The 72089-nt window shown below is 36.6% G+C and overlaps 1 protein-coding gene across 1 annotated transcript; it reads right to left on the reverse strand.

Moving 5' to 3' along the window:
* Window positions 1–19242: 19242 nt before the first annotated feature.
* On the reverse strand, window positions 19243–43905 carry LOC128639641 (protein FAM131B-like). The gene is made up of 4 exons (XM_053691770.1): window positions 43793–43905; window positions 43470–43655; window positions 22666–22797; window positions 19243–20819 (listed from the first exon to the last, which is right to left on the reverse strand). Exons 1-4 carry the CDS (start codon window positions 43878–43880, stop codon window positions 20422–20424), a joined length of 804 nt encoding a protein of 267 aa, XP_053547745.1. The 5' UTR covers window positions 43881–43905; the 3' UTR covers window positions 19243–20421.
* Window positions 43906–72089: the final 28184 nt, after the last annotated feature.

Genomic DNA, 72089 nt, shown 5'->3' on the forward strand with positions numbered 1-72089 from the left:
TGTTATAAAAATGAAGGGAAACACAAATAAATTGTATCCGTACATTTATGGCACAAGCTTATCAGGAATGAGTGGATTACCCCCCCCCCCCCCCAAATTATTCCACCATTCAGAAGAACAGCTGGGAATCTGACTTGGTAGGAATTTTGAGAAAATCTTATATGATGAAGTCGACCTAATCATGGATGTCTTATGAGGAGCCATATGGCTATTTTATATATAACAGGCTTTGTGACTCTGCTTGTATGGCATTTTTTATTTTTCATTTTTAGACTGACCTGCACAAAGCCTAAAAATAAATCAGTGGTAAATTAACCACGGAACTTCAATGAAAGGGATATTGTACTATAAATGTTCTTTAATTAGTTCCCAATTATCAGTTTTACCTGCTGGAGTATAATAAATTATTTACAAATAGCTCATCAATATTTCTTCATTTTTCTCATTAAAAATAGTTTTTTTAATGTTAAATCCCACACCTCTCCTAAAAATATTAATGCTGCAATAGTGGCTATAAAAAAAATGATGTAAACAAGAAACAGCAGAAGAATTCAACCTCTAAGTGGGAAGTGGGAAATAGTGAGAGCCTAGCCCATTTGAAAGGGTGTTCCTGCAGCACGTTTTAATACAAATAACTCTTACCAGCTGCTTGTCTGTGCATACTGTCCCTTTAAACTGGTTTCCATAAGAATTATCGCCCAGATTACCAATATCGCTCCTGTGCTAATTTGCACGCATATTACAAGTTGAAAGTAAATGTGTTCGCTCAAGAGCAAACAAATCTAACACATGTTGGGTTTGTGCGACAGAAGACCTAGCGTAAAATTCAAGAGTTAAAAAAAATGTGCAACAAACACAACATAAATAAATTAAAATAAAGTGTTGTACTCAAATATAATTTTTTTAATACATTTTAATTTTTAATAATGTTTTCATGAAATATTCCAATGTTCTTCACATAGAAGAAAATATTCTTAGTATTTTAACTATATATTCCTTTATATATCTGTATATATCTATACCTGTATATATTCATATATATAGTGATAGTGGTATAGATATATATTTTACAAAAAAATCATATATATATATATATATATATATATTTAAAAAAAAAAAAAATTTTGTTCTGTGTGAAGAACATTGGAATGTGCAATATTTATAAATACCTTTTGGTTTAGCGCTATAGGTCTGTGTCGTTAGTGCGTGATAGATAAGTGCTAGTTTGTTATATATTAAAGCGCTCCCCATTGACGTCTATGGGACAAATGCGTTAGTGTGGGCACTATATCTGAAGTCCTCAAGTGCGCATCGGATTTCACTCATGCGCAAACAGTTTACTTTCAACTTGTAAAACGCTCACTAACTTGCACGCATTAATAGTTTACTTCCAGTGCTTTTTGCGTACCTGTGAAAGTCCTAAATAGTGCGCCACTTGTAATCGGTCTGTATTTCTAATTAGGTAACTTCTAGGTGCATCACATGTTTGGTGCAGTAGGTGTTAGGTGCTACATATAATCAGTGTGATGGTAATTGGGTTGAGCGTTTAGATGTTTTGTGTGTTGGGTTTAATACAAGCACTGGTAATAGGTATATTTTTAGACCCTCACCCTGGTTAGGTAGTTGCCGGCATAACTCTAATATGAATATGAACCTTGAGTTCCAAGAAGATTCCTGAATTATGGTAACAAATGTTATTGGGTCTTATTCACAGAGATTTGTCTTATCTTAACTGCAGAGGTGAGATCCATTTGCTCCTGAGGGGTGAAGACATGTTTGAAAGTGATGCAGCATAACGGTAAAAAGCTGACTAGAAAATATCACCTGAACATCTCTGTGTAAAAAAAGAAGATATTTACCTCAAAATTTCCTAAGTATTCATATCCCACTGTAAAGACTGCTAGTACCAGGACTTGCAAGGTAGTGTGTATCTGGCACATGCAGGCACAGTCATGTTATTTTTCCTATTTAGTTTAAGGAAGTTTACAGTGAAATCTCATGAGATCACAGCAAAGCAATGTGTTTTTTTGCAACTTGCAGCTTTACAGCAGCTCTAACTGTCACAGAGCACATACTCTGGTGAGCTGAAGACATTTTTACATAGGGATGTGTAGGTTATATTTTCTTGTCAGCTTTTTACAGTTATAATGTATCACTTTCAAGTGATTTAGCTTATGAGTATGATGTCCCTTTAACTCACTTTGGGAGTCGAATCCATACTTTTCAATCACATTTATTGTTTTTTTTTTGGCTCCCAAACCATATTTTTCAAGTTCTGAGTCATCACAATCCAAGTGAAAATGCCATTTCTGTGTTGGAAAAAGTTCAGATCGGATCCGAGCAGAAAGCAGGAAAAGCACCCGTACAATGCATAGACAGCAATGGTTTCCACAATCACAGTCTTTCACCAGTTTTGTACTTTATTTCAGCATCAAAATGGACACATCAAATTCTTAAAACACTTAAAGGATGTTGATAAAGTGCAAAATGGCCTTTTTTGACATGTTTGTGAATATTCCAAGATTAATTGGAATAATTATATTATCTTGAGCATGTGTAATAAACTCTGAAATGGTCACAGGCATTGTTTTTAGATGTATATATCAATATATGCCAATATGAAAGAAACAGAGGTTCTTCAAAGTGAATAAATAAAATCCAAATTTATTAAAGCATTCTTAAAATAAGAGTATAGCAGCCCCGGGATACATCCAAACAAGAAGGCGTAGCATTGATTGGCTTACGCGTTTCGGCTTACATAGCCGTAATCATAGCTTACAATGCTATGCCTCTCCTGCGTTTAAAAAGACTTAATCAACTCCAAATTGGTTAAAACTCACACGCCTACTAATTCATGATCCAATGGTACTTAGCCATTCTAATCCTATGTCTAACAGCTGTAATATTCTGCAAAACAATTAATATCTTAACAATAAATAACTATACATAGACATTTAATAAGCAGAACACATTCTATTTACAAACGGAAAGTGCAATCATAGATGCAGTTAGTAATGAAAAAATCAAAATCTGTGAAATCTATCTGAGCTGCCATTTTCTAAGGTTTGATTCATGACCCACTTTCAGAGGCTGACTATTGATAACATGATCTAAGTCGTCAGTGCCCCAACATAGGATAATACACCATAGAGTTGGAACACCTATTCCAACTCTAAATATTCTGAATATATTCTATATATGTTTCAAATATATAGAATATAGCCTAACGGCATACGGAATATTAGTCGGATGAGCGTTGGAGGAGCTCACAAAACAGTGGGCGGAGACAGGCTAGATATGCTGACATACTGCTTATATGTAAAATCACAGAATCCTACGCTACACATAGACAGATTGTAATAGTGTGGAGTGTCTGGTGCCTCTAGATAAAAGGGGACATTACCTGAATAGATGAAAGTGAGCGTGAGATAAACTATCTTACAGTATTCGCTCATATCTAAATAGGGGAACACTTAATGCACCACCTCTCCATACATTTATAGATAAGGGGTATACAGATATTTAAGTCTCCTATACTAACACCCTTACATGTACAGAGAATAAAATACACAGCATACTAAAATATTAAAGGGCAAAGGAGGAGGCAAAAATGTATAATTAATTAAAGCTTGACTAAAGTGAGCCAACTATATAGGTCTCTATAAACTAAGTAGTCATATATTTAGTTACTCTTTGGACCACCTATGATGGTGACCAACCACCTATACTATAAGCTCACAAATCTATTTAGTAAAAAGTGGCACAAAAAAACATAATCACACAGCCATGTAACTGTATGTAGCCCAATTACATTAATAGTAATATGGTTATTTTTTACATGAGCTGATTGAAAGCACTAGGAAAAGCAGAAAAAGACCAAAAGTATTTGTTAAGTAAAAACCCCAAATTAACACTACCTAGGGTGAACATCCCATAGTAAGAAAATCTAGGGGACCTAAAATGTGATTAATGGCCAGCAAAGGATGGGCTAATAAGTAATGAGTACACCCTAGCTTCACCGTCTACTTGGACAATACTAGGATATAGTCAACATTCTGGCATAGGGTGACATGGATAGATAGACTATTGACATAGTAAATGGTAACCCTTTACTAGCTAACAAAGAGCTGATATTGAATTGTCCTATGGTGGTAAGTCCTAAATAACCTATTATAATGAATGACTTCTCTAAGATAGTAAATACACAAGTGGGATGGCATGTAAGACAGAGTTGCCAGAAATTGGCTTACGATATACTGAAGATTTTATGTTTTCACCTGCCACTCCTACCAGAGTTAGATCCAAATAATTAATCTGTTGCTTATTATATTCAGATGTAAACCCCAAACCGACATCATTAGAGTTTAGATACTTCAGAAAATCTTCAATCTCCTCTTCAGGGCCTGTCCAAACGAACATCAGGTCTTCAATATATTGCTTATACAGTGATATATGATGCCTGAAAGGGTTACTGTCTCCAAAGATATGGAAGAACTCTCAATAGCCCATAAATAAATTCGCATATGAGGGAGCGAATTTCGCTCCCATGGCCGTTCCACATCTTTGGAGATAGTCCCTTCAAATTGGAAAAAAATATGGGTGAGCAAAAAGCCCACTACCCTGATAATGAACACACTGAAGTCCTCTGAGTATTCAGAATAGTTTTACAGAAAGTAACCTATGGCTTTGAAACCTTTGTTATGTGGGATGCTTGAATATAGAGAAATGGCATCAACCATCAGCCATATGGATCCTTCTTTATATCTTTTATCATTTGAAGCATGTGTTTCGAGTTTCTAAGGTGTGAGGGAAGGGAGGTGAGAAAGGGTTGTAATAAATAGTCTGCCCACTCTGAAAGGTTACTGAGGAGGGAATCAATGCCGCTCACTATGGGGCGTCCCTTGATATGGTCTAGGGACTTGTGGACTTTGGAGAAATGATGGAACAGGGGTGTCTTTAGATGATCAATCTGCAAATACTCTGCCCTAGCGGAATCCAGAAACCCCTGTTCCAACCCTTCTTCCAGTATATGTGTCAAATAATTTTGAAATACTGGAGTTGGGTCTCCTCTCAAGACCTGATAGTCGTCAGAATTATTATGTTGGCGTAATGCCTCTGTGATGTAATGTTCCCTGTCCATTACTACCACCATGCCCCCCTTATCAGCCTTTCTGATAGTTATATTATGATTATTCTTTAATTCTCTGAGTGCTTTTCTTTCATTCACTGTTAAATTGTCTTTGTGTTTGATATATAGTATTTTCCTTCAAGGCTAGGGTAAAAGGTGGACTTATTTTTAAAGGTTTGCCCAATATTTTTCTCCCCCACTTCTCTAGTGGCCTCCATTTGTAATTGTTGTACGGTTACCATATCAAAAGTATCTGTAAACCCACTAGTGTATACCATCTGTGTAGACTCTAAATTTGTTTGTTGAACGGTAGGGTTTTCTGAGGCGAAAATCTTCAATGTGATGGTTCTCACTAGTTTGTTAATGTCAATTAAGGTCTGAAAGACATTAAAATCGTTAGAGGGGGAAAAGCTTAAACCTAGGCTTAAGACTTTCATTTGATCCTCGCTAAGGGTTAGGAAGGAGATATTTATTATATTATTGTGATCGTTTATTTGTATTTTGTTTGGGGTTTCATCACTCCCTGGTGGTCCTGGGGAAAAACCTGTTCTAGCAAGACCTGTTCAGCTCTGTTGTGGGTGGGTACTGGGTTACCATATTGTACAAATGTGTCTTTGGGCCTGACTATAGGAGGTTGTATGGTGTTACTGTTTTGGGCATAGGCATAGTTAGTAGTGTGTGTGAAGGTGTTACTTGGGTGTGTGGGGTAATTGGGGCCTACATTATGGAGAGCAAGCACACTAAATACATTAGGGACAAATACGACTATACGTCTAATGCTGTCTACATATGGGGCAAAAAACAAAGAGGCACATATAGGCAAAATCAAACTAGATTTGGTGGAAGAAGAAGGGGTAACAGAAACAACAAAAAGGGTAATAATAAATCTAAGAATGTTACTTTTTCATGTAGTGACACTGAATACTCTACGGATTAAAAAAAAATCAGATAACGAGTCATCTAATGTTGGGCCAATAGGAATTTTGAAAAACACTAATGTATCACACCTCATGTAATGTAATGTAATCACACCTCATATTAACCCCTAGTTCTGTAGTTTCTGTCAGCTATATACCCACATCACATCTCATATTAACCCCTAGTTCTGTAACTCCTGCCAGCTATACACACATCATATCTCAGATAAACCCCTGACCCTGTAACTCCTGTCAGCTATATACCCACATAACATCTCATATTAACCCCTAGTTCTGTAGCTCCTTACAGCTATATACACACATCATGTCTCAGATAAACCCCTGACCCTGTAACTCCTGTCATCTATATACCCACATCACATCTCATATTAACCCCTAGTACTTTAACTATCATATCTCAGATTACACCTAGTTCTGTATTTATGTCAGCTATATACCCACATCACATCTCAAATAAGACATCTCGCCCTACAGCTCCTGACAGTTAAAGTGCAAGATTTTAAGATCACTAAATTGTAGCTAAGGTTTCAAATATTTTAGAGCACATGTAAATCTACATTTAATGGAAAGTAAATAGTGACACCTTGAATTCACTGGGACTGGAGAGGTCTCTCTGGTCCGGTTAAGTCTAGGAGCTGATTCACTACAAAGGGAGAAGCAAGTAATATTTATTTGGTTGCTTAGAATAACAGGAATAGGAGAAGCTGTTTCAGTCTAAATAACTATAAATTACATTCGGCTAGATTACGAGTTTTGCGGTACAGCTATACCACTGAAAAATTGGCCATTGCGCATGGAATGGCAGGAACGCATATTACGAGTCGCTGCAGTATAGCTATACTGCAAGCATTTTAGCCTGTAACGCAATGTCCATTCCGCACTAAAAAAAATGACGTTTGAGTGCAGGATTTTCATTGCGCCCGTATTACAGGTTGTGCGGTCCGACCAAAATGCTTGCATTACAGCCTATACCGACACAATCCATACCACCATCTGAGAGCAGTAGTTATGAATTTTGTGTAACAAAAATGTTTGACAAAACTCATAACTAAAATGTTACAAAGTACACTAACACCCATAGACTACCAATTAACCCCTAAACCACCACCCTCCCGCATCGCAAACACTAAATTAAACTTATTAACTCTTAATCTGCTGCCCACCCACATCGCGACTATTAAATAAACCTATTAACCCATAATCTGCCGCTCCCCGTCATCACCGACACTTAATAAACCACCGGCCCCCCACATTGTCAACACTATAATAAAGTATTAACCCCTAAACCTCCAGCCCCCCACATTGTAACTACTAAACCTATTAACCCTATTAACCCCTAAACCTCCAGCCCCCCATATTGTAGCTACTAAACTAAACCTATTAACCCCTAAACTGCTGTCCCCCCACATCGCAAATCACTAAATTAAAATAAATTAAACCTGTGAAATAAATAAAAAACTAAATTTAAACTAGAAATTAACCTAACATAACTATTCTATTAAGATAAAGAAACCTACCAATTAAAAAATCTCAATTACAAATTTAAAAAAGCCTAACACTACGAAAAGAAATAAAAAAATCTAAAATTACAAAAAATAATAAACACTAAATTACAAAAATTATAAAAAATAATAAATGAAATGATCGAAAATAAGAACAATTACACCTAATCTAATAGCCCTATAAAAATTAAAAAGATCCCCCAAAATGAAAACATCCCCTAATCTACAATAAACTACAAATAGCCCTTAAATGGGCCTTTTGTAGGGCATTGCCCTAAGTTAAACAGCGCTTTTACCTTTAAAAATTAGTCTCCCCAAAAGTAAAGCCACCCACCCAACCAACCCCCTAAAATAAAAAAAATCTTACTTAAAAAATCCTAAGCTACCCATTGCCCCTAAAGGGGCATTTGTATGGGCATTCCTCTTCAAAGGGCATTCAGCTCTTTTACAAGTGCCCATCCCTAACCTAAAAACCCCCCCCCCCCAAAAAAAAACTAACACTAACCCCATCAAATCTACTCACGGTTCCTGAAGTCCGGACATCCATCTTCATCTAGGAGGCGAGAAGTCTTCATCCATCTCTGGGACATCTTCTATCTTCATGCCGGCAGCATGGAGCAGAGCTATCCTGGACGGCGAAGACATCCTGCATGGAGCATCATCTTCATATTGTCACCGCCGTACACTGAAGCTGAATTCAAGGTAGCCGTTTCAAAATGGTGTACCTTGCAATCTTATTGGCTGATTTGATTCTTCAAATTCAATTCAGCCAATAGGATGAGAGCTTCTGAAATCCTATTGTTTTGCATAACCAACATGGTTATAATAATACACTTGTTACCTCTGTGATAACCTTGTATCTAAGCCTCTGCAGACTGCCCCCTTATTTCAGTTCTTTTGAAAATCTTGCATTTTAGCCAATCAGTGCTGACTCTTAAATAACTCCACAGGAGTGAGCAAAATGTTATCTATATGACCCACATGAACTAGAAGTGTCTAACTGTCAAAATGCTCTGAGATAAGAGACAGCCTTCAAGGGTTTATAAATTAGCATATGAGCCTACCTAGGTTTAATTTTCCACAAAGAATACCAAGAAAGCAAAGCAAATTTGATGATAAAAGTAAATTGGAAAGTTATTTAAAATTGCATGCACTAATGGAATCATGAAACTTTAAAGGGATACTGAACCCAAAAAAAATCTTTCATGATTCATATAGAGCATGTCATTATAAGCAACTTTCTAATTTACTTCTATTATCAATTTTTCTTCGTTCTCTTGCTATCTTTATTTTAAAAAGAAGGCATCTAAGCTAAGGAGTCAGCAAATTTTTGATTCAGAACGATGGACAGCACTTTTTTAATGGTGCTGTCCAATCAGCAAAGACAACCCAGGTTGTTTACCAAAATGGGCTGGCATCTAAACTTACATTCTTGCTTTTCAAATAAACATACCAAGAGAATAAATAAAATTTGATAATAGGAGTTAATTAGAAAGTTGCTTAAAATTGGATGCTCTATCAGAATCAAGAAATAAAAAAATTGGGTATAGTGTCCCTTTAATTTTGACTAGACTGTCCCTTTAAGACTGAACTACATTTAGTGCATTTAAATTTTCCCTTTTATGTCCGTTTGGGTTTTAGAAGGTTACATCACAGTTTTTACAGATCAGAATTAGTTTACGGAAATTAGATGTGTTACTTACACAATTACACAGCCAGTAACACCTGAACAAGCTATTCCATCTTACAAGGTCAAGAGCTGTTATTTGTCTATTATGGAATTTCTATGAGGTGCCACAAGCGCTAGAATACTTCAGTATCATTCATGTGTATTTCTTTCACACCATCAGACACCACCAATAAATCACTGACACATTTGCCATCACTTCTGTGGTCTTTATTCCGTGCACCCTCCCACATGCTGTCTGACCGAGACTCACCCAATATATAATTACTCCTGCGTGCGTTTATATATATATTTATATATGTATTTACATACATATCATATATATATATGTATAAATCGGGAGCCCAAAGAAGCAGACCGCAAATAAAAAAAAAAAAAAAAAAAAAAGAAGAAATAAAAAACATTTAAAGAAATGATTGCTAGAACATTGATTTATCCCCAATAAAATAGGGATAGCATAGCCCTGCCTTTGCCGGAGGAATCTGCAGAGCATCACACCCAAACAGAAATGTATAGATGATTGCATCCTCAAGGGTGGGGATAAAGAGCAGAGCATTGCACCTATGAAACTTTGGCAGATTGTTGCACAAGAAGTGACATTCTAAAGATAATAATATATGGATAGGTGAGGCCCACTGCAGAACATTGCATCTTTACACAAGAGCACCAAAAGTTATCACAAAAGCAGAGGAGACGATTTCCAGAGTACAGGGAGCATGTTGCAGTGTCAGGTTGCTATGTGCTTTCTGCCTGCCTGACTGTAAAATTGTGAGTAAACCTGCAAACAAAGGAAAAAATGATTTTGCTTTCAATGGGATTCCCTTTCTCATATAAAGGTGAAAGATTTCTGCAAGTTTTTGTCTGTATTTCACAGCCAGGGGACAAAATTGAGATGAACCTTTTATTCACAGAATATGGATCAAACAGGTGACCTATCTGCTTATTAATGTAATATATATTGTTACCTCAGATGAGAACCAAACTGCATATACAACCTGTGCACATCTACCTGCAATCCTAGACCAGCTTAACCAATATTCTTTATTTGCTTTTTTGTCCTAGTCCCTTCCTCTAAATGTTCCTGTAGCTACAAGACAAAGCTAATATTTTACCAAACTACAGACACTCAGAGAGCTGGTGCCCTTGTGTGTCAGCAGTATGCTTGTTATAGATAGAACAATCTAATCTTAGCCATTGATGGAGTTCTACCCTAATTAACATCACATCATAATGAAATGGATCTTTACATATTTCACAGAATTTCTTTGGTCTCATCAATGTACCCAATAATCTAAATTCTAAAGTCTTTGATAAAACAATTCATGTACAAGCTTTAATTGCAGGAAATTAAAGAATAGAGATTTTTCTTCACAAAAGGATCCAACAAGAATGACATAATCCCCTTATAAATTATAGGAGTAAAACAATGAGTCACATTACAATAAATGAAGACTTTTTGTCTCAAGTGAAGTTAGATCTATCACACAGTGCTAATATTATACGGAAATGACATCAAACAGAGCTGGTAGCAGACAGTACTGATATTATACTCAAATTATATTATACAGTTCTGGTATTACACAACTCTGATATGATATAAACTCTAATTGATATTATAAATCACTGAGATACATACTGGAGACTATTCTGTTGATGCATAATCTCACTGGGTCCTATATCGGGTACCTTCCTGCAGGCATTTATGGACTTTGAACAAAATTTGAAGTGAAACTGATACATTAAAGAATTGTCGTTCCCTTTACACCAGGTCATTGGGTCTCTGCTGAAGCAAAACAAAAAGGCAAATGAGTTTTAAAAATGACTGCTTAGTACAGATATATTTTTTGAATTTGGCATCATTATTTTGTGGCTGGGAACACTTTAAATACATTTCATTGTGTAATATACTTTTGATCAATGTAAGGGCAAATAAAAATCAGGGGGTGTATTTTTTGTTGCTCAATTTTCAGTCTCATTGTTCAAGTGAACCAATGCTAAGGTTGGTCTTTACTAACTGGTTAAGTGGCTACATGGTTTAATAATAGAAGAATCCCAGCAGATGTTCCATGAATGCATATGGTTGTTTACATACATGGGCCTTGTGTAAAAAGTGTTAAAAAATTGCTGCAGTGTTGCCTGCTAAAGGCCATTGATCTAAGCCTCACAATTTTATATGTGTTTTTTTTTCGCGGACCCTCCGAGTGGCGAGATATCTCTTATGGAAAGTAATGGAGCTCGCTGAAAAGGGAATCTCTGCACCATGGAGTGAAGTCAACAGTGAGCAGGGGGCACGCTTAAATATTAAATCCTGCAGCCAATATAAATCACATTATAATGCTTTTTGCGTCTTACAATCGCCTATATTTCCGTATGCATGTGTTTGTTAGGATATTAAGTATTTTCAGTGTATTGATAACAGCCTTTTAGTTGGCAACTGTGAGATCTGTAGTGCGAAAATATGTATAGGATTATTCTCAGCCCATTTTACAAAACAAAATTACGCTTTGAATTTTGTACTTTAAGTACGAGTTTCTTGTTATATTTTGCGCATCCAGTGTACTTAAATTACAATTTATACTGTGCATAGTTAATATGATTAATTCCTGTGTAATTTACCTACAGATTTTATGTCTTTGATAAAATACGATTTTTGGTGAACAATTTTGTTATGATTTTTGATGCACCTTAAAAATAAAATTTTCCCGGCTTATTTTTGTGTCAATGGTTACAAAGTGCTTTGTACAACGTATTGTGATGCTTCCAAGACCATTCTAATCCATCATAAACATATCCTTGTTTTATATTTTTGGAATCACATCACACTGCCCAAACTGCACCAGTACTTTGCATTGAGAGAATCAGACCCAGGAATTCAAATCCACCAGTAATGAGCACCTATTTGCATGAGTTTTGGTCTTTTAAACTCCAACAATTATGACCAAACTCATTTAGTTTTCTTTTGAGGCAACACATCTTGGTTTTATGTATTTTTTTTTTTTAGTTTGTTTCTTTTTTCTACTTTTAAAAGTTTTGTTGCATGCTTAATTCACGTTCAAAAATACAATTGTTCTCTGATTTAAAAATAAAAAATATTGTTGAAATCACAGATTTAAACTATGAAACTTGTACACAGTTATAATACAATAATTTGAAACTTCACTTATGATTAAAAAAGTTAATTAGAAAATGATACAAAATGATACAAAATAGTTGATTACACACATGCCATGCACTGATCTGTTTTTAAGTGAAAAAACGTTAGGGTTATATTTAAAAATGTGCGAGTGGACATCATACGAAGTAGCGTATCATGTCCGCTGCACATCGATAAATGCCGACAGCATACGCTGTCTGCATTTATCATTCTTGTGAACTGCTGGTGCAATGCCGCCCCCTGCAGATTCACGGCCGCAAGCAGGGGGTGTCAATCAACCTGATCGTATCTGATTGGGTTGATTTATGTCCACCGCCTCAGAGCAGGCAGACAAGTTATGAAGCAGCAGTCTTTAGACCGCTGCTTCATAACTTCTTCATAACTTCTGTTTACAACAAGGGGCCCCTTAGCCTTTAGAGTAATCATCAATAGGGATTTGAATAACTGGCATATTTTCCCTTTTTCCCTCATTGGCTATGTAGCTTTTTCTTCCTTTCAGATACCCCAATAAACACCCATAGCGAAAAGAAAAACTGTTGTTTGTGTGTTTGCCCAATGGAAAGTTTTCTGGTTACTTTGTATTCAGCTTAACTAAAGCATAGAACCACAGTTCTAATGGATTTGAATGCACCACAAAAGAACACTAAAAACCACTTGAGTTGAATACAATTTTTTTTGTAAATCAAACTGTAATGTACAGGGGTGGGTCAGTGTTTGATTTCAAATGCTTCACTAAAGTTTTTTCCCAATCTTAGGAAGAAAATACAGGTTATGAAAATAAGTTAGGTAACTGGAAGGGGCATCACAAGGGAGCTAGCGCTATTGATCTCAATAGTAGGGGAGTCAAGAGACATAGCAGTAAAATGAGGTCTACCATTAGGGGGGTAGAGTTAGGTCTAGAGTTATGAATAGTGTTAGGTCTAGAGTAATGGTTAAGTCTAGAGTTAGGGTGATAAATAGTTTTTTACGTCTAGAATAAGGGTTAGGTCTAGCGTTACAGTTATGAATAGAGTTATGTCTAAAAGTAAGGGTTAGGTCTAGAGTAAGGGTTAGGAGAAAGAGTTACATCTAGAGTTAAGATTAAAGATTGGGTTAGGCCTAGAGTTAGGTTTAAGGATAGATCTAGGTATAAAGTTAAGGTTATGAATAGGGTTAGCTCTTAGGGTTAGGTCTAGAGTTAGAGTTCAGTATAGGGTTAGGTCTAGAGTTAGAGTTAAGGATTGGATTAGGTCTAGAGTTAGAGTTAAGGATGGGGTCAGGTCTAGAGTAAGAGTTAAGAAAGGGTTAGGTCTAGAGTTAGGACTAAGTATAGGGTTAGGTCTACAGTTAGAGTTAAGGATAGGTTTAGGTTTAAAGTTAGAGTTATGGATAGTGTTAGTTCTGGAGTCTAGCATTAGGTTAAAGAATTGGGTTAGGTTTATAATTAGGGTTAATAATAATAAAATGATGACCACTTATTTAAATTCTTAAAATAGAATGAATGAACAGGTGATAGATTTAGACCCAATGTAACTTTTGTGATGTGATATTTGTTTTATATACAATGCGGAAAACTAGTCTGGTTCTGTAACTATTACCATCATGAAGATCTGACACCTAGACCGGAATAATGCTTTTCAGGAATAAAGGCTACACAACACTAGTGAAATGCTGGTGTGTAGATTGTTTGCGTAGGAATGAGCTATTGCTATTGGATTCAGGCTACTAGCAAGTAAAGGGTTATTAGAGAAATGCTCTGCAGATGCCTGGCGGACAGGTTAGTGCTGTGCTTATGTACAAGTCTTTGCCAATTAAAGAAGATATTTTAGTATCTATGGAAAGCTGCTGATAGAACTATACTATGTAAACATTGGCAAAAACAGATTTAGAAAGCAAAAGTCTGCAGGAATTTAGCTGAAACTGGATAAATTAAGAAACTCTGGTCAAGCTAGTGATGCTCTGCATTTTGTCAGCAATTGAGTTATTAATGCAATGTCCTTTTGTTCTTTGGCAGGGATAGGCTTAATGAAGTGATGCTCTGCAGATCTTTGGCAGAAACAAAGGTATAGTTTCTGGGGTTTTGGCAATGGTTTAGAAGGTTTTGAGGAGGTCACTTTAAGGCATGCAAGACCTCCTCAAACAGAGCAGTCTTGTCCCCAAGAACTGAGCCCAATTCTTCTTGTAGTCCCTCAATCAAAGAGAGAGTAAAACAGGAGCTCAGCTATGTATTGAAGTCCATTTTTCTGATAGGTTGAAGACTGTAGGCCATCCTTGTCTTGCTAGGAAGAAAATCTGTGAAAGTCCAAGAGATAACTAGGGAAGACAACATTACCGCAGGAGTGACAGTCTATTTCTGCTTGCCCTTCTGTTGCCAACTCACACACACACTCTGGGGGTCATTTAGAGAAATATTAAACTCAAAAACAGAGCAAAACAATCAAAATCATACAGCATCTCAACAAAATCAGTACATCAAGATAATCCCAGTTATTTCAGTTTTGGGTTAAGCTTGAAGAAAAAAGATACTTAAACAAAAACTATCAAAATGATTTTGTGATGCTCATTCTAACTATTAAAACTGTCTTTGCCAATGACCGTCTACAGTATGAGACCTCGTCACAGGTGTCTGTGTGATTGTGCAAAAATGCAACACTTTCGTAGAAAAGGAATCCCTTTGAAAGCAATTGAAGTTTTTCCTTCGATAAAATTGGTGTTGATTTTTTGCACTATAATATTTTATACTAAGGAGTCTACTACATGGCAAATCCAAATGATATAAAGATGCTGGCAACGGTGTAATCTACGCTTTCTTTAACGTAAGGCAAAAAGAGCGATGTGTTATAGGGCTCACCCACACATACTTTACATGATTATAAATAGCATTGTAAGCCCCTCTGCTTATACCTACAACAGGGGTGCAGAGAAACAAGCTTCATTGTAAAGTGCACTTTTTGGCATCTTTTGCTAGTTCCTATAAAGGATTCAAATGATTTGTGTGGTTCATAAACTAAAGGGACATTGTACTTTTTTTTATAAGAAGATGCTTCAAAATATATTGCATGAATATCTTTACTAAACAAAGTTATTTTATCTTGCCCAAATCATTGGCCTCTATTTATCAAGCCGTCAACCGCAAATACGCTGGAATTCCGCAGCGTATTTGTGGTGAGGCTGATTCGCCATAGTTATCAAGCCCTACAGAGTCCAGACCGGCAAAAGTAGAATTTAGTGACGTAACATACGATCTGCCGGTCTCAGTCCGACACAGATTGATGATTACGTCACTCCAGATGTTCCGAACGCAAGTTCGGCACAATCTGACTACTTTTGTTAGTTATCAAAGAGCAACCAGGTATGCTCGCCACTATTCCGGCCCAGCGTACCTGGTTTTCAATCAGCCGCCCTGGAGGCGGCGGATCCCATAGGAATCAATGGGAGTCTGACAGCAGCGAGAGCTCATGTTTGCTGCTGCCCGATATCCCATTGATTCCTATGGGAAGTGTCTGCACCTAACACCCTAACATGTACCCTGAGTCTAAACACCCCTAATCTGCCACCCCCTACACCACCGCCACCTACTTTATACTTATTAACCCCTAAACTGCCGCCCCGCCACCACCTACATTATACGTATTAACCCCTAAACCGCCGCTCCCGGACCCCACCACAACTAAATAAAATGTTTAACCCCTAAACCGCCACTCCCGGACCCCGCCGCAACTATAATAAATTTATTAACCCCTAAACCGCCGCTCCCGAACCCCGCCACCACCTACATTATACCTATTAACCCCTAATATGCCGCCTCCTATACCGCCATCACCTACATAAAGTTATTAACCCCTATCCTGCCGATCCCGGACCCCGCCGTAAATAAATAAAATGTTTAACCTCTAAACCGCTGCTCCCGGAGCCCACCACCACCTACATTACATTTATTAACCCCTAATCTGCCCCCCTACACCGCCGCCACCTACATTATATCTATTAACCCCTAAACCTAAATCTAACCCTAACCCTAACACCCCCCTAACTTAAATATTATTTAAATTAATCTAAATAAATATTCCTATAATTAAATAAATTATTCCTATTTAAAACTAAATACTTACCTATAAAATAAACCCTAAGATAACTACAATATAACTAATAATTACATTGCAGCTATTTTAGGGTTTATATTTATTTTACAGGCAACTTTGTATTTATTTTAACTAGGTACAATAGCTATTAAATAGTTATTAACTATTTAATAGCTACCTAGTTAAAATAACTACAAATTTACCTGTAAAATAAATCCTAACCTAAGTTACAATTACACCTAACACTATACTACAATAAAATAAATTAAATTAATTAAATACAATTACCTACAATTAAATAAAAATAACTAATATTAACTAAAGTACAAAAAAAAAACCTCTAAGTTACAGAAAATAAAAAAAAATTACAAGAAGTTTAAACTAATTACACCTAATCTAAGCCCCCTAATAAAATAAAAAATCCCCCCAAATAATAAAATTCCCTACCCTATACTAAATTACAAATAGCCCTTAAAAGGGCTTTTTGCGGGGCATTGCCCCAAAGTAATCAGCTCTTTTACCTGTAAAAAAATAAATACACCCCCCAACATTAAAACCCACCACCCACACACCCAACCCTACTCTAAAACCCACCCAAACCCCTCTTAAAAAAACCTAACACTACCCCCTGAAAATCACTCTATCTTGAGCCGTCTTCACCCAGCCGGGCCTAAGTCCTCAACGAATCCGGGCAAAGTGGTCCTCCAGATGGGCAGAAGTCTTCATCCAATCCGACCAGAAGAGGTCCTCCAGATGGGCAGAAGTCTTCATCCAAGCGGCATCTTCTATCTTCTTCCATCCGACGAGGAGCGGCACCATCTTGAAGACATCTGACGCAGAGCATCCATCGATCCCGACGACTAAACGACGAATGACGGTTCCTTTAAATGACGTCATCCAAAATGGTGTCCCCTGAATTCCGATTGACTGATAGAATTCTATCAGTCAATCGGAATTAAGGTAGGAAAAATCCGATTGGCTGATCCAATCAGCCAATAGGATTGACCTTGCATTCTATTGGCTGTTCCGATCAGCCAATAGAATGCGAGGTCAATCCTATTGGCTGATTGGATCAGCCAATCGGATTGAACTTCAATCCGATTGGCTGATTGCATAAACCAATCAGATTTTTTCTACCTTAATTCCGATTGGCTGATAGAATTCTATCAGCCAATCGGAATTCAAGGGACGCCATCTTAGATGACGTCATTTAAAGGAATCGTCATTCGTCTTTTAGTCATCTGGATCGATGGATGCTCCGCGTCGGATGTCTTCAAGATGGTGCCCTCCTCGTCGGATGGAAGAAGATAGAAGATGCCGCTTGGATGAAGACTTCTGCCCATCTGGAGGACCTATTCTGGCCAGATTGGATGAAGACTTCTGCCCATCTGGAGGACCACTTCGCCCGGATTCGTTGAGGACTTAGGCCCGGCTGGGTGAAGACGGCTCAAGGTAGGATGATCTTCAGGGGGTTAGTGTTAGGTTTTTTTAAAGCCGTTTGGGTGGGTTTTAGAGTAGGGTTTGGGTATGTGGGTGGTGGGTTTTAATGTTGGGGCTGGTGTATTTATTTTTTTACAGGTAAAAGGGCTGATTACTTTGGGGCAATGCCCCGCAAAAAGCCCTTTTAAGGGCTATTTGGAATTTAGTATAGTGTAGGGAATTTTATTATTTTGGTGGGATTTTTTGTTTTATTAGGGGGCTTAGATTAGGTGTAATTAGTTTAAACTTCTTGTAATTTTTTTATTTTCTGTAATTTAGAGGTTTTTTTTTGCACTTTAGTTAATTTTAGTTATTTTTATTTAATTGTAGGTAATTGTATTTAAATTATTTAATTGTAGTATAGTGTTAGGTGTAATTGTAACTTAGGTAAGGATTTATTTTACAGGTACTTTTGTACTTATGTTAACTAGGTAGCTATTAAATAGTTAATAACTATTTAATAGCTATTGTACCTAGTTAAAATAAATACAAAGTTGCCTGTAAAATAAAAATAAACCCTAAAATAGCTACAATGTAACTATTAGTTATATTGTAGCTATCTTAGGGTTTATTTTATAGGTAAGTATTTAGTTTTAAATAGGAATAATTTATTTAATTATAGAAATATTTATTTAGATTAATTTAAATAATATTTAAGTTAGGTGGGTGTTAGGGTTAGACTTAGGTTTAGGGGTTAATAGATATAATGTAGGTGGCGGTGGTGTAGGGGGGGGCAGATTAGGGGTTAATAAATGTAATGTAGGTGGCGGTGGGCTCCGGGAGCAGCGGTTTAGAGGTTAAACATTTTATTTATTTACGGCGGGGTCCGGGATCGGTAGGATAGGGGTTAATAACTTTATGTAGGTGGCGGCGATATAGGGGGCGGCAGATTAGGAGTTAATAGGTATAATGTAGGTGGCGGTGGGGTCCGGGAGCGGCGGTTTAGGGGTTAATATATTTATTATAGTTGCGGCGGGGTCCGGGAGCGGCGGTTTAGGGGTTAATATATTTATTATAGTTGCAGCGGGGTCCGGGGGTGGCGGTTTAGGGGTTAATAAGTTTATTTAGTTGCGGGGGGCTCCAGGAGCGGCGATTTAGGGGGTATAACAGTATAGTATAGTGTGGGTGCTTAGTGACAGGCTAGCAAGAAAGCTGCGAATAAGCCGATGAACAGCGAGATCGATGACTGTTAGTTAACAACAGTCCGCTGCTCATCGCACCGTACTTGGTGCGCGGCTTTTTGACAGCTTTCTTGATAAATTTGGCTAACGTATTCAGGTCAGCGGCGGCGATGTTAGGCGAGCGTATTGGGGCCGGCAAATGCTCGAAAGTAGACAGCTTGATAAATAGAGGCCATTGTCTCAAGCTTTCAATAAACTGAAAAAGGGAATTCCCCATAATTTGAATTCTGCATAGTAAAAAAGTTTGTATTGTCATTTATTTTCCTGATTTTCTTGTTATTTAAATGTAAAAACAATAGTTTTTCTACTGCCCCAGACAGACTGAAGTGCATTCTCTGGCATTCAGAATCCTGATCTTCCCAGGTGTTGCAGAACGATTGGCTGATATCTGCAGAACCTCGAGTATATCTATTCTTTATTGACCACAGAAATGTAAAATAAACAGCACTTAGGAGCTTTTCAAGGGGTGTGTCCCTAGACTGCTAAATGATGAAATTTTTTCTTACGAAAACAACATTTTAAAATGTTTTTAAGATGTTATGTTGTATACAGATAATTTTGCAATGCGTTGACTAATTTCTTATGCATATATAACTATGACTCCAAAGCCCCTTTACAACTATATGGGCCGTCCCACTCAGCCAATGAACTATAAATACTTGGGTATGCGTGTTGCATTTCCTGATTTTACTTTCTTTTTAAATCGCCTTTATAATATTTTAATAAACTATAAAAATAGTTAATCTGTGTTAATGTCTACACTTGCACAATCATTTTTTTTACTGTACAATGTCCCTTTAACAAAAGAAGAAGAGCAACTGACTCTACAATCATTGTTTGATAATTCTCCTCATCGCTAATTCCTGAGTCACAAAGACATCCAGATAAAAGTGGGGCTTCTGAAGAAGGGGATGTGATTGGTGTTTGCTGTATCATACTGAGCCTTGCCCCACTTGTGATTGTGTCGGATACTCTAAGCAAGGGATATTTAGACAACAAAGCAGTGTGACAATGAGATGATACATCCCATCAGCACGTCCTGTTACACGTCTCTGGCACTGATGCACTTAGGAATAAGCTGAAGTCACAGACATTATATAATGGGACAGAACATTAAGGCAAAAATGGAAAAATTGCTTTTTTATACCTTACTGGCCATTTTGCTGTGCAAAAAATACCTTGATAAATGACACCCAGAGTTTCAGGCCTGCAGACAGACATACATTCTCTCGGCTGTCTCTTGCACTCTCTAAGTTCTTTCATCTCCGTTTGTTGCCTGACACATTCTCTCTTACTTCTCAAAGATTCCATTTTCTAATTCCCTCTCTTCTTCCTCTTCGCCAGACTGCACACCAGAAGTGGCAACATCTGACACCTTGCGACTATGAGGGGGACTTTCATATTCCTCTCGTGGAGGAGAAAGACTCTGTAGATCATGACAAACAGCATCATCCTCTTCTGAAGGAGATATTTTAGATTGTAACAACTGAGGGACTATTTCACATATATTATCAAGTTGTTTCTCCTCAAGTTCAGGTGCAGGATTAGAAGTAACAACACCCATGGGAGCTGGAGACGCTGTTAGAGACTGCTCACTACTGGCCCAAGCTTCAGAGGAGCCAAGACAGTAGAGTCCCTGTGAAACATACGAGTGGGGCCAGCAATCAGAGTGCGTCTGGGCAAGGTTATCTGCACAACAGAGAGAAAAGAGGCAGACATAATGTTCATAGTGAGATCCAAAGACAATATCACAATAAAACATAAAGAAAGAATGAAATGCAGAAGCCCTTCCTTCCCCCCTCATTACCCACCCACCAAACAAAAAGCTTGCTTTGATTTCTCTATAAATGTTATATGCTGCCTGCTTGCTAACAATACATTTTTCAATTCTCTCCTTTAATCAACAGTCTCCTTTTTTTTTTTTAACGTTAGAAAAAAGATCAGTGTTGGAGTCTGTGTGATTCTTCCACAACCTCAAAATGTCAAATTATAAAAGTCCATTCTGTACCAAGAGTTTATCTTAATGTCCAAAGGATTAGGATGATGTATTAACAGTAGTAAATGTCATTAATAAATCAAGAAAAAGTGGAGCACTCATTTACAAAAATTGAAATAATTTTAAGTATTGTTTGACCTACCCCATATAGGGATTACTGTGGTTAAACACAATATTTGAATTGGAAGCAAAAAAGCGTGAGATATTGTATGTGATATTTGAATATCTTACCCATAGTTCCCTGGTGCATTGGTAACAATGTATAATAGTACTTGTGGTGAAAAGCAAGTGGGACACTTGTCTAGATTTGATACATTTCTTTGTATTGCTATAAGAAGCTAACTTTATGTAAATGTATGATAATAAAAAAATCTACCTTTCCCCCTTATATAATAACAGTTAAAAAGAGACGGCGCTTAATTAAACTTTTACCATTCAGACATTTTATATACTTTGCTATTTTATTGATATTCGTTGTACTTATATCTGTCTATTGTCATTGTTAAAAGATATACATATTTGTAATAATGTTTACCATTCTGGCTGAGACGATTTCCTGTGTTTGAAAAAGATTATTGTTCATTTCCCTTTATATAATAATAATTAAAAAAAAAACTTTCTACCAAATCGTTTGAAGAGAAAATATATATGAACATTTTAATAAATATTTTTGTAGCTAAGTCAAAGGACTAGATTCCTAGACGCTTCTGAGAATGCTCAGTGTAAAGTTCTAAATTAAAGGTCCATAATAATAAAAAAATAATAATAAAAAAATAACATGCACTAATTCATTAGCGACGCCCCAACTCTATGTGTTTAACCTCCGCAAAGGGGTTAAATACATTGATAAAGTACCGTTTGGGAGCAGCTGGGAATTGCTGGTCCAGAGCAGAAACTACTGGTCACCCAATCAGCAGCGGTAGTCACACAGCTGAGTCATGCACTACTGTTGCTGATTGAGTTCTGCTCGGTACCAGCAGAGGTCTGAGGCTCACAAAGGACAAGGAGCCCAACATTTTTCTTTCATGTTTTAGACAGAGCTTACAATTTTAAACAACTTTCCAATTTACTTTTATTATCAAATTCCCTTTATTCATTTGATATCCTTTGTTGAAGGTGCAGCAATGCACTACTGGGAGCTAGATGAGTACAATAGATAAGCCAATGACAAGAGGCATATATATGCACCCACCAATATTAGTTTCAGAAACAAGTTTTATTAAATCAAGGCCAACGCCATTATAAGGGTATTTTATAATGAGCTGATGAAGGGCCCGATGACCTAAAGTTCTCTGCTCTGGCGATATGATCTAAGACGTCTCATCAGTGCTGAGAATTTTAGATAGGCACATTTTAGCTTAAGAGTTATTTATCTCCCCCTGCAGGGTTCTGGGTATGAAGAAGAGAGCTATGCATTACAGTATAATGCTCAGGAAGATCCTCCAAAGAGTTTGCATGATTTCTCTCCGTGCTGGTGAGTTTTTGATCATTACGTCCAAGGTCACAAATTGGCTCATGATGTATCACAATATTACTTACCTTGGTTTTCTAGTAGTTCCTGGTACGTTTCACTTTGTCTCTCCTGGTTGGAGTTAACACTCTCTTCCTCACCATCCATCGATGACCAAGCCATGAGCGTTGCCTCTGAGATAGCAAACTGTTGCATCACACCTAGACAGAGAAAAGTGAGTGACAGATGGTGATATCAGCAGGGTGCTAGATGATGCAATCTGATATTTGGCAATAAATCCCAGTATGACTGTTGATTGTCTTTGGGACTCACAGTTTTATGAATCCTGGCAATTAAATTGGTAAATAATAGTAGAAAGGAACATTACAAACACAATCAGAGCCAGAAACGCAGCTTTCTGCTTCACTGTGTATTTGTCAGCGTGACAGATGAGATCAATTCTGTCAAGCTCAATCTTGGCAAAAACTTGTTGACCATGAATGGTGAGGTTCTTCCTTAGGTAATGACATCTGTTTTTATTTAATTAGTGATTATTTTTGTATTAATGATAGTAAAAGATACTAGTAATCCTATATCTTAAGGCTGAAAATTAATTGATTAAGCACCATGACCTACATCTGCTGTCTGCCTGATCTTGATACTTCATGTTCCTCAGAGAGATAAGTGCAATTCTCTTATGGATCCATAGTCTCACAGAACTGGACACCACAGACCTAGTGACCAGTGTTCTCTCTAAGGCCACATTTAGTTAATAATAGTTAATAAGGGAACCATCACTTGCTGTCTGCATTGTGTAGTGTTTGCATACTGCAGGGTGTGGTTCCCTGATTAACCGTTTCAGTGCTGGGCTGCTCACAAGATGTGGCCTTAAAAGGAACACTGCTGGGGACATGATGTGTTTACATGTATAAATCATTGAGTTTAAAGATGCAGAACAAGGTAATACCAGGCAAAAGCACCTGTCTGAGTTAACTTTATCATATAAGCATCATCTGCTCATAGCTTCATAAATATAGCAGACTCTTTAAAGGGACACTAAACCCATATTTTTTCGTTCATGATTCAGATAGATCATGCAATTTTAAGCAACTTTCTAATTTACTCCAATTATCAATTTTTCTTCATTCTCTTGCTATCTTTATTTAAAAAACAGGAATGTGATAAATAGGAGCCAGCCCATTTTTGGTTGAGAATCTGGGTTATGCTTGCTTATTGGTGGGTAAATGTCAGCCTCCAATAAGCAAGCACTATCCATGGTGCTGAACCTAAAATGGGCTGGCTGTTGAGATTTACATCCCTGCTTTTAAAATAAAGAAAGCAAGAGAACAGAGAAAAAATGATAATAGGAGTAAATTAGAAAGTTGATTAAAATGTCATGCTCTATCTGAATCATGAAAGAAAAAAATTTGGGTTCAGTGCCCCTTTAAGCTAGCACAAGCCATACCATTTAACACATCATCAGGTCTCTGCACCATAACCCTGTGACACACACTATCCCATAAAGATAACAAGGTAGCAAGAGTGATATTAATTAACTCAAAATCAAAGCTAGCATGAAATAGTTGAGAATATTAAATGGTATTGTTGCAATTCTAGAAAAAACAACTTTCCAATTTACTTCTATTATGAAATTTGCTTCATTCTCTTTCATTCTTTACATATGTCCCCAGAATAAATGGATGGGTGGATGGAAAGATAATTAGTAGATATATGGATAGATAATTAGTAGATAGAAAAGTAATATATAGACAGACAGATAGATAGATATATGATAGATATTTGATAGATAGATGATTAATAGATAGATGATAGATAGATAGATAGATAGATAGATAGATAGATAGATGATAGATAAGGCATTATCCAAATCCTTCAGATACCTCCTTATCACCAAAAACTATTTAGTTTGCCAACAGCATATTTCTCAGTCACTGGAATAAAATGTGGCCCCTTTTTGCCAACTTCATTAGAAGTAAAAAAAAAAACAACTACAAAACTCATATCATTAAAAAAGAGATTTGGGCCAAACAAATCTTTAGTGCAAAATGAAAGCTTCAGTGGCTGACTCCCAGATACTGAATGCATTTAGGAATCTCCAGGCACTTTTATTTAGCAACAGTGCAAAGAACTCGCTGAACATCTCACTTTACTTTATTCAGGTTTACTGAACAAACAGAATACAGATGATATAGTTCCCAAAGCCCATTTATCTGCTCATTATAGTGGTACCCTCTGTAGGACACAAATGGACCATAGATTATCTTGTTCCTATTGAATTAGTGTGTTAATAACATAACAAATGTGTATTACAATACTTTATAAAGCCTTTATTACGCCAACCTGATATAAAGATAGTGCAATACTATTTGATCTAAACTATGACTCAGAGAGCTACAAACTGACTGCCACAACCAAACTCTGCACATGTTTTGTGTATCACTAATGTCAGGCACGGTAGATGGCAGCTTATTACATTACAGTTAGGTGACCCATTGGTAAATATATATTTATATATATATATATATATACTGTATATATACTATAGCGAGGTGATGCAACGAGAGGGAAGACGCAGACAATAGGGTAAAGTGTATCTAAAAAAATATATTTATCTAGAAGCAAGATATATATGGACATAATGTATATAAACTGAAAGCAATAGCTAAATAGCCTAAATACATATTACTCTACGCTAATGACAACCCTCTTCTGAAGGTGACACTGTCCCTCCTGTACAAACAAACTCACAAGTACGAATCAACACTAGGTTATCACAAAAGCCCCCTTTACCACAGGCCCCCAACGCCGACACTTCAAGAGGGGGGGGAGCAAGAACACAAGTGACGAACAAAAAGCTGAAACAATAGTATTTAATTTAAGTACATGACCACTTAGTTCTGAAGAATATAGTGTCCTTAACAAAGGTCTTTCTTTTGTGCCACGCTCCCAAAGCAGTTTATTTCATTTAAATATTGATTTTGGTAGGTTTCAGCGACAACTGAAACTAAAAGATTTTTTAAGGATAAAGGTGATTACACCCACAAACGCTTTAGAGGATCTGGCACATTTGAACCGATTAACACACATAATTCTATTAAAACTTTTCATCAAGTTTGTTTATCTACGCTATCTGAACCCCACCTTTCTACTGGTGCTGGTAGAGATAATCTCACTAAACAGGAAAGGATGGTCATTAAGGCACTTTCAAAAGACACAAATATCGTGATAAGGCCCGCAGATAAGGGTGGTGCCATAGTCGTACTTGACTATGAAAAATATAGGAAAGAAGCCCACAGACAACTATACAATGGCGTAACATATAACAAACTTTCAGGAAATCCAACCATAGGCTTTAAGAGAGAGGTAGATTAACTTTTAGGTCTAGCACACACAGCTAACATCATAGATGATGACACTTGGTCATTTGTTAATGTGGTCAAACCCATATGTCCAATTTTATATCTGCTTCCCAAGATACATAAATCATTAGATGATCCTCCTGGCAGACCGATAGTCTCTGCCAGGGGATCCCTCTTTCAGCCTCTTGCTGAATATATTGACTTTTTCCTCCAGCCCGTAGTTCAAACCACTAAATCATATTTACGAGACTTATTTGAGCTCATTAACCTTTTGAAAACATTTGAGATTGATCACAATAGGGACTTACTCGTCACTATGGACGTAGTGAGCCTATATATGGTCATTCCCTATAAACATGGTTTACAGATGATTAAGGAGCAGTTGATCACAAGTGAGCACTATACTGGTCCCCCGATAGAATTTTTGTTGAATCTGATGGAGTTGTGCTTGGAAAAAAACTTTTTTAGGTTTGAGAATGAATTTTTTCTCCAAATATTAGGTACGGCCATGGGGTCGAGCATGGCACCATCTTATGCCAACTTATATATGGCACAATTTGAACAATATAATGTGTTTAATTCCCAGCACAGCTCCATCAGATTCTACCGCCGTTACATTGGTGATGTGTTCCTCATTTGGAAGGGCACATCAGCATCCCTTATGGAATGGTTTGAAGCGCTTAACCATCTAGAATCCACAATCAAATTTAAGATTGAATGGCATCAAGAAAAAATTAATTTTCTTGATTTGGAGATATATAAAGCGATGGTAGGGGATAAAGATAAACTAAAAACCCCTTTGTATCATAAAGATACAGACAAGAATTCAATTTTATATTTTGACAGCATTCATCCTTAAACACAAAAGAATGGTGTCAGTTCCTCGCAGCTCCTGAGGGTTGTCAGAAATAACACTGAGGATTCCCGTAAGGACCTCCAACTGTAAGATATGGCCCAGAAGTTTTTACAACAAGGATATCCCCCACGTCTCATTGAACAACAACGACTGGTTGTGGAGCAACAGACCCAGGACAGCTTCATAGTGAGGAACACTGTGAAGAAGGAAGACCCAAGATTGAATTTTGTGACTACCTATACTCCAAGTTCGGAAAGGGTAGCAGCCACTATAAAAGAAAATTGGAAAATTGTGGCTAAAGATATGAGTCTACCTTTCTATGATTTACCTCCTCCTAGGATGGTCTATAAGAGATCTAAAAACCTACGAGATCTACTTGTCTTGAATGACCCAGTGCACTGCTATGAACGCCAATCTTGGCTAACAAAGGCAAAATTGGGTTGCTACAGATGTGGCAATTGTGTCACCTGTAACAACATGGTGACCTGCAACAGTTTTCATCACCCGCACACCAATAAGCAATTCAAGATTCAGCAAAGACTTACGTGCACATTCAGATTTTGTGGTCTACGCGATTATCTGTCCGTGTTCCCTATATTATATAGGAAAAACGGTGACTACCTTCAGAGAACGGCTGGCGAATCATAAATCTGCTATACGCCAGGCCATCAAGAAGGGTAGTTTGGAAAAACCAGTCGCAAGACATTTTTTACAAGCGGGACATTAGGTATCTACGTTGAGAGCGATACTTATCGACCATGTTCCACGTTTGAGACGAGGGGGTGATAGGGCTTCGGCCTTATTACGATCAGAAGCAAAATGGATTTTTGATCTCGACACTGTCACTCCTAAGGGCTTGAACACAATGATTGATTTCGGATGTTGGTACAAATGACTGTCTTATGGGAATCCCCTCTATTGGATTATAAATAGTTTCTACCTACTTCATAGGCATGAAGGGTGCTACCAAATTGTGTGGGCATTGGGTGTAGTTTTCCATTGATACCAGGTGTATAGAATGGTCTCTTTTAGGGTTCACTAATTATTATTATCGGTTATTTGTAGAGCGCCAACAGATTCCGCAGCGCTAAATAATAATAATTGTGTGTCCCTTCAAGTATAGTTTACTACTCTCTTGTACTTTGCCCCGCTAGATTAATTTAAAAGTAATTTTTCCCCCTTTATTAGGGTTGTCATTAGTGTAGAGTGATATGTATTTAGGCTATTTAGCTATTGCTTTCAGTTTATATACATTATGTCCATATATATCTTGCTTCTAGATAGATATATTTTTTTAGATACACTTTACCCTATTGTCTGCATCTCCCCTCTCGTTGTATCACCTCGCTACAAACGGTTGTTTACCGTTGCTATGCCAACACTCACGGCCTGTTCCTTTGTCGGCTGTGACTGATGACGTTAATATGCGTGGACATGCATGGAGTTGCAGTAGCATGACAGGAGGTTTGATGTGGAGCGGGAACACATCAATCAGGGCAATTATTCACTTTGATGTTGACACTTCACTGGGTATATAAGGTGGGTTTGTTTGGGAGTTATTTATGTCTTCCATGGGCTCCATTTGAGAAAGGTTTGTTACAGAACCGAAACGTTATGGGTTAAGACCCTATTTATTTACACTGTGTGGATTAAAAGGCTTGTTACAAAGTTTCCTGTGTTGCCTGCTTTTCTCTGGACACAATATACTGTACCTTTAAGCCAGGTTTGTATTCTGGACTTTGCCTGTATATATATATATATATATATATATATATACACACACACACACCTATATACACACTCACCGGCCACTTTATTAGGTACAACTGTTCAATTGCTTGTTACCACAAATTGCTAATCTGCCAATCACATGGCAGCAACTCAGTACCTTTAGGCATCTAGACGTGGTAAAGTTCTTCCTGAAGTTCAAACCGAGCCCCAAAATGGGGAAGAAAGGCGATTTAAGTGACTTTGAACGTGGCATGGTTGTTGGTGCCAGTTGGCTGTTCTGACTATTTTAAAAACTGCTGATCTACTGGGATTTGTACTCACAACCATCTCTAGGGTTTACAGAGATTGGTCTGAAAAAGAGAAAATATCCAGTGAGTGGCAGTTGTTTGGACGAAAATGCCTTGTTGATGTCAGAGGAGAATGGGCAGACTGGTTCGAGATGATAGAAAGGCAATAGTAACTTAAATAACCACTCGTTACAACCAAAGTATGCAGAATACCATCTCTGAATGCACAACAAGTGCGGCATTCAGATGGTAGAATTTGGCATAAACAACATGAAAGCATGGATCCATCCTGCCTTGTATCAACGGTTTCAGGCTGGTGGTGGTGATGTAATGGTGTGGGGGATATTTTCTTGGCACACTTTGGGCCCCTTAGTACCAATTAAAGAGACAGTCTAGTATAAATTAAACTTTCATTATTCAGATAGGACTTTTAATTTTAATCAACTTTCCAATTTACTTTTATCATCAAATTTGCTTTTTTCTCTTGGTATTCTTAGTTTAAACTAAACATAGGTAGGCTCATATGCTAATTTCTAGGGCTGCCTCTTATCACAGGCTTTTTAAATCTCTTTTCAACACAAAGAGACAGAAAGTACGCGTGGGCCATATAGATAACAGTGTGTTCAGGCACAGGGGGTTATTTAAGATTTAGCACAAGGCAATGCTAAATTTAAGACAATAGATAATAAACAGTCACAGTCATGTGATCAGGGGGCTGGAAGAAGGTTCCTAGATACAAGGTAATCACAAAGGTAAAAAGTACATTAATATAACAGTGTTGGTTATGCAAAACTAGGGAATGAGTAATAAAGGGATTATCTATCTTTTAAAACAATAACAATTCTATGGTAGACTGTCCCTTTAAGTTAAGACATTTATTTTCAACTTGTAATACGCGCGCGCTACTTCTGACGTGTGCAAAGAGCCGTGATATACCCCTTATCACTCGCACGCGCCACTCATAATCCAGCCCAGTATTAGCCATTGGACAGGAATATTGCTGACACCATCACTACTTCATTTACTATGAGCACTGGTCCATATCCCTTTAAGAGAAGCAGACAGAAAGCTTCACAAAGGTATTCTGTACGGACTCAACTCTGGTACTAGCTTAAAATAACAAATATTTACTTATACTATTTTAACTTTAACCAAAATATTAGTAACAACTATTGCAAAAAATAAATTAATAACTAAAATGAAAAACTGCGTATTTTGAGGTTAATCTACTGTTCAGTATCTTCTATCTGTGCTATTAGTTTACCACTAAATAGTTTTGTACTTAAACTGGATATTAAACAGTCATAATGTGTTTTATCAGTAAATAAAACCACTTACAAAAATCAGTAGTTTCTTTAATATTTTATTTTTTATAAAGAATAGCCTATAATTATCACTGAGGATGATGTTGCATGCTGCAGGTTCAAATAGTAAATGAACCCTGCAACGTGCTATAAAGAATTTGCATAAACTCATTTGTATTATTTCTGATTTGGTCTAAGCAAAAGTGCTAAAACATACTCAAGAGGTGAGTCCAAAGTAAAACTTGCTATTCATTTCACTAAAGTCAAAATTCATGATTCAGATAGAGCAGGAGGCTTTCAGAGACTTATTAAATTGTGTGTTTTTATATGCACACTTTCTGAGGCGCTAGCTCCAACTGAGGACGTGAAAGTTCAAAAGTTCACAGTGCATATGCATAAAAGTCTGTGATTGGTAGATGGCTGTCACATGATACAGGGGCCATCAAATTGAGTCAGAAAGTTTTTTACTGCTCATTTAAATTTCAGAGTAAGTGCTATTACATTATCTTTTTCTTTTTTACTTGTTATGTATGCAATTCTACTGCATTAAAGGGGTAAGATTTTTGCACTAGTAGGGTTGCACTCGTATTATGAGTTGTAAGTAAACTGTTTTTGCTCTCACGGTAACCCGACGAGTGCAAAAATCCAAACTTAGAATAGCGTGTGCACTTTCACGTATTCCCCCATAGAAGTCAATCAAGAAAAAGTGGAAAAAACATCCCACTCTCACACAAACACGATCTTATATTCTCGTTTGCGCTAACGCGACATAAAAAAAATGAATATTTCATATTCCAATGTTCTTAACATAGCAGAATATGTTGATGGTATTTTGTTACATTATATATCTATACCTATATATACACATATGATTATATATAGGTATAGATATATACATATAGATAGGAATATCCATTAAGAAATACATAGGCCTCTATTTATCAAAGGTCTTGTGGACCTGATCCGACAGTGCGGATCAGGTCCGCAAGACCTCGCTAAATGCGGAGAGCAATACGCTCTCCGCATTTAACATTGCACCAGCAGCTCACAAGAGCTGCTGGTGCAACGCCGCACCCTGCTGACTCGCGGCCAATCGGCCGCCAGCAGGGAGGTGTCAATCAACCCGATCGTACTCGATCAGGTTGATTTCCGGCGATTCCTGTCTGCCTGCTCAGAGCAGGCGGACAGGGTTATGGAGCAGCGGTCTTTAGACCGCTGCTTCATAACTTGTGTTTCTGGCGAGTCTGAAGACTCGCCAGAAACACGGCCCTTCAAGCTCCGTACAGAGCTTGATAAATATGGGCCATAGAACATATTCCAATATGTGCAGAACATTAGAATGTGAAATATTTACAGTAAATACATAGTTAAAACCTTTATTAAATATGAATATTTCATAAATATGTTTTTAGATATTTTCATCTACTTCCAATGCACTTTTATACATATGTCTATATATGTTTACTTATGTATTTATGTGTCTATATGTGTATATACATCTGTAAATAAATATATACACATATAAATACATATGTACACATATATAGACAATATTATAAATTAAATTATAGGAAAAGGACACAGAATAAATAATTAAAAGTATATTGCAAAGTTGTTTTACTACATACAATTATACATTTTATTTTAATATTTTAAAGTGTTTAATGTCCCTTTAAATTGTCCTTTAAATGCTGATATGTGTAATGAATAAGTAAACGTGACTATAATATCCCTTTAAGAAATGTTATCTAAGGTCTCAGACTTTCTAAGAATGAGACTGCTGAGCTGGGACTTTTGTCTACATCAGCATTGCTGACTTCACTACGGATTTGTGTCCGTTTTAAATTACTCTTAGTCATACAGAAAACGTAGCTCTTAAAATCTGAAACTATTAGCACAATAATCGTGTGTTTGTGAAGCTTCTTCTGCCGCTAATACACAGATACAGTGTTAATCTGAGCACATTCCCTTTTTGTAACTTGTTTTACTTCATATGTAAATATTACAGTTTGTTACATTATCTTTACGCTGCAGATATCACATCAGGAGGGTGTGAGGGCAGTTCTGTTACTTGACACTTTGGCCTTTAACTTGGGAAATATCCCGTCGCCTGAACTGGTAAACAGCTCCCCAGTTACTTGTATAATATTTACAGCTTGTTGTATAACAAATAAACAGGACTGGGGTCACCATAAATATAAAGTCTGTAAATAAAGCAGATGCAGAAATGTGCATCTAACTCAGGAATAATAGCTATGGGGTCAATCATTATCATTTAGAAAAACGTATCTAACAACAGAAAATCACCCTGAAATTCTTTGGGGATACATACACACAGACACATTCTCTTATACTTACATACACACAGACACACTCTCTTATACTTACATACACACAGACACACTCTCTTATACTTACATACACACAGACACACTCTCTTACACTTACATACACACAGACACACTCTCTTATACTTACATACACACAGACACACTCTCTTACACTTACATACACACAGACACACTCTCTTATACTTACATACAGGCAGACACACTCTCTTATACTTATATACACACAGACACACTCTCTTATACTTACATACACACAGACACACTCTCTTATACTTACATACACACAGACACACTCTCTTACACTTACATACACACAGACACACTCTCCTATACTTACATACACACAGACACACTCTCTTACACTTACATACACACAGACACACTCTCTTATACTTATATACACACAGACACACTCTCTTATACACACACAGACACACTCTCTTATACTTACATACAGACAGACACACTCTCTCATACTTACATACACACAGACACACTCTCCTATACTTACATACACACAGACACACTCTCTTATACTTACATACACACAGACACACTCTCTTACACTTACATACACACAGACACACTCTCTTATACTTACATACAGGCAGACACACTCTCTTATACTTATATACACACAGACACACTCTCTTATACTTACATACACACAGACACACTCTCTTATACTTACATACACACAGACACACTCTCTTACACTTACATACACACAGACACACTCTCCTATACTTACATACACACAGACACACTCTCTTACACTTACATACACACAGACACACTCTCTTATACTTATATACACACAGACACACTCTCTTATACACACACAGACACACTCTCTTATACTTACATACAGACAGACACACTCTCTCATACTTACATACACACAGACACACTCTCCTATACTTACATACACACAGACACACTCTCTTATACTTACATACACACAGACACACTCTCTTACACTTACATACACACAGACACACTCTCTTATACTTACATACACACAGACACACTCTCTTATACTTACATACACACAGACACACTCTCTTACACTTACATACACACAGACACACTCTCTTATACTTACATACACACAGAGACACTCTCTTACACTTATATACACACAGACACACTCTCTTATACACACACAGACACAGTCTCTTATACTTACATACAGACACACTCTCTCATACTTACATACACACAGACACACTCTCCTATACTTACATACACACAGACACACTCTCTTATACTTACATACACACAGACACACTCTCTTACACTTACATACACACAGACACACTATCTTATACTTACATACACACAGACACACTCTCTTATACTTACATACACACAGACACACTCTCTTACACTTACATACACACAGACACACTCTCTTACACTTACATACACACAGACACACTCTCCTATACTTACATACACACAGACACACTCTCTTATACTTACATACACACACACACTCTCTTACACTTAAATACACACAGACACACTCTCTTATACTTATATACACACAGACACACTCTCTTATACACACACAGACACACTCTCTTATACTTACATACAGACAGACACACTCTCTCATACTTACATACACACAGGCACACTCTCCTATACTTACATACACACAGACACACTCTCATACTTACATACACACAGACACACTCTCTTACACTTACATACACACAGACACACTCTCTTATACTTACATACACACAGACACACTCTCTTACACTTACATACACACAGACACACTCTCTTATACTTACATACACACAGACACACTCTCTTACACTTACATACACACAGACACACTCTCTTATACTTATATACACACAGACACACTCTCTTATACTTATACACACACAGACACACTCTCTTATACTTACATACACACAGACACATTCTCTTATACTTACATACACACAGACACACTCTCTTATACTTACATACACACAGACACACTCTCTTATACTTACATACACACAGACACACTCTCTTATACTTACATACACACAGACACACTCTCTCATACTTACATACAGGCAGACACACTCTCTTATACTCACATACACACAGACACACTCTCTTATACTTACATACACACAAACACACTCTCTTATACTTACATACACACAGACACACTCTCTTATACTTACATACACACAGACACACTCTCTTATACTTACATACAGACAGACACACTCTCTTATACTTACATACACACAGACACACTCTCTTATATATACATACACACAGACACACTCTCTTATACTTACATACACACAGACACACTCTCTTACACTTACATACACACAGACACACTCTCTTATACTTATATACACACAGACACACTCTCTTATACTTACATACACACAGACACACTCTCTTATACTTACATACACACAGACACACTCTCTTATACTTACATACAGACAGACACACTCTCTTATACTTACATACACACAGACACACTCTCTTATACTTACATACACACAGACACACTCTCTTATACTTACATACACACAGACACACTGGCCTCTAGTTATCAAGCCGTCAACCTCAAATACGCTGGAATTCAGCAGCGTATTTGTGGCGAGGCTGAATCGCCTAAGTTATCAAGCCCTGCTGCCCGGCAAAAGTAGAATATAGTGACGTAAGCTTCGATCCGCCGGACTCAGTCCGAAACAGATCGATTCTTACGTCACTCCAGATGTTCCGAATGCAAGTTCGGCACAATCTGACTACTTTTGGAAGTTATCAAATGACTACCAGGTACGCTCGGCACTTTTCCGGCCCAGCGTATCTGGTTTTCAATCCTCCGCCCTGGAGGCGGCAGATCCCATAGGAATCAATGGGAGTCTGACCATAGAGAAAGTTCATGTTCGCTGCTGCCCAACATCCCATTGATTCCTATGGGAGCTGTCTACACCTAACACCCTAACATGTACCCTGAGTCTAAACACCCCTAATCTGCTCCCCTACACCGCCGCCACCTATATTAAACATGGTAACCCCTAAAACGCCGCTCCCGGAGCCCACCGCCACTCTAATAAACTGATTAACCCCTAAACCGCGGCTCCTGGACCCCGCCGCCACGCTAATAAACTGATTAACCCCTAAACCGCCGCTCCCGGACCCCGCCGCCACCTACATAATACCTATTAACCCCTATCCTGCCCCCCCTATACCGCCGCCACCTATAATAAGTTTATTAACCCCTATCCTGCCGATCCCGTACCCCGCCGCAACTAAATAAATTGTTTAACCCCTAAACCGCCGCTCCCGGACCCCGCCGCCACCTATATTAAACTTATTAACCCCTAATCTGCCCCCCTACACCGTCGCCACCTATAATAAATTTATTAACCCCTATCCTGCCCCCCTATACCGCCGCCATCTATATTAAACTAATTAACCCCTAAACCTAAGTCTAACACTAACCCTAACACCCCCCTAACTTAAATATTATTTTAATAAATCTAAATAAAAATTACTCTTATTAACTAAATTAATCCTATTTAAAACTAAATACTTACCTATAAAATAAACCCTAATATAGCTACAATATAACTAATAATTATATTGTAGCTATTTTAGGATTTATTTTTATTTTACAGGCACATTTCAATTTATTTTAACTAGGTACAATAGCTATTAAATAGTTAATAACTATTTAATAGCTACCTAGATAAAATAAAGACAAATTTACCTGTAAAATAAAAACTAACCTAAGTTACAATTACACCTAACACTACACTATCATTAACTAAATTATTCCTATTTAAAAATTAATACTTACCTGTAAAATAAACCCTAAGATAGCTACAATGTAATAAATAATTACATTGTAGCTATTTTAGGATTTATATTTATTTTACAGGTAACTTTGTATTTATTTTAACTAGATAGAATAGTTATTAAATAGTTATTAACTATTTAATAACTACCTAGCTAAAAGAAATACAAAATTACCTGTAAAATAAATCCTAACCTAAGTTACAATTAAACCTAACACTACACTATCATTAAATAAATTAAATTAATTAACTACAAATACCTACAATTAAATACAATTAAATAAACTAACTAAAGTACAAAAAATAAAAAAAACTAAGTTACAAAAAATAAAAAAATATTACAAGATTTTTAAGCTAATTACACCTAATCTAAGCCCCCTAATAAAATAACAAAGCCCCCCAAAATAAAAAAAATGCCCTACCCTATTCTAAATTACAAACGTTAACAGCTCTATTACCTTACCAGCCCTTAAAAGGGCCTTTTGCGGGGCATGCCCCAAAGTAATCAGCTCTTTTGCATGTACAAAAAAATACAAACCCCCCCCCAACATTAAAACCCACCACCCACATACCCTTACTCTAACCCACCCAAACCCCCCTTAAAAAAACCTAACACTAACCCCCTGAAGATCATCCTACCTTTAGCCGTCTTCAGCCAGCCGACCACCGATGGAACAGAAGAGGACATCCGCAGCGGCCGAAGTCATCATCCAAGGGGCGCTGAAGAGGTCTTCCATCCGATAGAAGTCTTCATCCATGCAGCGTCTTCAATCTTCATCCATCCGGAGCGGAGTGGAGCCTTCTTCAAACGAGCCGACGCGGAGCCATCCTCTTCCAACTACGCCTACCCGACGAATGGATATTTCTTTAAGTGACGTCATCCAAGATGGCGTCCCTCGAATTCCGATTGGCTGATAGGATTCTATCAGCCAATCGGAATTAAGGTAGGAAAAATCTGATTGGCTGATGCAATCAGCCAATCAGATTCAAGTTCAATCCGATTGGCTGTTCCAATCAGCCAATCAGATTGAGCTCGCATTCTATTGGCTGTTCCGATCAGCCAATAGAATGCAAACTCAATCTGATTGGCTGATTGGATCAGTTAATCAGATTTTTCCTACCTTAATTCCGATTGGCTGATAGAATCCTATCAGCCAATCGGAATTCGAGGGACGCCATCTTGGATGACGTCACTTAAAGGAATATCCATTCGTCGGGTAGGCGTCGTTGGAAGAGGATGGCTCTGCGTCGGCTCGTTTGAAGAAGGCTCCGCTCCGGATAGATGAAGATTGAAGATGCTGCATGGATGAAGACTTCTATCGGATGGAAGACCTCTTCAGCGCCCCTTGGATGATGACTTCGGCCGCTGCGAATGTCCTCTTCTGTTCCATCGGTGGTCGGCTGGCTGAAGACGGCTAAAGGTAGGATGATCTTCAGGGGGTTAGTGTTAGCTTTTTTTAAGGGGGGTTTGGGTGGGTTAGAGTAGTAGTTTAATATAGGTGGCGGCTTGGTCCGGGAGCGGTGGTTTAGGGGTTAAACAATTTATTTAGTTGCGGTGGGGTACGGGATCGGCAGGATAGGGGTTAATAAATTTATTATAGGTGGCGGCGGTATAGGGGGGCAGGATAGGGGTTAATAGGTATTATGTAGGTGGCGGCGGGGTCCGGGAGCGGCGGTTTAGGGGTTAATACATTTATTATAGTTGCGAGACAAAGGTTGAACTTTTCTGGTTAAATTGTAAAAGATTTGTTTGGCACAGAGCCAATAAAGCTCATCATCTAAGGAGCACCATATCGCCATATGCTTTAGGGTTGCTTCTCTTCAGCTGGGTCAGGGCTCTTGTCAAGATAGATGGGATAATGAATAGCTCCAAATATTAAGATATTTTAGCAAAAAAACAGAAAGCTGAAGATTTCACATTTAAACATGACAATGACCCAAAGCACAAATCCAAATCAACCAAGGCTTAGCTTCAGAAAAGGAAAATCAAAGTCTTGGAATGTCCCAGTCAGATCCCAGTTCACAATCCCATTGAAAACCTGTAGAATTAACTTAAAGGGAGCTATAAACAGGAGACCCCCTCACAATTTAACCACTTAACGACCAAGGATGTGCAGGGTACGTCCTACAAAAAATGGTTGTTAATGACCAAGGATTGAGGCATCCTGCAATACCCTTTTTTAAGCATCCGATGCAGAGAGAACCACTCTGTGAAACTCTCTGCATCGGCCAACGATGGTGCCGATCGTTGGTGGCGTGGGAGGGATAGCAGGGAGGTGGGTGGCCCATCACTGGAAGTCTAGTTCCTGCACTTCCTCATAGGGCGGATGATGGGTCTGGGAGTGTGCACACCTGTCTAAATTATGCCAAAAGTTTCACTCAGTCACCAAAAACCATGTGAGAAAATGTGCTATGGTCTGATGAGACAAAGATTGAACGTTTCTTGTTAAATTGTAAAAGATATGTTTGGTGCAGAGCCAATTAAGCTCATCCTCTAAGGAGCACCATACCGCCATATGCTTTAGGGTTGCTTCTCTTCAGCTGGGTCAGGGGCTCTTGTCAAGATAGATGGGATAATGAATAGCCCCAAATATTAAGATATTTTAGCAAAAAAACAGAAAGCGGAAGATTTCACATTTAAACATGACAATGACCCAAAGCACAAATCCAAATCAACCAAGGCTTAGCTTCAGAAAAGGAAAATCAAAGTCTTGGAATGTCCCAGTCAGATCCCAGATCACAATCCCATTGAAAACCTGTAGAATTAACTTAAAGGGAGCTATAAAAAGGAGACCCCCCTCACAATTTAACCACTTAATGACCAAGGATGTGCAGGGTACGTCCTACAAAAAATGGTTGTTAATGACCAAGGATGTACTCTGCACGTCCTCAGGGTTATCAAGTGCTGGAAGCGATCGTGATCGCTTCCAGACACTTTCAGGGTATTGCAGTGATGCCTTGATATTGAGGCATCCTGCAATACCCTTTTTTAAGCATCCAATACAAAGAGAGTCACTTTGCGGCCTCCTCTGCATCGGCCAGCCATGGTGCCGATCGTTGGTGGCGTGGGAGGGATAGCAAAGAGGCGGGTGGGCAACCCATCACTGGAAGTCGAGTTCCTGAACTTTCTCTTAGGGCGGATGATGGGTCCGGGAGTGCAAACACACTCAGGGGGATGGGGCCACGCGTGGGGGGGGACGAGAGCTTGGGGCCATGAGCGAGAGAGCGGGTGGGAAATGGATCTCTTATAGAGGGGGGGGGGCAGCTACGCTACAGATTTTTTTTTTTTTTTATAAAATAAAGCAAATTTTTTAGCAAACTGGGTACTGGCAGAGCCAATAAAGCTCATCCTCTAAGGAGCACCATACCGCCATATGCTTTAGGGTTGTTTCTCTTCAGCTGGGTTAGGGGCTCTTGTCAAGATAGATGGGATAATGAATAGCTCCAAATATTAAGATATTTTGGCAAAAAAACTGAAAGCTGAAGATTTCACATTAAAACATGACAATGACCCAAAGCACAAATCCAAATCAACCAAGGCTTAGCTTCAGATGTCTACTAAAAAAAATAATATATATATACATGTGAAGGGTTACAGACATCAGTGTTACAATGTAACTATCCCTAATTTAAAAAAAAAAAAAATGGTTTGGAAATAGCAAAGTGCTACTTGTACTTATTGCCCTATAACTTGCAAAAAAAAGCAAAGAACATGTAAACATTGGGTATTTCTAAACTCAGGACAAAATTTAGAAACTATTTAGCATGAGTGTTTTCTGGTGGTTGTAGATGTGTAACAGATTTTGGGGGTCAAAGCTAGAAAAAGTGTGTTTTTTTCAATTTTTTATTTTTTTTATTGTAAGTTATAAGATATGATGAAAATAATGGTATCTTTAGAAAGTCCATTAAATGGGGAGAAAAACGGTATATAATATGTGTGGGTACAGTAAATGAATAAGAGGAAAATTAAAGCTAAACACAAACACTGCAGAAAAGGGGGGCAGGATAGGGGTTAATAGGTATTATGTAGGTGGCGGCGGGGTCCGGGAGCGGCGGTTTAGGGGTTAATACATTTATTATAGTTGCGAGACAAAGGTTGAACTTTTCTGGTTAAATTGTAAAAGATTTGTTTGGCACAGAGCCAATAAAGCTCATCATCTAAGGAGCACCATATCGCCATATGCTTTAGGGTTGCTTCTCTTCAGCTGGGTCAGGGCTCTTGTCAAGATAGATGGGATAATGAATAGCTCCAAATATTAAGATATTTTAGCAAAAAAACAGAAAGCTGAAGATTTCACATTTAAACATGACAATGACCCAAAGCACAAATCCAAATCAACCAAGGCTTAGCTTCAGAAAAGGAAAATCAAAGTCTTGGAATGTCCCAGTCAGATCCCAGTTCACAATCCCATTGAAAACCTGTAGAATTAACTTAAAGGGAGCTATAAACAGGAGACCCCCTCACAATTTAACCACTTAACGACCAAGGATGTGCAGGGTACGTCCTACAAAAAATGGTTGTTAATGACCAAGGATTGAGGCATCCTGCAATACCCTTTTTTAAGCATCCGATGCAGAGAGAACCACTCTGTGAAACTCTCTGCATCGGCCAACGATGGTGCCGATCGTTGGTGGCGTGGGAGGGATAGCAGGGAGGTGGGTGGGTGGCCCATCACTGGAAGTCTAGTTCCTGCACTTCCTCATAGGGCGGATGATGGGTCTGGGAGTGTGCACACCTGTCTAAATTATGCCAAAAGTTTCACTCAGTCACCAAAAACCATGTGAGAAAATGTGCTATGGTCTGATGAGACAAAGATTGAACGTTTCTTGTTAAATTGTAAAAGATATGTTTGGTGCAGAGCCAATTAAGCTCATCCTCTAAGGAGCACCATGCTGCCATATGCTTTAGGGTTGCTTCTCTTCAGCTGGGTCAGGGGCTCTTGTCAAGATAGATGGGATAATGAATAGCCCCAAATATTAAGATATTTTAGCAAAAAAACAGAAAGCTGAAGATTTCACATTTAAACATGACAATGACCCAAAGCACAAATCCAAATCAACCAAGGCTTAGCTTCAGAAAAGGAAAATCAAAGTCTTGGAATGTCCCAGTCAGATCCCAGATCACAATCCCATTGAAAACCTGTAGAATTAACTTAAAGGGAGCTATAAAAAGGAGACCCCCCCTCACAATTTAACCACTTAATGACCAAGGATGTGCAGGGTACGTCCTACAAAAAATGGTTGTTAATGACCAAGGATGTACTCTGCACGTCCTCAGGGTTATCAAGTGCTGGAAGCGATCGTGATCGCTTCCAGACACTTTCAGGGTATTGCAGTGATGCCTTGATATTGAGGCATCCTGCAATACCCTTTTTTAAGCATCCAATACAAAGAGAGTCACTTTGCGGCCTCCTCTGCATCGGCCAGCCATGGTGCCGATCGTTGGTGGCGTGGGAGGGATAGCAAAGAGGCGGGTGGGCAACCCATCACTGGAAGTCGAGTTCCTGAACTTTCTCTTAGGGCGGATGATGGGTCCGGGAGTGCAAACACACTCAGGGGGATGGGGCCACGCGTGGGGGGGGACGAGAGCTTGGGGCCATGAGCGAGAGAGCGGGTGGGAAATGGATCTCTTATAGAGGGGGGGGGGCAGCTACGCTACAGATTTTTTTTTTTTTTTTATAAAATAAAGCAAATTTTTTAGCAAACTGGGTACTGGCAGAGCCAATAAAGCTCATCCTCTAAGGAGCACCATACCGCCATATGCTTTAGGGTTGTTTCTCTTCAGCTGGGTTAGGGGCTCTTGTCAAGATAGATGGGATAATGAATAGCTCCAAATATTAAGATATTTTGGCAAAAAAACTGAAAGCTGAAGATTTCACATTAAAACATGACAATGACCCAAAGCACAAATCCAAATCAACCAAGGCTTAGCTTCAGATGTCTACTAAAAAAAATAATATATATATACATGTGAAGGGTTACAGACATCAGTGTTACAATGTAACTATCCCTAATTTAAAAAAAAAAAAATGGTTTGGAAATAGCAAAGTGCTACTTGTACTTATTGCCCTATAACTTGCAAAAAAAAGCAAAGAACATGTAAACATTGGGTATTTCTAAACTCAGGACAAAATTTAGAAACTATTTAGCATGAGTGTTTTCTGGTGGTTGTAGATGTGTAACAGATTTTGGGGGTCAAAGCTAGAAAAAGTGTGTTTTTTTCAATTTTTTATTTTTTTTATTGTAAGTTATAAGATATGATGAAAATAATGGTATCTTTAGAAAGTCCATTAAATGGGGAGAAAAACGGTATATAATATGTGTGGGTACAGTAAATGAATAAGAGGAAAATTAAAGCTAAACACAAACACTGCAGAAATGTAAAAATCGCCCTGGTCCTTAAGGGTAAGAAAATTGAAAAATGGTCTGGTCACTAAGTGGTTAAAGGAACTTGAACTTTCTTGCAAAGACGAGTGGGTTAAAATTAGACTTGTGCAGCTCTGAATAATTCATTTCATAATGAATATTCTGAAAAATTAGTTTTTCAGAATCTTCATGTGCTTCATGTGCTGCACTATTTGATATACTAAATGGTTGTTAACTTTTACATTAGTATTCGTTAAAATGTAAGTAAATGTTCTCTATTCCTCTCACCTTGAACCTTACCTGTAGCGCATTGGGTAGCCACCTTAATCACCTTCTTCTTCATAGATTCCCGTAACAAAACAAAAGCAAATCCCTCAATAAATTTCCAAAGTCTAGATGTGCAAAGTTAATAGAGACTCTTTCATGTTCCTAACAATTAGCTATTTATTTTATTCTCTGGATTTTCGTTTTTTGGAAGATCCCATTACAGATAGAAAAAGTCTGACATTTACATTGTTGCTATTTCTGTCTTTACATTTCAAAAGCTTGCGATTTCATAAGGATGTGTAGACTTTTTATATCCACTGTCATATAATATAATAAATATAATATAGTGAAGCACTTTCTAATATGTCCCTTTATCAGTTTTGTATAATGACCAGTAAGACACAGTCTACGTTCCTGCACATAATTTCCAAGTGCAGATTTTAACATTCATTACTAAAGACAATGCCCTCTGTGCAACATGATAAAAGCATAATAAAAATAAATCTACTGCTCACCGGCAAGAAACCTCGCCTCCTTCTCTCCATCACTCAGGTCAGAATATGCATCACTGTCCATCCTGGTGCTCTCATTAGATGGTGGTGGTGGTTGTCCCCAGCTTTGCCACTCTATCATGTGAGCAACACGCCCCGACCCTAACGCTGTTGGCTTTGTAACTTTATCCTTCATCGAACGAGAGACACCTGAGGGAAACACGAGAAGGAAAATGTTAGTGATAGTGACAGTCACCATTTATTATTGCAATTACATGAACATGTATAGTTTGAATTGGTATTGCCTTCCCATTAGTCTCTGGAAACATCAAATTAGGGTACAGTACCTTTGACAGAGGATTTGGCGAGAGCACCAATTCCGTAGGCATTAGAATGTCTCTTCAGTCGAGGAAGGATCGAAGTTGTATCTTCCATGGACAGCTGACAGACAGACCCAAAGAAAGAGGAAACAATCGCTCAGAGAGAGAGAGAGATGAGAGAGATAGAAAGAAAGAAAAAAAAAAGAAGAGAAAAAGAAAGATGTGAGAGAAGAGACCAAGAGAATCAAGAGAATGGAAGAGATGAGGCAGATGGGGCAGAGAGAGAGAGAGAAAGAGAGAAAGAAAGAAAGAAAGAAAGAGGGTAAGAGAGTGAAAGAGCAAGATAAATATATAGAGAGGGGGGAGACACAGAGATAGAGAGAGAGAGAGAGAGAGAGAGAGAGAGAAAGAAAGAGAGAGAGGGAAAGAGTGTGAAAGAGATAGAGAAAGAGAGAAACAGAGAGGGGAGAGAGAGAGAGAGAGAGAGAAAGAGAGAGAGAGTAAGAGAGAGAGTGAGAAAGAAAAAAAAAGAGAGAGAGAAATAGAGGGAGAGAGAGAGAGAGAGAAAGAGAGAAATAGAGAGAGTTAGGGGGAAAGAGAAAGAAAGAAAGGAAAGAAGGAGATAATGTGTGCACAAAGGAAGAAACAAGCGCTTGAGAGTTAATGCAGTGACAGTCATCTGATAGACATAATGCAGAGTGCAGAGGGACAGACAGGGGGATGCTGCAGATACTGTGATCTCTGACAGAGAGACAGATTGTACAGACACACTGATGTGAGTAGTGAGTGCTGATAATAACAGAGGAGAGGTTTATATTAGATAAGGTCACTGACATGAAGCTACAATGGCTAAACCAAGAATCTAACAAATACAGTAGATCTTCACTATCCAGCGATTAACTAAAGAGCAAATTTGGTGCTAATTTTAACTATTAATGTCATGTGAGATCCTAAACTCACTGACAGTATGCACAAGACTGTGCTTCTGGGGACCTATGTTTGTTTGTTACATATTAAAACTAATGACAAATATCCACTGGTAACATCTAAACATGCAACATCAGTGTTGAAATTGGCTGTGACTTCTGCATTGGCTGCTTTTTGTTTTCACACAATATTTATAATGTTACATGTAGCATTGTCAAGAATAAGCTGAATACTAACCCATTTACTAAGAGGACTCTCTTCCCTGACTCTGTGACAAGTGATGCAATATTGCCCCCCTCCCCAATCACACCCTACTAGCCTCAGCTTGGCAATGCATTACAGCCAAGCTGAGGCTGAACTGGGGTAGCAAATAGATTACAGTATCTGCAAAATTGTGTACCTAAATCACCTATGCCAGGAGGGCACATCAGTACCTTGCACCTGGGGAGGTGCGCAGTTCCCTGGGCTTTGGGACACCTCTATAATCTATGCCTTAAGGTTCTTAAAAAAAGTATGCCTTACAAACTTCTATACACACAGGAAAATATCTAGGGCCCGATAATCAAAAATGTGCCAGCATGGAGAGAAATCACATAAAAACCGTTGGGATTTTTTTTAAACCCTTATATGGTAATATAGGAGTCTTTCCTTTACATCCAGAATCTGCATAGTGAAATAATCAGTTCTCAAGCTACAAGTTTCGTTTAAAAAATGATTTGAGGGACCTTGCTGTGCCGACTTTTAGAGCTTTTTAGATCTTTCCCGAATTGCAAATTGCAGCAGTTTTTATATAGTTAATGACAGGTGTGGATTAGGGATGGGCGAATGTTTCGCAACATTCGAAAAACGGCACGAATTTTAACACATTCGTTCGTTCGAATCGAATTTCGAATGTTTACATAACATTCTAACATTCGATTTTCGAATATTCGGTTTCGAATTTTACGATTACATTCGAAAATATTCGAATTCGAAAAATTTGAATTTAGATTGTAATAGTATTTCTAATGCTTTTTCTTTAAATGTAATATTCGAATTATGCAATATTCGAATTCGAAAAATTCGAATTTAGATTGTAATAGTATTTCTAATGCTTTTTCTTTAAATGTAATATTCGAATTATGCAATATTCGAATTCGAAAAATTCGAATTTAGATTGTAATAGTATTTCTAATGCTTTTTCTTTAAATGTAATATTCGAATTATGCAATACGTGTATTCGAATTCGAAAAATTCGAATTTAGATTGTAATAGCATTTCTAATGCTTTTTCTTTAAATGTAATATTCGAATTATGCAATACGTGTATTCGAATTCGAAAAATTCGAATTTAGATTGTAATAGTATTTCTAATGCTTTTTCTTTAAATGTAATATTCGAATTATGCAATACGTGTATTCGAATTCGAAAAATTTGAATTTAGATTGTAATAGCATTTCTAATGCTTTTTCTTTAAATGTAATATTCGAATTATGCAATACGTGTATTCGAATTCGAAAAATTCGAATTTAGATTGTAATAGTATTTCTAATGCTTTTTCTTTAAATGTAATATTCGAATTATGCAATACGTGTATTCGAATTCGAAAAATTCGAATTTAGATTGTAATAGTATTTCTAATGCTTTTTCTTTAAATGTAATATTCGAATTATGCAATATTCGAATTCGAAAAATTCGAACTTAGATTGTAATAGTATTTCTAATGCTTTTTCTTTAAATGTAATATTCGAATTATGCAATATTCGAATTCGAAAAATTCGAATTTAGATTGTAATAGTATTTCTAATGCTTTTTCTTTAAATGTAATATTCGAATTATGCAATACGTGTATTCGAATTCGAAAAATTCGAATTTAGGTTGTAATAGTATTTCTAATGCTTTTTCTTTAAATGTAATATTCGAATTATGCAATACGTGTATTCGAATTCGAAAAATTCGAATTTAGATTGTAATAGCATTTCTAATGCTTTTTCTTTAAATGTAATATTCGAATTATGCAATACGTGTATTCGAATTCGAAAAATTCGAATTTAGATTGTAATAGTATTTCTAATGCTTTTTCTTTAAATGTAATATTCAAATTATGCAATACGTGTATTCGAATTCGAAAAATTCGAATTTAGATTGTAATAGTATTTCTAATGCTTTTTCTTTAAATGTAATATTCGAATTATGCAATATTCGAATTCGAAAAATTCGAACTTAGATTGTAATAGTATTTCTAATGCTTTTTCTTTAAATGTAATATTCGAATTATGCAATATTCGAATTCGAAAAATTCGAATTTAGATTGTAATAGTATTTCTAATGCTTTTTCTTTAAATGTAATATTCGAATTATGCAATACGTGTATTCGAATTCGAAAAATTCGAATTTAGGTTGTAATAGTATTTCTAATGCTTTTTCTTTAAATGTAATATTCGAATTATGCAATATTCGAATTCGAAAAATTCGAATTTAGATTGTAATAGTATTTCTAATGCTTTTTCTTTAAATGTAATATTCGAATTATGCAATACGTGTATTCGAATTCGAAAAATTCGAATTTAGATTGTAATAGTATTTCTAATGCTTTTTCTTTAAATGTAATATTCGAATTATGCAATACGTGTATTCGAATTCGAAAAATTCGAATTTAGATTGTAATAGTATTTCTAATGCTTTTAAATGTAATATTCAAATTATGCAATATTCGAATTCGAAAAATTCGAATTTATATTCGAATTCGAAAAATTCAAATTTATATTCAAATTCGAAAAATTCGAATTTATATTCGAATTCGAAAAATTCGAATTTCGAATGTAGACATTCGATATAATTATAAACATTCGAATTCGAAAGTGACATTCGAAAACTGTAAATAACATTCGATTTTCGAATTTTTAAGAATATTCGTTCTTATCGACATTCGAATTTAGAATTCGAATTTCGGTAATAACATTCGTTCTACATTCGAAATTCGAAAATTTGCACATTCGCCCATCCCTAGTGTGGATGCAACATGCATCCTACCCTGAAATTCCTTAAACACCTCTGAAATTTACGTTACTTAAGCTTTAAAAAGATCACTTATAGAAATGTATAGAAACACACAGATCCGCCATCTAACAGCTTAAGCTTCTTTAAATACTAAAATAATTTTATAAAAGCACAAATACTTATACAACTTATACTAGCGAGCTAGTGACAATCATCTCAAGGGGATACATGCAAATCTGTGTACACAACATATCTGAGCATTTAAAAGCACAGAACACAAAAACCTCTATAGATTGGTCAATAAGTACATTTATATAAATAGTTAATATTTTATTATGATAACTATTTTATTAAGATAATAGTTATTTTATTGCTGTACTCACAAAAAGGTACAACTTCACTTTGCTTTTATTTTTTTTAATGACATACAAACCTGTTAGATTTGATGTCATCTTGGCATACCTACGTACTCATGTATAACATTTTCACGTGATTGGGAGAGGGCTGAGGCTTTACTGAACAAATAAATGTAAATAGTAACAAATAACTGTCTGCCTGCTTGCTGCTGGTGTGGGCATAATGCGGTCGTATTTTTACCCCCCAAAATGTGTCTATACTTAAAGCTCATCTCACAGCTAAATAACAAAGGGTTTACCACTACCTATTCTTGCGTTTATATTGTTTAATGCCACTTTTCTCTCCTTTACCCTTCTCCTAGCTCTGCAGAGATCGCCAGGCATGTAACAAATGGCACTGGCATACAAATTCAGGGCAACTGGCACCTTTGAGGTTTGGGTTCACCTGCCACATACCTGCAAGTCATTATGCATTTTTGTAGAGGACTGTTGGCACCTTTACTGATGGTGAAACTGTGGCACAGTACATTTATGTATTCACTTGGCAAAAGGAGAACAAAAGATCTGCCTGGTACCTGACAGGAGAAGATTTTATAGACACTACAGTAATGGGTGCCCTCTATGTAATAAGCTGTATAAGCTTATAATGAGGGCCCAGGAATGTGTTACATAGGGTATGCAGCAGAATACCTGGAGTCCTGCAAACAGGGGCACTGTATGATAAAACACAGGTACCTTATGGGTAAAGTACCTCCTAAAGAATAAAAGGGACATTGTACAGTAATTTTTTATCTGCTTTCATGTGTTTACAATGATCTGTTTTACACACTATCTAGTTCCTGTACCTTTATTTTGTCATTTAAAATAACTGTTTTGCCTAGCATTGCAATATTTATTAGTAATCATTTTAAAAGGATTTAAACTTTTATTTTATTGAACTTAATCTTTACAGTGTCCATTACTTCCTGCCAAAACTCTACAGGAAGGCCTATAGAGCGTGATGTAATAAATCATCTAGAGAACCATGCGCTGGTTTTCTAGTCAGTGAAAGCTAAAGAGAAAGAAAGTCAGGTTCTGCCTATGTTCAGAAGAGGCTGAATGCAACCAGTTGTCAATATGTCTAATCCCTCATCTAGCTCTAGGCAGGTGTTTCACTGAGAAGTGCTCATTTTGCCAGAAAACAAGTAAGTTGTTTGCTGTTTTTTTTACTTTATTTTCTTTTTATTGAAATTTAACAAATTTAACAATATGCTTAAGGATACTTTACAATAGTTAGAGCATCTATTGACAAGTTCAGAGCAATTTAAGTATGGCCATATACTCTATAATTAGCTTTGAAACAGTCCAGGTTGTTCATATTTTTTTCATCCTAGCTTAGTCCTTGGCCATTTCTGTTCCGAACTTGTTTGCTGTTTTTTTTAACACAATCTGTTTATTTTTAAGTTTACTTTGATTTAATATATATATATATTTAGTAAGGGAGCACTACTTCATATCCCTTTAATCATTTTAGAACCCTAAAAAACATAGTGCCAGTACGTAAAGAATTAGAACAAAACACTAAGCGATAATTTGCTAATAAATAATCTTCAATATAAGAGCAATTAAATTAGTATGGATGCTGGAGCTTGGCAGAGCAATGGTTAAAGAAAAAGTGCTGCGTCTGAACAAGGCCTGGTATCACCCTCATGATGTTTATAACTCAGTGCTCTGAGGCTGAGCCATATAAATGGCCTAAGAAGCAATAACTTGATTGATGGATTTATTGATCCTTATGCAGAGGGAATATCCCTCTAAAAAACAGATATTGATTGGAGTAGGTGAGAGATACCAAACTGGTTGTGACTTCAGGGCAAGACAGTAACTCCACCTTCTTTAACCCTTTAGCTTCCTAATAGGACTGACATGGACAGAGCCCTGTGTGATATATAAGAGGTTACTTATTATCTGCTTTTATCTTTGCAGAATCAGATGGGTATAATACAACTTTAATTCATAAATACTATGAAAGCAGCCAGAGATATTATTTACATTCACAGAAGACAAAAATAGATATACAACTAGTGCACATTTATGCAGCTATGTAATTTTGAGGGCTTTATAGCAACCTCAACCTATAAAACGTTTTACATGTCGAGACAGCAAGGGGTTAAATAACAGTAACTGTACAGCAATTGCCTGGTGTTACGGGGTCACTGAGGAAAGCAGTGTAATTAACTCAATGCTTTTTTTCCATAGAAATGTCCTGGGCTACACAGAGCTGCATATTCTCAAACAGATTCATTGTTTAACACACAAGGTACATCTGCCCCTCAAAAACTCTTTATTTCACTTCCCTGAAAGGAATACAAAATCATTCACTACTTCAATTAAACTGGAGGAGATGTTTATAAAACAAGCTTAAATATATTTTTAATAGAACTCTGGATATAATAGTCTGTATATATCAGTCCATATATAGTAGTCTGTATATAGTGTTCTGCATATAGTAGTCTGTATATAGCAGTCTGTATATAACAGTCTGTATATAGTAGTCTGCATATAGTAGTCTGTATATAGTAGTCTGTATATAGTAGTCTGCATATAGTAGTCTGTATATAGTAGTCTATATATCACAGTCTGTATATAGTAGTCTGTATATAGCAGTCTGTATATAGTAGTCTGTATATAGTGTTCTGCATATAGTGTTCTGCATATAGTAGTCTGTATATACCAGTCTGTATATAGTAGTCTGTGTATAGCAGTCTGTATATAGCAGTCTGTATATAGATGTCTGAATATAGTAGTCTGTATATAGTGGACTGTATATAGTTGTCTGCATATAGTAGTCTGCATATAGTAGTCTGTATATAGCAGTCCGTATATAGTAGTCTGTATATAGTAGTCTGTATATAGCAGTCTGTATATAGTAGTCTGCATATAGTAGTCTGCATATAGTAGTCTGTATATAGCAGTCCGTATATAGCAGTCCGTATATAGTAGTCTGTATATAGTAGTCTGTATATAGTAGTCTGTATATAGTAGTCTGTATATAGCAGTCTGTATATAGTAGTCTGCATATAGTAGTCTGCATATAGTAGTCTGCATATAGTAGTCTGTATATAGCAGCCCGTATATAGTAGTCTGTATATAGTAGTCTGTATATAGTAGTCTGTATATAGCAGTCTGTATATAGTAGTCTGCATATAGTAGTCTGCATATAGTAGTCTGTATATAGTAGTCTGTATATAGCAGTCTGTATATAGCAGTCTGTATATAGCATTCTGCATATAGTAGTCTGTATATAGCAGTCTGTATATAGTAGTATGTATATAGTAGTATGTTTATAGTAGTCTGCATAATATTCTGCATATAGCAGTCTGCTTATTGTAGTCTGCATAAAGTAGCTTGCATACAGAAGTCTGTATATAATAGTCTGCATATAGTAGCCTGCATATTGTAGTCGGCATAAAGTAGTCTGCATAAAGTATTCTGTATTTAGTAGTCTGCATATAACAGTAGTATGTATATAGCAGTCTGTATATAGTACTCTGCATATAGTAGTCTGCATATAGAAGTCTGCATATAGTGTTCTGCATATAGTAGTCTGTATATAGCAGTCTGTATATAGTAGTCTGTATATAGTAGTCTGCATATAGAAGTATGTATATAGTAGTCTGCATATAGTAGTCTGTAGATAGTAGTCTGCATATAAAAGTCTGCATATAGTAGTCTGTATATAGTAGTCTGTATATAGCGTCTGTAAATAGTAGTCTGTATATAGTAGTCTGCATATAGAAGTCTGCATATAGTAGTCTGTATATAGTAGTCTGTATATAGCAGTCTGTATATAGTAGTCTGTATATAGTAGTCTGCATATAGTAGTCTGTATATAGCAGTCTGTATATAGCAGTCTCTATATGGTACTCTGCATATAGTAGTCTGCATATAGAAGTCTGCATAAAGTGTTCTGCATATAGTAGTCTGTATATAGCAGTCTGTATATAGTAGACTGTATATAGTAGTCTGTTTATAGTATTCTGCATAATATTCTGCATATAGCAGTCTGCATATTGTAGTCTGCATAAAGTAGTCTGCATAAAGTAGTTTGTATTTAGTAGTCTGCATAAAGTAGTCTGCCTACAGAAGTCTGTATATAGTAATCTGCATATTGTAGTTTGCATAAAGCAGTCTGCATAAAGTACTCTGCATACAGAAGTGTGTATATAGTAATCTGCATATAGTAGTTTTTGTATAATAGTCTGTATATAGTAGTCTGCATATAGTAGTCTGCATATAATAGTCTGTATATAATAGTCTGCATATCGACGTCTGATATAGTAGTCTGCATATAGTAGTCTGCATATAGTAATCTGCATATAGTAGTCTGCATATAGTAGTCTGAATATAGTAGTTGGTATATAGACGTCTGATATAATAGTCTGTATATAATAGTTTGCATATAGACGTCTGATATAGTAGTCTGCATATAGTAGTCTGTTATAACAGCCTGCATATAATCATCTGATTTAATAGTCTGTATATCATAGTCTGCATATAGACGTCTGATATAGTAGTCTGTATATAATAGTCTGCATATAGTAGTCTGTATATAAAAGTCTGCATATAGACGTCTGATATAGTAGTCTGTATATAATAGTCTGCATATAGACGTCTGATATAGTAGTCTGTATATAGCAGTCTGCATGTATGGCAACATTTCTCTTTCTTCTTATTGATAACTTTATTAATAATAACTGGTTATGCTATTATAATTTTTTTTACCTTATATTGGTTTTGTGTTCTGTGTTTTTAAAGAGAATATCTTATAATTAGAAGTTACCAGTAATCTAAGGAACTTGATCAGTCTAACAAAAGTAACAGTGTGAGAACTTGTTTTACTATTTATTGAAATATTTGGTCAGTACAGAAACACAGAGGTGTTACCATTAAAATAAATAACTCAACAATACTTATTACAGCTCCTAACCATAGGTATTTAGCATCAATAAATGTAATGCTATGATTTTGTGTTCAGCTCTTTAGTACCATTATGTCACATCAGTATATACTGTACTATAAATAGCTATTTTATAAATGGAAGTTACATTTAGGGCTAGATTTATAGGTGGTGCGCTATTTAGCGCTCCTGCTTGAGTGTAAACTTCGCTAGTAGTAATCGTTTTGCTCACGTCAGGATGTGCACGTATTACAAGTTGAAAGTAAAAAGTTTGTGTGCGAGCAAAACCCGGTGCGCGCTAACCAAATGACTTTGCGATTTCGCAACTGTGCTAACTGCTTCTAGAAGTCAATTGAGAGCGCAGAAGAAAAAAACTAATACCTATCACTTGCGAGCTAACACAACAGGAGTTATGAATATTTCACACTTCATTGTTCACTTAAACTACAATGTAATTTTTATTGTAAATACATATTTTTTTCAAATATTATATAGTTAATATTTCAATAACATAATGTAAGATTAGTCATTTTTCATGTGTGCTAACCCATCACCATGTTAGACCTAAAGCGCAAACCCTGATTTGCGTTACGCATATTCTTCACATAGAAATAAATGTTCTTTTTATAATTAAATATATATTTATATATATATCTGATAATGGTAAGGTAAAATAGATATCAATACCTATATATCTAAAGAAATAGATACACAAGTATAGGTGTATACAGATATATATATATATATGTATATATATATATATATATATATATATATATATATTGTAATGTTAACTATATACAATAAATATACAGTAAAACATATAAATACATATGTACACACACATATGTATGTATATATACATTATAGTGTTTATAGTGTTTGTAAAACCCTTATAAAAAATTATATTTATATGAATATTTTTTTTATCAGATAGTGTTTATATGATTGTAATTGTATTTTAAAATGTATTTATGTTGTGTTTAGTGACATTTTTTTAACGCACTACCCTTTATGTGAGTTTTAGCCGCACTAACCCAACAAACGTAAAATCCGATTGCGCTCTCGTGATCACCTTTTCTTTCAACTTTTAATACACACAATATTTCCACCGTGCACAAAAAAAGATATCGCTTGCACGCAACAGTTAGCGCACCACTAGGAATATAGCCCTAATGTGTAAATGATAAAACCCACCTTTCACGTAAATCCTTTCTCTGTGTTTTATATCTAATTTGTCCTAACTTTTAATTTGTATAACATTGTTGCAAACACAGCTACCATTTAAAACCCAATAAACGTGCACACTCATGGACCTATCTTGGTATGCTCTCATGAATAGGAGCTACTATATGCAAGTTGGTAGTAAAAGTACATTTGTAAAGTTTTGGGGTTTTTTTAATTGTATTTTCTATCTCAATTATGAAAGTTTAATTTTGTCTTTTATTTAATCAATCACTTTTTTATACAAAATGTTTATTCGTGTGTAGAAAATACTTTAATTAGGTACCATTCACCTGTAATTTAACTAGGAATACTGTGGCCTTTCCGATTGCTGTGAGAATAGGAAGTGCAGAGTGCAGACTTCACAAACCTTATCACTGCTTTATTTTACTCAGCAATTATTTGTAATTCATTTATATCAACAGAGGAGATAAGATAAAAAATAGGTTTCAACATGATGGGGCACATTACTTTACATAGACTAAAACTTTACACTCATTTTGTCATTATTTAAAGGGACAGTCCATATAAATTGCAGTACACATGCATTAGTGAAAATGCTTCTAGTAAAAGCTCTGAGCGATATACTGTTCTAACTAGGCATTGGCATCTGTTATGATCTGAGTGCGCTTGTGGCATTCAGATCTTTTTGGAGCCACATTTATTCTTGTGAAAGTGAAACACACTAAGATCTGTGCAAATCTAGACCTTAATGTGTTTCACTTTCACAAGAATAAATACGGTCACCTTTATAACAAATTATCTGAATGCCCTTGCCTAGTTCAAACTACTGGTGCATAATTCATATTTAGATATGTAAGTGCACATGCGCAGTAAATGCTCTCCAATAAAACAGTGATTACTTTATGTAGTAGAAGCATTTTTTTACTAACACAAGTCTATTGCAAAAATATTCATATTCAAAAATAAAATGCACTGATTTGAGCTGGGATGTCCCTTTAAACAACTAAAATAATTTAAAAAAATACATCATGTTAATGTTCTCTTTGAATACATCATTATGGGGCATATTTATTAAGCTCACTATGGAGCGTGATGCCCTGTGTTTCTGGCGAGCCTTCAGGCCCGCCGGAAACACAAGTTATGAAGCAGGGGTCTAACGTCCGCTGCTCCATAACCTGTGCGCCAGCTCTGAGGCGGCGGACAGATATCGCCAGAAATCAACACAATCGAATACGACCGGGTTGATTGACACCCCCAATCTGCAGGGGCGGCATTGCACCAGTAGTTTACAAGAACTGCTGGTGCAGTGATAAATGCAGAGAGCGTATGCTGTCAGCATTTATCGATGAGCAGCGGACATGATCCGCAATATCGGATAATGTCTGCTTGCACAATGATAATTCGGCCCCAATGTATCGCAGGGACTGGCCAACTGGACTGTACACACCTGATTTACAAACAACAATTAAGGGCCGATTCATCAAACTCTGAATGGAACTTGATGAAGCTGTTTCCGTGCAAGCCTTCAGGCTCGCTGGAAATAGGAGTTAAGAAGCAGTGGTCTTAAGACCGCTGCTCCTTAACTTGTCTGCCGTCGCATACGATCGGGTTAATTGACACCCCCTGCTAGCAGCCAATTGGCTGTAAATCTGCAGGGGGCAGCATTGCACAAGCAGTTCACCAGAACTGCTTGTGCAGTGATAAATGCCCACAGCGTATGCTGTCAGCATTTATCGATGTGAGCGGAGATGATCGCTACAGCGGATCATGTCCGCACTTTCATAAATCGGCCCCTTAGACTTTTCAAATGTAATCAAGGACTGAGTAAGGTAGCGAGTAGCACTGAACCTTGTTTTTATGGTAAATTCCCTTTAAATGATTTTGACAGATGAGTGACAATTCTAAAATAGAGACAGCAGCAGTTTTATCAAGAGAGTGTGTAGATGTGAGTTGTCAGTGAAGTTTGTGTGCAAGTCGCAGGCAGAGGGTTAGGGAAGACACAGGTAGCACTCACATTAATGCCGTCCCAGGAGAAGTCTGTGCGGGTCTGAGAGAGAGGGAGAACAGAACAGGAACTTATGAGACACACAACACTGCAGCACAAGGAGATGTAAAGGAAGAGAAAGCTGGGAGAGAGAACAACTCAAATACACAACAATGACACAGTCAGTAATATACAGGAATTGTTACAAATACACAGCAACGACACAGTGAGCAATATACAGGAATCGTTACAAATACACAGCAACGACACAGTCAGTAATATACAGGAATTGTTACAAATACACAGCAACGACACAGTCAGTAATATACAGGAATTGTTAAAAATACACAGCAACGACACAGTCAGTAATATACAGGAATTGTTACAAATACACAGCAACGACACAGTCAGTAATATACAGGAATTGTTACAAATACACAGCAACGACACAGTCAGTAATATACAGGAATTGTTACAAATACACAGCAACGACACAGTCAGTAATATACAGGAATTGTTACAAATACACAGCAACGACACAGTCAGTAATATACAGGAATTGTTACAAATACACAGCAACAACGCAGTCAGTAATATACAGGAATCATTACAAATAAATATTCCTAATGGAAGTCAAAATGAAACTTTTATGCTGCAGACAGAGTGTACAAAATTGTTGAAAACTTAATTTATTTGTGTTGACAAATTTACCTCTTTGCTCATTATGCTTTGTTGAAATGTATCTCCTTTTTATTAGAAAACAGTATGTATAACATTGTTACAGACACTAATGCTGCATAGTGCAAAAGACACGTGCATGAGCATACCTCAGCATGCGCATTAACAAGTGATCAATATCAACCAAAAATACCTATTGAAAGAGATAAATTTGATAGTAGAAGTAAACTGGAAAATGTTTAGAAATTGTATGTTGTATCAGAATCATCACTGTTTCATGTTGACTTTATCTGTGACATTTTTAGCTTTTTTTATATATATATATATATATATATATATATATATATATATATATATATATATATAAAAATATTTATATTTATGTATTGCATCTTAAAATGAACATTTTAACTACTGAATGTAAAAAATAAGTTTGTTTTTATGTTTGTGGGAGTATTCACCAGTGCATCTGTGGGAGTTGTCTTTAATAGCCAGTGAGAAATCTGTCCCTACACAAAATGCAATTCCTGATGCTATTCAATATACAGGATATAAATGATTATGACTTTATTGTCCTTGAATCAAGCTGCTATAGGCATTTTTGTAAACTAAATACACACTGACATATAAACCTTATTTCCTGACTCACCCAATATGAAAAATATGTGGTTAATTAATTTTTTTGGTGGCAAAAAAAAAAAAAAAATGCCTCCATCAGTCTTGTGGCTAACAAGCTGTGTTAAATGACCCTGTGGGGCTGATTTAGCAAGGCCCCTGATGCCCCTGTTTCTGCGCGAGCCTTCAGGCTCGTCGGAAATAGAAGTTAAGAAGCAGCGGTCTTAAGACCGCTGCTCCTTAACTCGTCCATTGCCTCTGAGGCTGCAGATAGCAATCCGACAGATCCTATACGATCAGGCTGATTGGCCACAAATCTGCAGGGGGCAGCAGAACTGCTTGTGCAATGTTAAATGCCGACAGTGTATGCTGACAGCATTCAGCGATGTCTGGCCGACATGATCCGCTACATCGTATCATGTCCGCCAGACATTGGTAAATCGGCCCCTGTATGTACAATGACATCACAGAGCGAGAATATTGTAGCCAACAAAATTCACTATATGAAAAATATATATCAAAGCGCCAGCTTATACGGCAGACTAGTAGTACAATTAATCCTTAAATAGTGTCCAATAATAAGTTAAAATAAAAAAATAAAATAAAACCAGAGTAATAAGTACTGTCCTATAACTCTGATGCGATTTTCCTATCCTGTTTCCCTGGTATGCCGTGTGTATATTGTGTTGAGCGAGTTAGGATATATTTTAACTATGACTGTAACCCTACTTGTGATGATTCCTTTTGTACTAGGAGCCGGAAAAAAGGAGGTCCGATATACTGTACCTCGTTAGAGGTTCAGTGGCGGTGCTCCGCTAGCGGAATGAGGCAAGTTATTGGGTTGTGCGTGCAGTGCCTATGAAAGGTGTGTGTTCAATCAATATCAAATATTCTCAAAGTGATGAATAAAAACAAAATCAAAATAAGTGTTGGTGCTAATATACAATCAAATAGGATGTCTCAAAATAACAATGGGAACAATGTTCCTAACAAAAATCAATATAAATAAGTGGATATGAGATCACTCACGGATAAACAGTGATATACTTTCAAATAAATAAGTGTGTATTTGGTGAATGCCAAAAAAAACAAAAAAAAACAATGAATGCCGAATTGTCAAATTCCACTAGTAACCAGCATGATAAGTCCAAAATAGCGGCGAATAGTCAGAGATATATATAACAAATAAATCAATCAGAAAAAAGTTTGTTTGGGTGCTCCAGACAAATTGTAGGATTAATTCCTCTTCAGATGGCTCAAAAGAGTCTATGTGCAGTGTTATTTCTTGTAGCGGGGATTGGGCTTCAGCATTAATAGGCAGGTAACAGCTCCAGCGTAACCCGGGTGTTTAATCCTTCTGCCGAAAAAAGTATATAATAGTGCAGATTGTTTTCAGACTAATATAAAAATTTGATTATTACTCACCAGTCGACGCGTTTCGATCATACACTGACCTTTCTCAAGACTCAAGACTTCAGCAGAAGGATTAAACACCCGGGTTACGCTGGAGCTGTTACCTGCCTATTAATGCTGAAGCCCAATCCCCGCTACAAGAAATAACACTGCACATAGACTCTTTTGAACCATCTGAAGAGGAATTAATCCTACAATTTGTCTGGAGCACCCAAACAAACTTTTTTCTGATTGATTTATTTGTTATATATATCTCTGTCTATTCGCCGCTATTTTGGACTTATCATGCTGGTTACTAGTGGAATTTGACAATTCGGCATTCATTGTTTTTTTTTTTGTTTTTTTTGGCATTCACCAAATACACACTTATTTATTTGAAAGTATATCACTGTTTATCCGTGAGTGATCTCATATCCACTTATTTATATTGATTTTTGTTAGGAACATTGTTCCCATTGTTATTTTGAGACATCCTATTTGATTGTATATTAGCACCAACACTTATTTTGATTTTGTTTTTAGTCATCACTTTGAGAATATTTGATATTGATTGAACACACACCTTTCATAGGCACTGCACGCACACAGCCCAATAACTTACCTCATTCCGCTAGCGGAGCACCGCCACTGAACCTCTAACGAGGTACAGTATATCGGACCTCCTTTTTTCCGGCTCCTAGTACAAAAGGAATCATCACAAGTAGGGTTACAGTCATAGTTAAAATATATCCTAACTCGCTCAACACAATATACACACGGCATACCAGGGAAACAGGATAGGAAAATCGCATCAGAGTTATAGGACAGTACTTATTACTCTGGTTTTATTTTTATTTTAACTTATTATTGGACACTGTTTAAGGATTAATTGTACTATTTGAATTTTTTGTTCTTCTGTATGATTTTATACTGTTAATACATGGATCCATGTAGATGACTTGCTGTATGTTATAAATCATTTTCATTGTATGTGTAACAGATATTGTATGGTATTTTGTATAAGGTATTGCACCACCAGCTGTTTTTAGAGGATTGTTTTTAATAAACTTTTTAGCTTCATTAAGCTGTAAAGTACTTATGGTTTTATTCTGAACCCTGCCGTATAAGCTGGCGCTTTGATATATATTTTTCTGATTTTCCAAAAGCTTTGACCACTAGGGGTCATTTATCAGAGCAAAGGGTTTATTAGCAGGGATAGGCACAGACAAAGGCTGTGGCGGACATTTTCCAAAGTACAGACCTTAGTGAAGGACACCAAGGTACATTTGAAATTAAAAACATTATTTGATAGTGCTTGGTGTTATTATACTGATGCAGATACCACTGATTCTATAACCAGCCCTCCTCTGGTTATACCCATGTGCCAGTGTCACTACTGTGTCATTATATAGCGATGGGTATTATTATAATGATGCAGATACCACTGACCCTATAACCAACCCTTGTCTGGCTATACGCATGCGCCAGTGTCACTACCGTGTCTTTGTATAGAGCTGGGTGTTATTATACAGATGCAGATACACATCCAGTATTTCACTCAGGCTTTATTTATTCAATAACTTATCACCCAATATCACTAGCAGTCTCTTGACAAGCCACTAACTTTATTCACACTACATATTTTCTTTTTCTTCCTATTATTTAATCAGAAAGAAAAGATATACTAAGGTTGTGGCGGACACTGCAAGGGTTAGTCACGGACACCAGTGTCCATTTACGGACACTTTGCCTATCCCTGTTTATTAGCAGTAGGCGCTAAGTGTACACTCCCATTTGTACCAAAATTCACTATATGGTAATCAACCGAAGAATCTCAATGCATGACCATTCCTGAATTAAAGGGACATTATACACTCATTTTTTCTTTGCATAAATGTTTTGTAGATAATCTATTTATATAGCCCATAAAGTTTTTTTTTTAAATTAATGTATAGTTTTGCTTATTTTTAAATAACATTGCTCTGATTTTCAGACTCCTAACCAAGCCCCAAAGTTTTATGTGAATACGCTCGACTACCTACTCCAGCTTGCTCCTGTTTGTGTAAAGGGTCTTTTCATATGCAAAAGAAGGGGGAGGGGGGAGTGTCTTATTTGCCACTTGCAATGGGCTTTCCAGCTACCTTTTCAACAGAGCCAAAGTGACAGCTTCTAAGTAAGTTTTTAAACAGTTTTATACTGGATTTTTATATCAGTATCTGTGCATATTATTCTTTATAGTAGTGTCTATTACATGCAGTTATATGAAAATGAGTGTATACTGTCCTTTTAACTGGGCTGGTGATTACAAACTTTTGTAAAAACCATGTTGTTTCATTTGGTGTTTTTGTCTAGAAACACAATTAACATTATGGGATATTAATATCTCGCAGAAGAAAATGGCTGCAAATGTTCTTGTTTATAAAAGTGAACTTTACAAAGTTTGCACCCTGCAAATCATGTTTTAAAAATGGTGAGATTGCTACTGAACCACTGCAATTGTGCCAAACTAAAATGTCACTGTACAGAACAGGTTTACTTGCAGGATCACGGTATCAAAGAGATGAATTATTCATTTACAAGTTTAAATATTGTTTTGAAACTAAAGAGGTTATGGTCACACATGTAACTTGTATTGTCATTACACACTGCACAAAGTGATTGTTTACACTAACCCTCACTGCACACAGTGATACTGCAGTACAGAACATTCTATTACTGTCAGAGAACCCTCATATCACACATGTAACTTGTTATTGTCATTACACACTGTACAAAGGGATTGTTTATACTAACACTCGCTGCACACAGTGATACTGCAGTATAGAACATTCTGTTACTGACAGAGAACCCTCATATCACACATGTAATTGTTATTTTCATTACACACTGCACAAAGTGATTGTTTACACTAACCCTCGCTGTATACAGTGATACTGCAGTATAGAACATTCTGCTACTGACAGAGAACCCTCATTTCACACATGTAACTTGTTATTGTCATTACACACTGTACAAAGTGATTGTTTACATTAACCCTCGCCACACACAGTGATACTGCAGTATAGAACATTCTGCTACTGACAGAGAAACCTCATATCACACATGTAACTTGTTATTGTCATTATGTACTGTACAAAGTGATTGTTTACATTAACCCTTGCTGCACACAGTGATACTGCAGTATAGAACATTCTGTTACTGACAAAGAACGCTTACATCACACATGTAACTTGTTATTGACATTACACACTGCACAAAGTGATTGTTTACACTAACCCTTGCTGCACACAGTGATACTGCAGTATAGAACATTCTGCTACTGACAGAGAACCCTCACATCACACACGTAACTTGTTATTGTCATTACGCACTGTACAAAGTGATTGTTTACATTAACCCTCGCTGCACACAGTGATACTGCAGTATAGAACATTCTGCTACTGACAGAGAACCCTCACATCACGCATGTAACTTCTTATTGTCATTACACATTGCACAAAGTGATTGTTTACATTAACCCTCACATCACACATGTAACTTGTTATTGTCATTACGCACTGTACACAGTGATTGTTTACATTAGCCCTCACTGTACATGGCGACTCTGCAGTATTGAATATTCCACTACTGGCAGAGAACCTTCGCATCACACAGTGAAGTGAAATAAAGCGCCTCTTCGTGAGGCTCCCTTTAAACAAACATTTGATCACTTTACAACATATCACATGAACTTTTGATCTGCGAGGCAGATACCGTTACAACGTATTAATAGTATGACGAGCTTTAGATAAAAACATACATACATTGGGGTAGACTTATCATGCAGCGTATGCTGCTGTTTCTGTGCGAGCATTCAGGCTCGGCAGAAACATAAGTTAAGAAGCAGCGGTCGTAAGATCGCTGCTCCTTAACTTGTGATGGCGGACTGTGATCATCCTGATCAGATAAGATCAATGATTGACACCCCCTGCTAGCGGCTCATTGGGCGCGAATGTGCAGGGGGCGGCATTTCACAAGAACTGCTGGTGCAATGATAAATGCTCACAGCGTATGTAATCGTGCTCATCTGATATGTACAAAGTATCACGTGTCACTATAGCTCAGACAGTGACATTACACAAATATATATTATATTATACCAATACTGTAATGGTGCATATCTGATATGCACAAAGTATCACATGTGTCACTATAGCTCAGACAGTGACACTACACAAGTATATATTATATTATACCAACACTGTAATGGTGCTCATCTGATATGCACAAAGTATCACATGTGTCACTATAGCTCAGACGGTGACATTACACAAGTATATATTATATTGTACCAATACTGTAATGGTGCTAATCTGATATGCACAAAGTATCATGTGTCACTATATCCCAGACAGTGACACTACACAAGTATATATTATATTATACCAATACTGTAATGCTGCTCATCTGATATGCACAAAGTATCATGTGTCACTATAGCTCAGACAGTGACACTACACAAGTATTTATTATATTATACCAATACTTTAATGCTGCTCATCTGATATGCACAAAGTATCACATGTGTCACTATAGCTCAGACAGTGACACTACACAAGTATATATTATATTATACCAATACTGTAATGCTGCTCATCTGATATGCACAAAGTATCACATGTGTCACTATAGCTCAGACAGTGACACTACACAAGTATATATTATATTATACCAATACTGTAATGCTGCTCATCTGATATGCACAAAGTATCACATGTGTCACTATATCCCAGACAGTGACACTACACAAGTATATATTCTATTATACCAATACTGTAATGGTGCTCATCTGATATGCACAAAGTATCACATGTGTCACTATAGCTCAGACAGTGACACTACACAAGTATATATTATATTATACCAATACTGTAATGCTGCTCATCTGATATGCACAAAGTATCACATGTGTCACTATAGCTCAGACAGTGACACTACACACGTATATATTATATTATACCAATACTGTAATGCTTCTCATCTGATATGCACAAAGTATCACATGTGTCACTATAGCTCAGACAGTGACACTACACAAGTATATATTATATTATACCAATACTGTAATGTTGCTCATCTGATATGCACAAAGTATCATGTGTCACTATAGCTCAGACACTGACACTACACAAGTATATATTATATTATACCAATACTGTAATGCTGCTCATCTGATATGCACACAGTACCACATGTGTCACTATAGCTCAGATGGTGACACTACACAAGTATATATTATATTATACCAATACTGTAATGGTGCTCATCTGATATGCACAAAGTATCACATGTGTCACTATAGCTCAGACAGTGACATTACACAAGTATATATTATATTGTACCAATACTGTAATGGTGCTCATCTGATATGCACAAAGTATCACATGTGTCACTATAGCTCAGATGGTGACACTACACAAGTATATATTATATTATACCAATACTGTAATGGTGCTCATCTGATATGCACAAAGTATCACATGTGTCACTATAGCTCAGATGGTGACACTACACAAGTATATATTATATTATACCAATACTGTAATGGTGCTCATCTGATATGCACAAAGTATCATGTGTCACTATAGCTCAGACAGTGACACTACACAAGTATATATTATATTATACCAATACTGTAATGCTGCTCATCTGATATGCACAAAGTATCATGTGTCACTATAGCTCAGACAGTGACACTACACAAGTATATATTATATTATACCAATACTGTAATGCTGCTCATCTGATATGCACAAAGTATCACATGTGTCACTATAGCTCAGACAGTGACACTACACAAGTATATATTATATTATACCAATACTGTAATGCTGTTCATCTGATATGCACAAAGTATCACATGTGTCACTATAGCTCAGACAGTGACACTACACAAGTATATATTATATTATACCAATACTGTAATGCTGTTCATCTGATATGCACAAAGTATCACATGTGTCACTATAGCTCAGACAGTGACACTACACAAGTATATATTATATTATACCAATACTGTAATGCTGCTCATCTGATATGCACAAAGTATCACATGTGTCACTATAGCTCAGACAGTGACACTACACAAGTATATATTATATTATACCAATACTGTAATGCTGCTCATCTGATATGCACAAAGTATCACATGTGTCACTATATCCCAGACAGTGACACTACACAAGTATATATTCTATTATACCAATACTGTAATGGTGCTCATCTGATATGCACAAAGTATCACATGTGTCACTATAGCTCAGACAGTGACACTACACAAGTATATATTATATTATACCAATACTGTAATGCTGCTCATCTGATATGCACAAAGTATCACATGTGTCACTATAGCTCAGACAGTGACACTACACACGTATATATTATATTATACCAATACTGTAATGCTTCTCATCTGATATGCACAAAGTATCACATGTGTCACTATAGCTCAGACAGTGACACTACACAAGTATATATTATATTATACCAATAATGTAATGTTGCTCATCTGATATGCACAAAGTATCATGTGTCACTATAGCTCAGACACTGACACTACACAAGTATATATTATATTATACCAATACTGTAATGCTGCTCATCTGATATGCACACAGTACCACATGTGTCACTATAGCTCAGACAGTGACACTACACAAGTATATATTATATTATACCAATACTGTAATGCTGCTCATCTGATATGCACAAAGTATCACATGTGTCACTATAGCTCAGACAGTGACACTACACAAGTATATATTATATTATACCAATACTGTAATGCTGCTCATCTGATATGCACAAAGTATCACATGTGTCACTATATCCCAGACAGTGACACTACACAAGTATATATTCTATTATACCAATACTGTAATGGTGCTCATCTGATATGCACAAAGTATCACATGTGTCACTATAGCTCAGACAGTCACACTACACAAGTATATATTATATTATACCAATACTGTAATGCTGCTCATCTGATATGCACAAAGTATCACATGTGTCACTATAGCTCAGACAGTGACACTACACACGTATATATTATATTATACCAATACTGTAATGCTTCTCATCTGATATGCACAAAGTATCACATGTGTCACTATAGCTCAGACAGTGACACTACACAAGTATATATTATATTATACCAATAATGTAATGTTGCTCATCTGATATGCACAAAGTATCATGTGTCACTATAGCTCAGACACTGACACTACACAAGTATATATTATATTATACCAATACTGTAATGCTGCTCATCTGATATGCACACAGTACCACATGTGTCACTATAGCTCAGATGGTGACACTACACAAGTATATATTATATTATACCAATACTGTAATGGTGCTCATCTGATATGCACAAAGTATCACATGTGTCACTATAGCTCAGACAGTGACATTACACAAGTATATATTATATTGTACCAATACTGTAATGGTGCTCATCTGATATGCACAAAGTATCACATGTGTCACTATAGCTCAGATGGTGACACTACACAAGTATATATTATATTATACCAATACTGTAATGGTGCTCATCTGATATGCACAAAGTATCACATGTGTCACTATAGCTCAGATGGTGACACTACACAAGTATATATTATATTATACCAATACTGTAATGGTGCTCATCTGATATGCACAAAGTATCATGTGTCACTATAGCTCAGACAGTGACACTACACAAGTATATATTATATTATACCAATACTGTAATGCTGCTCATCTGATATGCACAAAGTATCATGTGTCACTATAGCTCAGACAGTGACACTACACAAGTATATATTATATTATACCAATACTGTAATGCTGCTCATCTGATATGCACAAAGTATCACATGTGTCACTATAGCTCAGACAGTGACACTACACAAGTATATATTATATTATACCAATACTGTAATGCTGCTCATCTGATATGCACAAAGTATCACATGTGTTACTATATCCCTGACAGTGACACTACACAAGTATATATTATATTATACCAATACTGTAATGCTGTTCATCTGATATGCACAAAGTATCACATGTGTCACTATAGCTCAGACAGTGACACTACACAAGTATATATTATATTATACCAATACTGTAATGCTGTTCATCTGATATGCACAAAGTATCACATGTGTCACTATAGCTCAGACAGTGACACTACACAAGTATATATTATATTATACCAATACTGTAATGCTGCTCATCTGATATGCACAAAGTATCACATGTGTCACTATAGCTCAGACAGTGACACTAAACAAGTATATATTATATTATACCAATACTGTAATGCTGTTCATCTGATATGCACAAAGTATCACATGTGTCACTATAGCTCAGACAGTGACACTACACAAGTATATATTATATTATACCAATACTGTAATGGTGCTCATCTGATATGCACAAAGTATCACATGTGTCACTATAGCTCAGACAGTGACACTACACAAGTATATATTATATTATACCAATACTGTAATGCTGTTCATCTGATATGCACAAAGTATCACATGTGTCACTATAGCTCAGACAGTGACACTACACAAGTATATATTATATTATACCAACACTGTAATGCTTCTCATCTGATATGCACAAAGTATCACATGTGTCACTATAGCTCAGACAGTGACACTACACAAGTATATATCATATTATACCAATACTGTAATGGTGCTCATCTGATATGCACAAAGTATTATGTGTCACTATAGCTCAGACAGTGACACTACACAAGTATATATTATATTATACCAATACTGTAATGTTGCTCATCTGATATGCACAAAGTATCACGTGTGTCACTATAGCTCAGACAGTGACACTACACAAGTATATATTATATTATACCAACACTGTAATGCTGTTCATCTGATATGCACAAAGTATCACATGTGTCACTATAGCTCAGACAGTGACACTACACAAGTATATATTATATTATACCAACACTGTAATGCTGCTCATCTGATATGCACAAAGTATCACATGTGTCACTATAGCTCAGACAGTGACACTACACAAGTATATATTATATTATACCAATACTGTAATGGTGCTCATCTGATATGCACAAAGTATCACATGTGTCACTATAGCTCAGACAGTGACACTACACAAGTATATATTATATTATACCAATACTGTAATGCTGCTCATCTGATATGCACACAGTACCACATGTGTCACTATAGCTCAGATGGTGACACTACACAAGTATATATTATATTATACCAATACTGTAATGGTGCTCATCTGATATGCACAAAGTATCACATGTGTCACTATAGCTCAGACAGTGACATTACACAAGTATATATTATATTGTACCAATACTGTAATGGTGCTCATCTGATATGCACAAAGTATCACATGTGTCACTATAGCTCAGATGGTGACACTACACAAGTATATATTATATTATACCAATACTGTAATGGTGCTCATCTGATATGCACAAAGTATCACATGTGTCACTATAGCTCAGATGGTGACACTACACAAGTATATATTATATTATACCAATACTGTAATGGTGCTCATCTGATATGCACAAAGTATCATGTGTCACTATAGCTCAGACAGTGACACTACACAAGTATATATTATATTATACCAATACTGTAATGCTGCTCATCTGATATGCACAAAGTATCATGTGTCACTATAGCTCAGACAGTGACACTACACAAGTATATATTATATTATACCAATACTGTAATGCTGCTCATCTGATATGCACAAAGTATCACATGTGTCACTATAGCTCAGACAGTGACACTACACAAGTATATATTATATTATACCAATACTGTAATGCTGCTCATCTGATATGCACAAAGTATCACATGTGTTACTATATCCCTGACAGTGACACTACACAAGTATATATTATATTATACCAATACTGTAATGCTGTTCATCTGATATGCACAAAGTATCACATGTGTCACTATAGCTCAGACAGTGACACTACACAAGTATATATTATATTATACCAATACTGTAATGCTGTTCATCTGATATGCACAAAGTATCACATGTGTCACTATAGCTCAGACAGTGACACTACACAAGTATATATTATATTATACCAATACTGTAATGCTGCTCATCTGATATGCACAAAGTATCACATGTGTCACTATAGCTCAGACAGTGACACTAAACAAGTATATATTATATTATACCAATACTGTAATGCTGTTCATCTGATATGCACAAAGTATCACATGTGTCACTATAGCTCAGACAGTGACACTACACAAGTATATATTATATTATACCAATACTGTAATGGTGCTCATCTGATATGCACAAAGTATCACATGTGTCACTATAGCTCAGACAGTGACACTACACAAGTATATATTATATTATACCAATACTGTAATGCTGTTCATCTGATATGCACAAAGTATCACATGTGTCACTATAGCTCAGACAGTGACACTACACAAGTATATATTATATTATACCAACACTGTAATGCTTCTCATCTGATATGCACAAAGTATCACATGTGTCACTATAGCTCAGACAGTGACACTACACAAGTATATATCATATTATACCAATACTGTAATGGTGCTCATCTGATATGCACAAAGTATTATGTGTCACTATAGCTCAGACAGTGACACTACACAAGTATATATTATATTATACCAATACTGTAATGTTGCTCATCTGATATGCACAAAGTATCACGTGTGTCACTATAGCTCAGACAGTGACACTACACAAGTATATATTATATTATACCAACACTGTAATGCTGTTCATCTGATATGCACAAAGTATCACATGTGTCACTATAGCTCAGACAGTGACACTACACAAGTATATATTATATTATACCAACACTGTAATGCTGCTCATCTGATATGCACAAAGTATCACATGTGTCACTATAGCTCAGACAGTGACACTACACAAGTATATATTATATTATACCAATACTGTAATGGTGCTCATCTGATATGCACAAAGTATCACATGTGTCACTATAGCTCAGACAGTGACACTACACAAGTATATATTATATTATACCAATACTGTAATGCTGCTCATCTGATATGCACACAGTACCACATGTGTCACTATAGCTCAGACAGTGACACTACACAAGTATATATTATATTATACCAATACTGTAATGCTGCTCATCTGATATGCACAAAGTATCACATGTGTCACTATATCCCAGACAGTGACACTACACAAGTATATATTATATTATACCAATACTGTAATGCTGCTCATCTGATATGCACAAAGTATCACATGTGTCACTATATCCCAGACAGTGACACTACACAAGTATATATTATATTATACCAACACTGTAATGCTTCTCATCTGATATGCACAAAGTATCACATGTGTCACTATATCCCAGACAGTGACACTACACAAGTATATATTATATTATACCAATACTGTAATGCTGCTCATCTGATATGCACACAGTACCACATGTGTCACTATAGCTCAGACAGTGACACTACACAAGTATATATTATATTATACCAATACTGTAATGCTGCTCATCTGATATGCACAAAGTATCACATGTGTCACTATATCCCAGACAGTGACACTACACAAGTATATATTATATTATACCAATACTGTAATGCTGCTCATCTGATATGCACAAAGTATCACATGTGTCACTATATCCCAGACAGTGACACTACACAAGTATATATTATATTATACCAACACTGTAATGCTTCTCATCTGATATGCACAAAGTATCACATGTGTCACTATATCCCAGACAGTGACACTACACAAGTATATATTATATTATACCAATACTGTAATGCTGCTCATCTGATATGCACAAATTATGACATGTGTCACTATAGCTAAGATGGTGACACTACACAAGTATATATTATATTATACCAATACTGTAATGCTGCTCATCTGATATGCACACAGTACCACATGTGTCACTATAGCTCAGACAGTGACACTACACAAGTATATATTATATTATACCAATACTGTAATGCTGCTCATCTGATATGCACAAAGTATCACATGTGTCACTATAGCTCAGACAGTGACACTACACAAGTATATATTATATTATACCAATACTGTAATGCTGCTTATCTGATATGCACAAATTATGACATGTGTCACTATAGCTAAGATGGTGACACTACACAAGTATATATTATATTATACCAATACTGTAATGCTGCTCATCTGATATGCACAAAGTATTATGTGTCACTATAGCTCAGGCAGTGACACTACACCAGTATATATTATATTATACCAACACTATAATGCTGTTCATCTGATATGCACAAAGTATCACGTGTCACTATAGCTCAGACGGTGACATTACACAAGTATATATTATATTATACCAATACTGTAATGCTGTTCATCTGATATGCACAAAGTATCACATGTGTCACTATAGCTCAGACAGTGACACTACACAAGTATATATTATATTATACCAACACTGTAATGCTGTTCATCTGATATGCACAAAGTATCACATGTGTCACTATAGCTCAGACAGTGACACTACACAAGTATATATTATATTATACCAATACTGTAATGCTGCTCATCTGATATGCACACAGTACCACATGTGTCACTATAGCTCAGACAGTGACACTACACAAGTATATATTATATTATACCAATACTGTAATGCTGCTCATCTGATATGCACAAAGTATCACATGTGTCACTATATCCCAGACAGTGACACTACACAAGTATATATTATATTATACCAATACTGTAATGCTGCTCATCTGATATGCACAAATTATCACATGTGTCACTATATCCCAGACAGTGACACTACACAAGTATAAGTTATATTATACCAATACTGTAATGCTGCTAATCTGATATGCACACAGTACCACATGTGTCACTATAGCTCAGACAGTGACACTACACAAGTATATATTATATTATACCAATACTGTAATGCTGCTCATCTGATATACACAAAGTATCACATGTGTCACTTTAGCTCAGACAGTGACACTACACAAGTATATATTATATTATACCAATACTGTAATGGTGCTCATCTGATATGCACAAAGTATCACGTGTCACTATATCCCAGACAGTGACACTACACAAGTATATGTTATATTATACCAATACTGTAATGGTGCTCATCTGATATGCACAAAGTATC

Source organism: Bombina bombina, chromosome 9, assembly GCF_027579735.1.
Source record: "Bombina bombina isolate aBomBom1 chromosome 9, aBomBom1.pri, whole genome shotgun sequence".
NCBI classification, from domain to species: Eukaryota; Metazoa; Chordata; class Amphibia; order Anura; family Bombinatoridae; genus Bombina; species Bombina bombina.

Excerpts from the sequence above, each read along its gene's own strand:
- LOC128639641 (XM_053691770.1), bottom strand. The coding sequence starts at position 43,880 with ATGGAAGATACAACTTCGATCCTTCCTCGACTGAAGAGACATTCTAAT. Across the intron at positions 43,656-43,792 it reads CGCCAAATCCTCTGTCAAAG|GTGTCTCTCGTTCGATGAAG; the intron begins GTACTGTACCCT and ends TGTTTCCCTCAG. Across the intron at positions 20,820-22,665 it reads GGAACTACTAGAAAACCAAG|ATAACCTTGCCCAGACGCAC; the intron begins GTAAGTAATATT and ends TCTGTTGTGCAG.